This window comes from Ictalurus furcatus, chromosome 13, assembly GCF_023375685.1.
Source record: "Ictalurus furcatus strain D&B chromosome 13, Billie_1.0, whole genome shotgun sequence".
Lineage (NCBI taxonomy): Eukaryota > Metazoa > Chordata > Actinopteri > Siluriformes > Ictaluridae > Ictalurus > Ictalurus furcatus.
Window position 1 is genome coordinate 23,146,339 of NC_071267.1, and position 53,886 is coordinate 23,200,224.

At 40.0% G+C, this 53,886-nt stretch overlaps 4 protein-coding genes across 4 annotated transcripts in view; 3 read left to right on the plus strand and 1 right to left on the minus strand.

Moving 5' to 3' along the window:
- Nucleotides 1-2,754, plus strand: part of LOC128617128 (rho GTPase-activating protein SYDE1-like) — a 27,470-nt gene extending 24,716 nt beyond the window's left edge. The window contains exon 8 of the mRNA XM_053640132.1: nucleotides 1-2,754. This exon is cut by the window's left edge and continues 1,892 nt beyond it. The gene's annotated coding sequence lies outside the window, so the exon portion shown is untranslated.
- A 20,126-nt stretch (nucleotides 2,755-22,880) lies between these two features.
- On the minus strand, nucleotides 22,881-23,717 carry LOC128616574 (olfactory receptor 14I1). The gene has a single exon (XM_053639180.1). The coding sequence runs from the start codon at nucleotides 23,715-23,717 to the stop codon at nucleotides 22,881-22,883; it is 837 nt and encodes a 278-aa protein (XP_053495155.1).
- Nucleotides 23,718-41,247: 17,530 nt separating this feature from the next.
- On the plus strand, nucleotides 41,248-42,234 carry LOC128617130 (cytochrome P450 4F2-like; the record flags this gene model as incomplete). Its single annotated transcript, XM_053640136.1, has 3 exons — nucleotides 41,248-41,328; nucleotides 41,893-41,975; nucleotides 42,054-42,234. Coding segments are annotated over 3 exons (342 nt in total), but the record flags the coding sequence as incomplete, so codon positions are not given.
- A 420-nt stretch (nucleotides 42,235-42,654) lies between these two features.
- LOC128616575 (rho GTPase-activating protein SYDE1-like) lies at nucleotides 42,655-48,936 on the plus strand. The gene is made up of 6 exons (XM_053639181.1): nucleotides 42,655-42,755; nucleotides 43,711-44,673; nucleotides 44,874-44,980; nucleotides 45,678-45,992; nucleotides 46,394-46,679; nucleotides 47,226-48,936. The coding sequence occupies exons 1-6, from the start codon at nucleotides 42,668-42,670 to the stop codon at nucleotides 47,654-47,656; spliced, it is 2,190 nt and encodes a 729-aa protein (XP_053495156.1). The 5' UTR covers nucleotides 42,655-42,667; the 3' UTR covers nucleotides 47,657-48,936.
- The last annotated feature ends 4,950 nt before the right edge of the window (nucleotides 48,937-53,886 follow it).

The following is a 53,886-nucleotide window of genomic DNA, read 5'->3' on the forward strand; positions in this document are numbered from 1 at the left end:
TCGTAAATTATCTTCCTAGGGTTAGGAACTTTTATAACTTCTGGTCTGATGTCGTTATAATTGCATTAATACTCAAAATCATAGTGTTACACCCCCGCTCCTTAAAATACCACAATCATCTCTGCTTTTATGGTCAGGATTCACTAACACTGCAGTACTGACGGCACTTAGTATACTATTTTATTCTACGCCATTTTATTCTACATTGCCTGGGGAGTTTCCTAGCTGTTTGAAGTTAAATTATAACATGTCGCTTAACACAGCGCTCGCTAGAGGGCGCAATCTCGTTTTAGATCATTAGTACAGATTATTAGCTCTGTTTAAGGAGGAAAAAAACATGCAACAGTTCCGTTTAGAAATAAATTATTTGTAACACATTACTACCTTCAGGTCTGAGAGCATCAAAACTGCGTTAATACTCAAAGACGATGTGGATGGTCGTACCCTGTTCCTTTCAGGAGGCAGCTGCTTACAGTAGACGGATTTCCATTTGGAAAGCAGAATAAGGAAAGCTAATTACTAAGGTTCATCTGTAGGCTTGATCACATTTATCCTATTACTACATTGATATAAACTGCAGTTATGAAAGGCAGTTTTTTAACACGAGCAGACTTATGAGATTTTATTCACTGAAATAATAGTACGTTCCAGCTCGAAGTGTTTTATTTCTCTTATACCAGAGGAATTTGCTAACACTAGCCATTTTTAGTTATTAAAGAACAAAAATGTATCCATTTGTGAAGTGTCCCAAGAGTCAAGTTAGTTCCTGTTATCGCTTATATATCGCATATATATTATATCGCAGCTATAATGTAAACAACAGTCATTCCTTCACCAGCCTCTTTCTTTTTCTGTCTCGGAGTAAATCCGACATGCGGCTTTTCGTGTTACAAAAACTGTGTCTGAGCTCCTGAGGAATAAAAAACTGGTGTCGAAGCTACTGAGAGGTGCAACAACAACAAAAAGTTCACCCTACTGAGATCGTGAGTTTGAATACCTGGAGTCTAGAGAGCAAAATTGGCTGAGCTGTCTGGGTGGGAGGGATGGCGTATTCTCTGTCCCCTGTCATTCACAGCAACACCAGCCAATCTCAGGTGTCTGTGAGCTCCTGGGTGTGTAAGACGGCAGATAGCGCTTTCTTCCAAGTGTGTTACACAGACTTATACCACAGCAAGGTTGAATTCTCGAATCTGATTGGGCAGAATGTGTGCATTATTTTTGAATAACAGCACGATTTGGACAGTAGTTCCAGCTGTGTCATGAACGATAAGTGAATTTCAATGCGTTCGTCCGAATTTTTGTTTTTATAGTAACAGCTTTCCTCTGAGGGTGTTACACAACCCTGTAGAACAACATGAGCGGCAGTTTGAAAAGATGCAGTTGGCTGGCTTCATATGTCTCTGGAAGAAGCGTGTGTTAACTTGACCCTGTCCGGGGAGAGTTAACTTGTTTTTTCGGGGGGGGGGTTGGGATGGGTGGGTTTATGGGGGGTGATCTGTTTACCTATGTAGCTGCCTCCTAATAGTTAAAAGTGATTTGTGAGATTTCTGCTCATCTCCACAAATAAAGATGTTTCAGTTAGGCTCTTTTTCAGCAGCAAAAATTTCTGAACAATCTCCTCTTCTCTACTTATGGTCCGAATTTACACTTCGTTACTGACTTATTTGTGTCATCTCCAAATTGTTACGGCTAAATCTGGATTTTCCATACATGACTAGTGATCTAAAACAGCAGGAAAGCCTGTGCAGTGCCTATTTATGCATGTCTTCTTTCCCCTGAAATAACTCTTCCCATCCAGTGTGACCCGCCAGCGGCACTTGGGCCAAACGTTATGTAAAGTTTTCCACTGGGACATTCCGTTACTAGTCAAGTCTTAATGCTTGGGATGCTTTACCCGTTCTGTTCCTGAGTTCGGAAAGATTGCCTTTTATTCTCATGCTGATGTGTCTATGAGCCAGCACAAAGTCCTAGGAATTTTTGGTCTCTAGTGATGCCCCCTAACCTCTGAGCTAGCAGTCAGGTGTTTGGATTCCTGTAATATTCAGTATTAGAGGCGAAACTGCATTTTTGCTTTCGTTTAGAAGGATTAGTTACTTAATTTGCACAGTTCACGTTGAGCTTGTCAGCATTTCAGCAAAGAAGAACGAATGAGCAAATGAAGAATCCACATTTGCAGGATTATTTAGCCTCAAAAACAAGCACAACATGGATCAGGACACACACACACACACACACACACACACACACACACACACTACTTTCTAAAAACTTCCAGACCAAAGACACGTTTGATGGTTGTTTTGCACTTCTGTATTGCGTATATGGTTATATGATGTTGCTGCTTACTTGGTCGAGTGCAGTACACGGTGTTGCCGTTGCTGGTGTAGCACTGTTTCTTTAACATTTGAGCACGGTACATATGTTTATCCGACTGTGATTTAGTTAATGAAAAAAAAAGGATATACGGAATACAAAGGCCATTATCGAGCAAAGGTTTGCTCATCATGCAAAATTGTTGTAATCATTTTTATTCTATTTGATGTTGTTCTATACAGTATTATTTTGTATTGCACATTTACAGCAAGCACTTATTTTTTTCTGTGTATTATGCCTGTTTACTAGTGTTAAAAAAAAAACTTAAATTGGTACCTTTTAAGTACCCTTCAGTGTTAACCAAATACAAATAAAAGCACAGTATTATAATTCCTAAACAAATTTCTCATGTCATAATGATTAAAGCAGTATTGTATTCAACATTTGGAAATGTGTACTTTTTTTGTACATCCTACTTTAAATACTTTGTGATTGTATTTTTGGCTCTCTTTAGCCAGTAGTGCTTTTTTTTTTCCTCAATCATCTCAATCATCAGTGGGAATTGTATTTCATTATTTGACGCTTCCAGGAACATGTCAGTGGGTTTTTGAGTGTTTGAGTGGCCTGCAGTCCTTAAATCTAAACCCTGTTGAACATTTTAAGGATTTATGCGTTTGGCTTCATGAACAACTGGAATACTGGACTTTTTTCCAAAGGTCAGTCTTCTCCGTCTCATACTGGATATCACCCACAATGTGCTGAGTGAGAACAATGTAGATCACATGTAGATATGTATATAATCATGTAGTCTCAACCAGATGAAAATTGTTTAAAGTACTTTTTCTTTATATAATGATTGCAGTCCCAATATATACAATCTAAATCATCTAATTAGGCTCTTCATAAGTAGCATAACCATGCAGACCCTGTACCTTTAAGAACATATATGCAGTAGTCTAATTCAGTATAGTACCTGGTAGTTTGGTACTGAAGGTAACTAGGAGGACAATGTATTTATTTCATGTAGTTCAATCACCCAGTCCAGTTTATCATTATTCTTTGATAGATTTGAACTAAACACTTGAGGTGGCGTTACACTGGTTCACTGACATTTAGCCCAGGGACTGAGGAGATCTGACGCTGCCTGCGTTCCTCCTTGTCACTCTCCTGCAGGGGATAAGAGGAAGGAAGTGTTAAATCTGCACTTGTCAAAAAACTGTATTTGTTTTAACATGCATCTCAATATTTGATCTAATATATATACTTTAAGTATTAACAAAGTATTAATTTACAAAAAGCTTCAAGACTGGAACCTGGACCCAAGACTGACCTAATTCATCTTAGTTTATGGTGGTGTAAAAGACAAAATTCCTGCTTCCTCCAATCACTGATCTCTATTCTTCGCAACGACCAATCACTGATCACTATTTACCCAATAATCCATCACTGATCACCATTATTCCCAACAACCAATCACTGATCTCTGTTCTTCCCAATGACCAATCACTGATCACTATTCTTCCCAGCGACCAATCACTGATCACCACTGTTCCCAACAACTAAACACTGAACACCATTGTTTGTCCAACCCACACACGTCTTTATTCTTTTGCTTTAAACTCTCGTCCTGGCTATATTTACAAGTAATAAATTTGAGCGATTCCATTTCCTTCAGAATATTTCCCGACTACACAGTACCACTGCTTCTTTTTTGTCTGCATTCTTGATAGCAATTACAGCATTTTGTAAATATGTAAATAGTTCGTTTGAGCCATGTCCAAAGATGTCTTCTTGTTCTAAGAAACAAGTTATAATCTTAGAATTATTTTCTATTCTTATAAAGCTCTATTCGATTTGTTGCTTCAGAAAATCTTCCTTCTTCATGTATCACATTTCTATATGCAAACGGTCATATAATATGCCACATTATCTTTTCAACAAAATACAGTTCATCATCTGGCTCTTGTACTGTACTGTAGCTGTTGATTGTTTCGCAAAGAATTCGATCATTCCTAAAACTCAAGATTAACTGGTTATTGAGCACACTCACGCTGGTTTGCGTTTCTGAGAAAAGATTGGTGCATTCTGGCTTTGAGTCGGCTGCAGAACCCTACAGGGAGAGGAAATGTGAATGTAGTGTTTACAAAGTAGTGTATTTGTAGCTCAATCTATTAGCCTTGCTTAAAAAAGACACAATAGTATAGGTTACTTAATTGTGCTGTGTGTGTGTGTGTATATATATATATATATATATATATATATATATATATATATGTGTGTGTGTGTGTGTGTGTGTGTGTGTGTGTGTGTATATGTATGTATGTATGTATGTGTGTATATATATATACATATATATATATATATATATATATATATATATATATATACACACATATACACACACACACATTGTGTGTGTATGTGTGTGTGTGTGTGTTCACCTCTGTCTCATGTGGTCCAAGGAATTCTGGGTAACAGAGGCCTGGCAGGGTGTGTTCTGTTCACTCATAGCTTTTTCCTGTGACATAAACATGCAAGTGCATCCTTGGCCTTGTATGTATCAGTTTTTTTTATTCATAGTATCTATGTGTGTTTAGTATATCATCTTTTTTCTCTGTCCTGTTGTATATGTGTGTGTGTGTGTGTACCTGTTTTTTCACCCTCGGCTCACTGTGCAGCTTTCGGTCCTGTTGCAGTAAAGCTATTCTGTCTCTCACAGGCCACACAAAAAAGATCTCATGCACACCACACATGGCTGCATGCAGCTATAGAAACACACACACACACACATAATAGCATGTAAAAACAAAAATAGTTTGTTTTTTTTAAAAGTCATACATTTCTATGGACCAGGAACTACTCAGGAGGAGCTTGGCATATTGCAGATCGTAGATCGTTCCAACACAAGCTTCAACTTTCTCTCATTATTTTCAGTTTATTATTTTCAATTTGCGCCTGTTTTTTCGCTCAGTGCTCTGACACAACTGGCAAGCTGTACATGTGTGTTACCTGTGCTCTGACTCTGTGCTGCAGTTTGAGTTCCTGTATAGTGAAGGAAGCTCTCCTCTGGTGTGTATCCTCCTGGAAAAAACCAATGACCTCTCTGGAGTCCTGCGGAACAAACAAACACACAAGCAAAGCTGATGCAACTGGTGTATTTCACCAGATGAAATATATGTGTGTGTGTGTGCGTCTACCTGAATGGTTTTGCTCAGGTGTTTCATTTTCTCGGTCTGGAGAAGTCGGCGTGTGAGGAAACCTCGGGCTACAGCGGTCAGACGACGTGCTGCCTTCTGCCGTTCCTGAAACTAAATGAAACTAAAATAAGTATCATGAATACTTTTTGATCTTATCACTTCAGAAATGTGATTCTGTGTCTATGTGAGCTAGTTAATAACCACAATTCTTTACAAATACATGTGACACCTACATAATTGGTCTGCAATAGAAATAAGCCTGTGGTAGAAGAAGGATGTTATGTAAAATTTATACTTCATGCTGTGTAATTTTTAAAAAATGACATTAATGTACTTCTTCAAGCTGTAGTGTTTACTGTATCCTCTCTCTCTCTCTCTCTCTCACTCTCTCTCTCTCTCTCTCTCTCTCTCTCTATCTAGTTCTTTACAAATGTAGAAAAGATATCAGATTAAAGGTACACATACACTACCGGTCAAAAGTTTGTGGACACTGGACTGAAATGTTTCTCATGATCTTAAAAACCTTTTGATCTGAAGGTGTGTGATTAAATGTGTGAAATCGGTGTTGTAGATAAAAATATAATTGTGTCAACATATTCGTTTCTTTCATTAGAAAACTAATATTTTATTTACAAAAAAATCTTTTTTAAAACGAACGACTCGGCGCGAAATATTTTGAAAAGCAGCCGATAAGAGTCCAGCGTAGGTGGGAACTCCTTTAATACTGTTTAAAAAGCATCTCAGGGAAATTCCTCAAGAAATCGGGTGAGAAAACGCCAAGAATACATTTCTGGAAATTCTAGGAAAAAAGGGCGTCTACTTTGAAGATGCTAAAATACTAAATTATTCGGATTTATTTTGGATTTTTTTTATCACGACATAATTCCCATAGTTCCATTTGTGTTACTCCAGAGTTTTGAAGACTTTATTATTATTCTAAAATGTGGAGAAAATAAATAAATAAAGAACGAGTGTGTGTAAACTTTTGACCAATAGTGTATGCTGTTTACCCAAATTACTGGGCTAAAATCTGGATGTTTTATCTAATTGACCATTTTCATGCCGTTATGCTGTTTACATGGTCACTTGATTAATCTGGTAATGATTCAGTCGTGATTGCGTTATTAGTATGCATGTAAACAAACTCAGCTTCAAATTGTTTCTTCTAATCAAGCCTTTTTGCAGACCAGGACATTTGTCTATATAATAATAATCAATTATTTGGGACATTTTTACAAAGAAGTGCTATTAGACAATAGAAAAGTGCACAGACGGCCTAGATTTTTACTCTCATCAAGAAGTACTCATTCTATTAATACCTAAATTCAGAGAAGCCCCCAATCTTATACAGCTCGCTCCTTTTTCCTGGTAAACCACTTTTACATGCCCTGCATGTGCATACAAGAATCTAACAGACCCTCCATATTCATTATTCAATTATTCAAATGCTTGCCCTGTGTTCACCACTGACTCTGATTTTTCCAATGAGAATTTTACAAAAGGATGTTTTATAAAGTGTGGGCTGTCTTTAACGCAAGGTTGTGTGATGGATGGGACCTGTTGGTGGCGCTGTGTCTCTTGGTCCTGTGCTTTAAGTATGTCTGTGAGTTGGAGAGTGTGTTGTTCTTTCAGATGCTCACATGGTATGTCTAATACCTGGACATTACCTACAACAGAACACAGGTTATGGAAATGTATCACATTCACTTAATGACATGTACTTAAAAGAAAACATTTGTAACTGAATTATAATCTTTAACCGTACAAATGACCCGACACTTATAGTAGCGTTCACAATTTAAATAACTAATTTATGTGCTGAGCTATATTTCTGTGTAGCAATGGCGCCCGTACTGGTCGATTGGGTTAGGTTTCTAGTTAAGGTGAGTAAGGTGACTTGATTGTACTGAGACAAATACACCGCTGTAGCCAGAGTGAACGTATGAGTGTAAAGTGCTTAATCGTTGTCAGGTTTCAGAACACTGCGAGGTGGGAATACACCCTGGTTACATCATAAGCATCATGCACACACATTCACACAATCATTCAGACCTAGGCCAATTTAGTGTAAGCCAATTCACCCACCAGCATGTTTTTGGGAAGTGTGAGAAAACTGGAGAACTCAGATGAAACCCCTGCATACAGATACAGAGGAGCATACAGAGGAACTCCACAGTAACCCAAGTTCAGACCAGGATCAACCCGGGGCTCTGGAACTGTGAGGGTAACACTACCCACTGCCACCATGTGAAAAAATTGATTTTGTACTATGCAGAAAACAAAAATTCTACAAATTCTGCCATGTACTGTGTGTTATAGAAAAAGACCTGGCAAATTTTATGAAAATCATTGCAAGTCTATGAGACACACTCATTTATAAGGACTGTGCTCCAGTATGCATATCTGTGAAATGAAACTACAACATGCACATAACTAGACTCTTCTTTGTGTTTGCTCTAATTCTCACTAACCTACTGTTTTATCCTGGAGGATATCAGCTGCAGCCAGGTGCTCCTGGTTCATTCTGTTCTGTGGACATCTTACCAGCTCCAGCTTGTGTCTGACGAAGGTTTCTGAGGCTTCAGAGGCTGACCTGATCTGTGGCCTGAGCAGCGTCAGGGACGGACTCTCCACATCGTAGGACTGATTGAGCGGAGCTGAAGGGAAGCGCTGACGGGTGGTACAGTGGTTATTCTGGGTTTTCTTTTTTTTAAGGGTCTCTGGTTGGGTTGGGTTTAGCACACCAGTTGGTCTGCTCAACGTTAAGCTCCTGGGAGTGGAAGAGGTGAGTAAATTACAGCTTGTCTTTTTTAAGTCAGAGCAGCTGCAGTTCCACTCCACACCAGAAGATGCTGATAAAGCTGACTGTTCTACTGAGATTGTCGCTCCTCGGTTGAAGTTTTGAAATGTTTTTTTAAAGCGATGAGGATGGACCTCTGACTCATTAATGGGAACGGTGATGAGCATTTTGCACGAATGGTGGTCCGGTGGACTCGGTAACTGGGCGTACGAGCCCATTATACTGGCACAAATAGAAAGACCAGTCAGTGATGAGTCAGGTGAGGTTGTATCAACATCAGAGCTACAATCCAAGCAGTTACTACACTTCATTACCGGTAGATGCTCCAGCGTTCGACAGCCTTCCTTCTCCCTATCAGTGTCAGACTCTTCCCTTTCCTTTTTCTTGCCACTTTGCATCTCTGCATATCTCAAATCCTCACTTCCTACTTGAATCTCTCCAATACAGCCTGGCTGAATCTCTTCCTCTCCTTTTTCCTCTCCTCTTTTCCTCATTCTCTCCATCTGGCTGTTCAGTAGCCGTAGGGTCTCCTTCCGCAGTGCAGTACTATTTAAGAAGAGGCCGGTGTGTGGCTGCTGCTCTATTTGTGTTCTTTTGGAACATGGGGATTCTACAGCTTGGGAAACGTCATCATCCTGCACCTTTCGCAACTGCAAAGGAAAGAAAATGTTAATTATAGGTCATGAAATACAATTTGGAGGTATAATGCGCATCTGTGCGGTAGGTGGCAGTATACACCTAACATGTGGGTCAGTGAAGAAACGTTGCAAGGAAATTCACTACCATGTTATCCCACAAATATCCCAGATATCCCACAAAATGGATCTGTCAGAATATAGGCAGGGAAAAAGTAACGCTTCGCTGTTTCTCAAGTTTTGCTGTGGCTGCTATGGTTTGTGAACAAACTACAAGCCAGTCATAATAAAGGTGCAGGGATTTGTTGAATGTAGGGGAAAATGTTGCATATTTGTTTAGTTCTCGGTCAGAGAGACAGTCCTTTATGTGTGGTAGCAGAGACAAGAGGTAAGATAGCTGGTGCGTAAAGTTGTGTGAGCCCTTGCAACCCTAAACGCTTTGTTTTTGTGCCGAACATTGTTTAATTCTTGAGTCAAGACGGGTAGACATACACCCCATAGGATTAGTCCAAGAAATGTAATTACTTACATAATTTATCATTTGGATATGTTGCTTTACCAAGTAATAAGTACGTTACCATTTACCATTTACTTAAACGTCATTTGTTTCAGCTCTTGTCACAAACTTATACAGGAAATGAACCTGCACTCGCTCACCTGTCGCTTTGTGGACTGATCGTGTGAACGCATTATTATTGTGACTGCCTGTTTTAGCTACAGTCGCTCTGTTGTTCTTCATATTAAGACAGAAAAACCAATCAAATTCTACCATACTATCCACAATTTATATAAACCAGACATAGGTCTCAGATCCCCTACTGCTGTGCTATTGATAGTGGTCCAGCAAAACGAAAGATGCCTAGTCTTCTTGTTAATTGCTGTAAGTTGTTTGTAGTCATTACTCTGATTGTGTGAGGTATATTCTGATTATACAATCCAAGGTTCATTTGTTTACCCTGGAAAAGCAAAGTTAGGCCAATGGGACACAACGGGGAACAAGTTGGAAAAATGTGGATCGGTGGAGGTAGTCTTTGTGTCAAGTCATTTTGAATCCTTACAATCCTTAAGAATGTGCTACTAAAGAATAGCCACTAAAGAATAGTGCTTTGTGTTATGTTTGTGAATTTATAGCTAAATAGGTTTTTTAAAAAAAAGAAAATCTTTACAGACCCATAATTATAGCTCTTATATATATATAAGAGTGTAACACTGAGCACATGTACTGTACTGAGCATGTGAAACTGTCCAATAAAAAGCATAGAAGCATGGAAAGCATAGTCCCCTGAATGTTTTACAAGCCATATAAATGTCTGAGGCCACAGACTTTAGGAAAAGTGTGTTTAGAAAGTTCAGTACACTGGGTTTAGTGTGCGTTCAGTAGTAAGTGTTGAGTGAGGTGTGGAGATGACCTGTACGTGTTTGATGACGTCCTGCACTCGATCGAGCAGAGATCTGAACGTCAGTGTGTGTCTCTCACACTCTCTCTGCACTGCCCTCTGTCTCTGTTCAGCCATCTCGGCACGCTGCTGTTCACTGAGCTACACACACACAAAACACACATAAAACACACAGACAGAGTGAATTACTCACCTGCATTATAGGTTTTTATCACAATAATTTGCAACAAAGTGTTGCTTTTTATAAATTGCTAAATCTTTGCATGTTTATGTGCATTATGCGCATCATTTACTGCTGGAAAGTACAATTAATCTTTTGCAATTTTGAAATAAGGCACCTTGTTTAAGAGACTGTTTCACTGTGTTGACCTTGTATATAAGGGTTGCCATATAACGCCATGATTAAATAACAGCAAAACATTGTAAGATCTATGTGATCACTGTATGTCCATGACAACACACACACACAGCTCCTCTAACTGAAGTCCCCCTGATGGATACGGCACATTGCTATATATAGATATGCTGTATGTACTGTATATCTCTGTATATCTATACATACCGTGCTGTGCAAAAGTATTTTCCCCCATCCTGATTTGTTCTGTTTTTGTGTGCATCTTATACGAAAATTTTTCAGAACCATATCTCCCTGCAGTTATTGCCTGGTAACTAAGCAGGGTTGAGCCTGGCCAGTACCTGGATGGGAGACCTCCTGGGGAAAACTAAGGGGACACTACACTGTAAAAACAGCACCGTCTTTTGGATGAGATGTTAAACCGAGGTCCTGACTCTCTGTGGTCATTAAAAATCCCAGGACACTTATCATAATAAAGTAGGGGTATACACTGGTGTCCTGGTGAAATTCCCCCACTGGCCCTTCTCTATCACGGCCCCCTAATAATCCCCATCTCTGAATTGGCTACCTCACTCTCTCCTCTCCACTAATATATATTATATATATATAATTTAATCAAGGCTTAAAAGAGAGAACTTATCAAGGCCAGAAGAATGCCTGATCACACCAGGAAGTAGTGTGGTATGTTGAGGACAATAAACATGGTTGTTGGCGACTCTCACCAGATGGCTCACTAAATGGACTGACTATCCATATAGCATTGCTATATATAGATATGCTGTATGTACTGTATATCTCTGTATATCTATACATACCGTGCTGTGCAAAAGTATTTTCCCCCATCCTGACAGTACCTGGATGGGAGACCTCCTGGGGAAAACTAAGTGGACACTATACTGTAAAAACAGCACCGTCTTTCGGATGAGATGTTAAACCGAGGTCCTGACTCTCTGTGGTCATTAAAAATCCCAGTGAAATTCCCCCATTGGCCCTTCTCTATCACGGCCCCCTAATAATCCCCATCTCTGAATTGGCTACCTCACTCTCTCCTCTCCACTAATAGATGGTGTGTGGTGGGTGTTCTGCTGCACTATGGCTGCCGTCGCATCATCCAGGTGGATGCTACACATTACTAGTGGTCGTTGAGGACATTTCCTCCTCCATACAAGATAAAACAAAGGCAACCGGGGTAAACACGAAACACAGTTTTTAAATGATAATGCTATTTATTGAGGCAAAAAAGTTATCCAATACCAAATAGGTCTGTGTGAAAATGTATTTTCCCCCGTAGTTACTAAAGGTGGCACAACCAGATTTTATTATTTATTTATTATTAAAGTTAGCATGTGTCTCATATAAGCTGTTACATTTAGATCACTACAGTGATTTATTGCACACAAGACCACTCAACCCTGCATCCCATAATAATAAGTGCTAGCAAATAGTGGGATCATGTAGTGCATTTCATTTTATGGAGCATTCGTTTCTCGAAGTGGTTTAGTGTTTTAAATAATGTGACAGTTCTAGCAGTAATTTTTTGGGGAAAAAAATAGGTTTATGTGCATTCAACTACTCTATAAATAATATAGATAATACAATATGAATAATGGTTGGTGAAAAACCTCCTCTGACCCCATCAGCGTCTCAGGCGACCCCACGTGTTTTGATCTTAAAGGTACATTATGTAAAATTGGGCGTGGGGGGTTGTTGAGTTGTTGAGAGGGGATCCATAGTGTCTGTAAAATGACTTGACAGTAGGCGCAAGCTTTCCGGACCAGAATTCAGAGCAGGAAACAGGTTTTCTCACTGACTTTATACACTTTTGATAAGGACACGACTTCGTGTTGTTGTTGTTGTTGTTCTCATGCTCTACATATCTTCCATGTTATTTGTACATGTAATGAATAAAAAAAATAGATTATTACAACTTTAAGGACATGTGAATGCAGATTGTGTTCTACAGTAACACAAAGAGCAGTGTTATTAGATTGTTAATGTGATATTTTGTCATTCAGGATCATATAATTCATGCATTTTGGTAATGCATTACAAAATATCTAAATAAAAAATAAATACAAATAAATAAATAAATACACTAGGCTTGTAGTAATCTTAATTATCACTTCTATGCAGATGATACTCAGATTTATATTCACTCGAAGCCTGGTCAAAATGTGGATGTTTCTTTTCTCTCACATTGTATTTCTGAGATAAAAACATGGATGTCCCAAAACGTTTTGTGTCTTAATAGTGATAAGACTTAGGGTTACTGAAGTCCTTGCACTGGCTCCCGGTCAGGTTTCGCCTTGGTTTTAAAATCCTTATGCTCACGTGTAAGGCACTGCATGGACTGGCCCCTCAGTATCTGTCTGTGCCTTTAACTTTATATACTCCCAAGCGTCATTTGCGCTCCTCTGGAGCTGGTTTACTGGCTGTCCCATAGACACGGTTCGATCGGTAGGGGACAGGGCTTTCTCGTCCTGTGCTCCTAGACTCTGGAATGCACTCCCTGCTCATACTACAGATGCACAGAATTTGAGCATTTTTAAATTTAACCTAAAAACTACTTTATTTGTTTTTAATCATTTTGTATTCACGTCTGTTTTTATCTGTGTATTTTTTTTTTTCTTGTTATTTTCTTATTGTGTAAAATGCCTTGAGAAGCTGCTTTAAAGGCGGTATATAAAAATAAAAAGTTTATTATTGTTGTTGTTGATGTTGTTATTGTTGTACCCTGGGCAGAAGCGCGTGCCTCCCGTTGAAGCGGATGGCGGACTGCGCCCCCGTGTGTCCGTGTCGCGCACTGCACCCTCTCTGCGCGTGCACGCGGGCCAGGCTCTTCAAACGGTACTCCTCATAGCTCTCCATCACCCTTTTCTTTAAAGAAAAAAATACATTCTTCATAACAATCTCTCTGAGCTGATTAAATAAACTGATTTATTGTTATTAGGATTGTGCGAATCGGTCATCTGTTAGATTAAAAGGCGCTGGTATAAAGTATATAAGGTATAAAGTTGGCTTGATGTTGGACGGTCGATATTCGCAGATATGCGGAAATTAAGGGACCGTCTCTAAAGTTACATACGACATTGTTAAACACGATTCTAAATTCAATCTGAAAAAAGATAATAATAATCTTATCAAACTGCTCAGTAAGCAATTAGTTTTTCACTCACTCTCTCACTCACTTACTCACTCTCTCTCTCTCTCTCTCTCTCACTCACTCACTTACTCACTCACTCTCACTCTCTCTCTCTCACTCTCTCTCTCACTCTCACACACTCTCTCTCTCATTCACTCACTCACTCTCTCTCTCACTCTCTCTCTCTCTCACTCACTCTCTCTCTCTCACTCACACTCTCTCTCACTCACTCACTCTCTCTCTCTCACACACACTCTGTCTCTCACTCACTCCCTCTCACTCACGCACTCTCTCTCTCACTCACTCTCTGTCTCTCACTCACTCTCTCTCACTCACGCACTCTCTCTCTCTCACTCTCTCTCACTCACTCACGCACTCTCTCTCTCTCTCTCTCTCTCTCTCTAAAAAATGTCGGTTGAGTCAGCAAGGCAGTTATCTGGTGGCCAGCTCACAGACATAAAATTCAGAAAACAAATAAACATCTTTGAAATATTAAAACATTCATGTATTATCAGTACTTTTAATGATTTCATTAATAGGACTTTTTTGTGTGTGAAGAAAATTATTAATTTCAATACGGGTCATTTTGACCCAGCTTTATGCATTCGTGTAGGTTTTTTGGTTCATGCATTGTAGGGTTAAATATTTTTTAATATCTGAAAGGTGTGCATTATACCTGACATCTACATGAACACTTTACAGTTGGTTTTGTGACTGTAAGCCATTCTCTTCTAATGCTATTGAATTTAGAAACGTGTATAAACGTGTAACTTGAGAAACGGTCCCTTAATTTAACATCAAGCCAACTTTATCCCAGTTTCAAACACAGAACTTTCCAGCTTAGTTTTTAAAATTCAGATAAGAAAAAACAGGGTTTTTTTTTTTTTACCTGTAAGCTTTTATCCATTTATCAGTTTGTCTTGTTTCACTTTCTGAGGTATTTTTTTTTCTGTCTTTCTTTTCTTTTTTTCTCGCTCAGGAGATTGATAAAAACCTAAAGGTCCATCATTCTCATTAAATCTATTCTTAAATGTATTCTTCTTTTTAAAGTAATACTTGTTTATACTACAGTCTGATATAATGATGATGAAATATATAAATATAATGTATAATCAGATAAATGGTTGAATTTGTTGTAGTTTATCCGCGTATATGAAGCCTCTACTCGGTTTACACTTCCGGAAACTAACGGCTGTAACTATTACCTAGAAACCGACAAGCCCCGCCCACTGGTCTTTGTCATTCTGGACTAGAAAATAAATAAATAAATAAATAAATAAGATAAACAAATAACAATGATAATGATTTGAATTATTTTCCTTTCAACTTTCAGGCTGCATTTAAAGTTGAGTCTAGGTTTGTTACACAAGCCATTTTGCAATATTTTAACAGTGTGTGTGTGTGTGTGTGTGTGTGTGTGTGTGTTTAGCTCGTCCCCACTTGCTTTCTAAAAAAATAAATTTTATGAAAAAAGTAGAAAATGCAAACAGCTCATGATAATCTCTCTCTCTCTCTCTCTCTCTCTCTCTCTCACTCTCTCTCTCTCTCACACACACACACACACACACACACACACACACACACTGCGTATTCCATTAATCTAACATTCTCCCCTAAATCCTGATGCTACCTGGTGTATTTAATGGGGTCTGAGAGGTTAATGTTTCTGAGAAATAAGACAGGGCAAACAAATAAGATAATGATTATGGAAAATAATAAAAGATTAACGTTGCATTATGGAGTTAGCAAATTGTCTTAATTGATTTGGAATAGGAAATTTAAGTCTATAACACTGCACTCAGAGTCCACGATGCAATTGGTCGATATTTCACAGCTTGCGGCCAATATATCACACATTCGAGTGGTCGAGAGAGAATGGCATTTTATCATAAAAATACAATGCATGTCGTACAATGAATTGATATTAAAATTGATTTATGGGGTTTTGTTCAGATAGCTACAATATTTCATTTCCACTTGACAAACTTCCCTTCTATGTACAGTACAGTGTTGGTATATCTTGACAACCCACCTTTACCACAAGAAAACCTTTTTGACAGACATCATCATTTGAATTAAAAACAAAACTCTCAGATGGTGAATTTGATCAAGTTGTTGGTTACGTGGCAGTGTGAATGAACATAAGCTTAATAGAGTACCAGCTGTCAAATGATCTTCAACGTACATACTTCATCGCTGATCCTGTAGAGATAAGGAGGATGAGATGGACTGATGAAAAAGATCAATTTGAATTCTAATAAAAAATGACATTTAATCACACCCAGGGATGTGTTTCAGCTGTGTTTTCCTCAGTCAATTTGTAAATTGACTAAGTAGGAATCAGTCTTCAAACAGGAAAAAGAAACTATTTGAATCACTGGCAAAAATCCATTCCAGAATTTTTAAGCCTTGGATTAAAAATCATTAACAAAAACTGTACTAGATAAAACATTTAGGAAAAACCTAGTATTAAAGCAAAGCTCAAAATATATGCCTCTTTTCCAGACTTTTGTAATGTTGGTGCACTTTGCCACGCATATGGTAATGTAAAAAAAAAAAAACAACAACAAAGCTTTAATGCATAGCCATTACATGGTGAAGGGGTTACCTAAGAACAAAGGTATATAGTAAGTAAAACAACAGTAGAGGTCTTATTAAAAGTTTTTATAGAATAAGATGTGATTAATGTGTATTTCGTCCGCGTATCGGCACTACGGTGAACTGGCCTGTGTAATTGGGTGAAACATATTCACATAAACGTCACCAGGAGCTTCATGCTCTAATTTGGGCCACTCTCACTCAATATGTTATGGGCGTGTTTAAAGTGTTTAAAGTGTACATTTGTTAAAGTGACGGTTTAAAGTACATCAATCTTTTAAAATATGTTTGAATCTTTTCTGCAGTTATCAGTAATTTATGTAAATCAAAATGAATCACAAACAAGCAATTTAATAGTCATTTTATAGCCTTTAAAAACAAAAAAACACAAGTGAATCAGCAGGAGAGATGTTTTCAAACACTCAGATCAACACTTTATTATTAAATATTTTCTTAAATTTTAGTGAAAATAAATGCCTTTCCGATCTGATATGTGATGGGAAAAGGGAGATGAGCGAGTTCAGCAAATGACGGATTTGAACTCGGGTCAAACGTGTTAAAGGCTACTTTCAGGCGCCTCAGTCCATACGGCCTACAGTACTGTACACGTTAAGTGGAGAGCGTCTTTTTTAATCTTGTGTGGCCCAACCAGACATAGCCGCCCATTTTCGGCAATGTAAAAAAAAAAAAGGAAAAATAAAATAAAAAATGTATTCCCCTCGCTTGGGCCCCAAGTGCGCACGGGCCCTTTTTTTTGGGTCTGGGCATACTCCCTCCACATTGTTTTAAAGCCACCAAAACATCTTTCTAGTAATGCATATTTTAGACTAACAATGGGTGTAGAATCTATAGGAATAAGGTTATTTTTGGTCAAGGTATACCGGTCTCATAATTTGTGTTAGAGACTGATCTAATATGACTTACTTAAATCGACTTACGTAATTGAATGGTTGAGACGGTTTGGTGCGATCCCTTGTGTTGCGCGTCACCTCTTGTAATGATCTGGGAGTATTTCCCCTGGAGACCAGGAGAGGGGTATGACCGTGTCCTGCACTGTGTGTGAGTCTGCAGCAAGTGTGTGAGTGAGCATCCGAACTGTAACCATGATAATGGTCAATATCATTAATAAAAACCAACGTAAAAGGTTTAAACAGTAAACTGGGTCGTGTGTGGATCACTCCCCCTGGTCCGAGTGCCCACCCAGGAACATGTTTAAGATGTGATGGAATCGAACCATTGATGAAAAAAAGAAATCAAAAAGAAAATATATTGGCTGATATATCGATTTGCTTGGGGGGGGGGGGGCTAATGAATCTAATGGTACTCTTGTGTCCTCCCTCAGTCCAAAGACATGCGTTGTCGGCTGATTGGCATTTCCTAATTGTCCGTAGTGTGTAAGTGTGCCCTACGATGGGTCGCACCACATCCAGGGTGTCCCCTGTCTTCTGCCCCTAGTCTCCAGGCTCCACACGTCCCTGTGTAGGATAAGCGGTATAGTAAATGGACGGATGGACGGATGGATAAAGTAGCTTTAAAAGGAAAGTGAGGTCACTGTATTTAGCACTAACATGTTGGTGCACTAATGATTTATTTTATTCAGTACACAGGAAAGGAAGTAATGTTTGGTTGAATGTAAAGTTTTATTTGTTATTTGAATTTCATACCCACTCTTAATCAACTTATACCTTCTTGTCTGCTAAGACATTTCAATAATCGGCGCTTTGGCGACAATTCCAGACGACGACGTTCTAGTTTGCCTGATGTAGCCCAAGTTATCACTTTATGTGTTTAACTAGTTTATGGCTGAACCTATGTTACCAGTTGTTGGGGGTTTTTTGTCAAATCTATCTTCCCAAATATGCATGAAAGACATGTTTTGGAAAGAGGTTAGGTTATGCTAACCTGGGAAGAAATAGTTATATACAGATAATGATCTGCAGTGTAAGAGATAATGACCAAAGAAGCATCCTGATATCAGAAAATAACAGCCATGGAAGTGAGAAAGAACAATAAGTGTGCCATTTCCTTGGCAGTGTGTACTTCCTCCTGACTGAATGATTTATTTCGCTAACCATGCTTATATCTGTTCTTGTTGATTTTAATGACTTTTTCGATTTCTCCAATTCTCCATTTGTTCCAAGGCAGTAATGTTTCATCATGTGTGCAGATCGTCACACCCGATAACCAGTTCCTGCTGAATGCCTCAGGGGACGGCTCGCTTCTCATCTGGAGGATCACTGACCAGGAGCAGCATGTTGATCATGGTGAAAGAAGCAGACTATACTGAGTAGTACCAAGGCTTATCTGGAGAAAAAGGACATGCAACGAACTATACATTCATTGAAACTGATGGAATGATCTATATAGTAGTAACTTTCGCAGTGGTGCCTTGTCACCTCAGAGCTCCAGGATCCCTGGTTCAGTAATGAGGTCAGGTGACCATCTGTGTGCAGTCTTGCATGTTCTCTCCGTGGGTTTCCTTGGGATTTCCTCTACGTAGGCCATCTCAACATTTTATAGTAACACAGTTGAATGATAAGTTTCATCCTAAACCTTTGCTTGGATGTCAAATTTTTCTGTGTTTACCCATCCAGGATCAGAGTACACTAGAGGTAGCGAACCAGGAGGACAAGCTAAAGGAGAATCACCTGGTGTGCAAGACAAAGATTAACAAAGTCAGGCAGAATTTCCTCCATGAGATTGAGGCTTTGAAAAACCAAATCCAGGTTTGATCATGAGATCTCAGTTCTGATCATTTATCTGTGAGGCCTCATTAGTTAAACTAAGACAGTAGATAATGGTTATTTTATGATATATTAGTTGATATAAAAGATTAGCTGTGTCACAGGCAGTGTGAAAATATTCAGATAAGCTCTGTCATGTACTGTGCTTAGTTTTGGTATGAGGAGTGTGTTGACATTGAGAAACTCAGTGAGATGTACTGTAGAATTTTGACTTGATGTGTGTTGGTGTACATAATACATAATGAGTAGTGTAAGAGTATAGCATGTATTGTGTGATTTTAGACAGCCATATAATTCAGTTTCATGTGAGGATTTGAACGTATTCTTGAGTAACAGGTATCAAATGAGGACAAAGAATTATTACATGTTGATTAATAATTCAATACAAATGGTATATATCTCACTGTAGGTTCTGAAAACTGAGAAGGAGGAACAGGATGTCTTTCGCCACCAGACGCTGACTTTGATAACGGAGAAATATGACAGAGAGCTGAAGGATGAAAGTAAGTACACTCACTATATGCAAACTTTCTCTCTTTATGCTTCACTGTACAGAATGGCTTTTTATACTTTAACACAGAGTTTGGGTTTCAAGGTTCAGTGAATCATTGGTCCTGAGCTCAAATGAAATGTATTTATTTATTTATTTGTTTGTTTATTTCTTCATTTATTGAATGTATTTCCTCAGCCTAAAATACTTTTGCCTCTGTCTATCTAATGAGCCTCAGACGTGGGTTTTTGTCGAATTTTCTTGATTGCTCTTTGTACTAAAATTGTTAATTCACTGCAATAGTAGGCATTTTTAAAAGCATGGCTAATTTTGATACAGGACCAGGTCCACGAGATCGATAATGTAAAGAAGGAAGTGCAGGGCCTGTAGGACCAACATAAGAAACCAAAGAAGTGAGCTAGTACTATTATTATTATTATTATTATTATTATTATTATTATTAATGACTGTCTGATCAGAGGATGTTTTTATTTTAGCTCCAGGCTGAGGTAGGAGGTGGTCAACATCAAGAACAACGAAACTGTTCATGACATGAATCAGAAGCTGAAAGTAAAGGAAAAAGAGCTGTGCACAGAGAGGGAGAGGGTTTGTTTCACCAAAATATGCTTTGTTTATAATTAATAAAAATTTCATGCATAATTTCTGAGGTCAGAGCTCAACTCGCCACACGCTAACTATAAGTGGATATGTGGAAAACAAGGCTGACAAATGAGGAATTGTCTCTAATAATGTCATGTCACAGCAATCCAGCGACTACATTTCCCATCCTGCACTGCGGCCTACGAACATGGAGTACACTTCCCAGAACACTCACATTCATTCTAATCACACACACCTGCATCAAATTCATAGCACTCACAACCACAGTATAAAGAGACTGTTTGAACACACTGACTTTGCGAAGTATTGAGTGTTATCACCGTACCAGTGTTTGTACCCTGTTCGTCATTTTGCTTCATGGTCATTGATCTTGGTTCTGGCTCTCAATTCTTGCCTTGCCTCATTTTTTCCTGTTTGTTGACTCCGTTAAGTCACTCTGGATATAAGGGACGCATTTCCAAAACTTGGGATTACACCAGATCTAAAAGACATGTCAAGTCCTTTGTTGGATCTCAACGGACTGCAGAATTTAAAGCTGAATGAAGTAGAATAGAAAGTGATGTATAAATGTTTTGTGAAGGTTTTTAATAAAGGAACACTGAATGGGAGGGTTGATACAGTGTGGGGGAATAAACCCTCAAACTTTCAGGGTTGAAAGAGGAAATGAAGCCAGTGTGGAGTGTACTGTATAAACCACCATTTACAAAACAATCTGGTAATTTACAATGGAGAACATTATATGGGGCTGTGGATGGTAATGCATTTGTTTCAGTCATTAATCCAAACACTGATGATAAATGTGTGTTTTGTGGATCTAGAGAAACTATTTTTCATTGTTTTTTGGAGTGTGTAAGACACTTTTTAATTTGTTAGATTTGTTGTGTGGTAAAATCAGGGGAAAGTTTACACCAGATGTTTTTATTGTTACGGTAGGGTACAATCAGAAGCAAAAGATTAAATGGCAGCTGCTCAATTTTCTGTTTGGACAGGTGTAACGGGTATGGAAAATAGAATAGAATTATACAAAAAGGAGATGTGTACCTGGTGTGACTGTTTGTGTGAGTGCTTTTCCTTTTAATTGTCGTGATGTCATTGGTTTGTGTAATTTCTTGTTTTGGCTCCACTTCCCTTTCGTGTTATGGTTGAATGGGAGAGGTAGGATTTTATTTAGCTCTGATTAATCTAATTTCATCTTTATTTAAATCATCACTTATATACTTGTGTACTCATGTTAATTTGTGTGTATATTGCTATTTTATTTATCTGTGATTATTTTTGTTGTTTTACCCTTCTTTTGAGTGATTTTTTTTGTGTGTTTTGTTTCAACGTGCCCCCCCCTCCTCCCCCCCTTCGTGTTATGGTTGAATGGGAGAGGAGAGAGAGAGGAGAGAGAGATTAAATGAAGTCGACCCACTTGCCGTCCGCCTGTGTCTTTGACTAAAATAAAACACACAATGCAGACTAGAACCAGTTACACAGGCAAAGCTCGTAATTTATAAAAACAAGGAAGAACAGAACATAGAAAATAGGTGTGGTCAAGAGATTACATCTTTATTTAAATCATGTGTCAAGTCAAGAATTGCTGTGGAGTTTAAGTATTATACAGCAAAGAAAGATATAGAAACTTTTAAACTACAGTGGTGTTACAAATCTATTTTGTGTATAGTGGTAGAGTATTTTATATTAATGTAGCTTACTTGTCTAAACTTACTGGTCTGAGCACAACAGTAACAATCACCATAATCTAGAAGCCAGGCATGACCAGACAGAATTCATAAATCAATAAATATTCAGACAAAAAGTCACACACACACAAAAGACAATTGCAGTAATTTACATTTGTTTACATTAAAGTAGTAATTGAGCCAAAAAATGAAATTTGCACCATTTCCTGCTTAGTGCAAAAGTAGTCAGTCAGTAAGGAGATATTTTGCTTAGCTAGTTTCACACTGAAGCTACGAGGCTAATTTAGCTAGCAAGTAAAGAAGCCTCATTGTCACCATTTTAAAAGCATGTAAACTGCATGCCGAAATCACCCAGTACGCACTCACCTTAAATCGTGCTCTGTATGACAAACAAGCATGTTTTTCATAGGCTTTCTATACATGTAATGTTAGCAGCATTTTCTGACTAGCTTGGTTGGTGATCATCTACAAGGACTTCATTGTATACAGCGTGGCAGTGAGCAAACATTGAAGTAAATATGTGAAATTAGTAAAACTCTTTCCAGTTCTTATAATTAAAAAAAAGTTTAACATTGAGAGCCTTCCTTGAAGGTCCAACAGTGGCTCAGAATGGATTTATGCTACAGTTTATATACAGTATATGCTTTACATATGTTTGTAGAGACTTACAGTAGCATTTTTTAAAAAACATATTTAAATAAACATGGTAAAAAAAAAAAAAGCTAGGATCATTAATGAAAGAGGCCAGGAAAGGCTGACACAAGAAAGGCTGACACAGCACACAAGACTCGGTTGCAGTTATATAACTGAGAAAGAGTCACTGAATACACAGGTGACTGCAAAACATATGCTACAGACAGAAAGGGTATCGATAAACTGTTGCTATGTGTATACATAGACAGCTTACTGACAAAATAGCTCTTTAAGCTTCCTCCACCCACAAAGACGCCCCAGTGCCTGGCTCACCTCCTTATTTCTCATGGCATATGCCAGTGGGTTGATACATGGTGGAACCAACACTAGTATTATCATATAGATCTGATTGTCCACATCCCTGCCACACATAGTGATCAATTTAATTGTGCTTGGAAACAACTGAAGCAAAAAGATGACAAAGTAGAAAAAGATGGTACATCTGGCACGGGCATTGTCCTGCTGGAATGGTTGCTGCATCTTCCGGGCTTCCTGATACATACGGCCGTGGGAGAACAAGAACACGAGGAGGCAGAGGAAAAGCACAGCTCCGACAAATATTTTATTGAACGTCTCAAAATATTTTGACTGCTCGAGCTGGGCTTGCACAACTTCTGGCTCACACACAAACCCTGCAATGATGCGACCAAAGTTTGCACCGCCCATCAGCACCAGGACAGTAGACATTCCAGCACCTGTTAAAGCCAGCAACCAGAGGAGAATCATAAAAGAGTACATTCGAATGTTAGTCATGATGCCCAGGTAGTGAATGCCATGGCACGTGTACACAAAGCGCTCCAAAGCCATGGAAGTGACAGTCAGAAGTGAATTAATGAGAGATACTGAAACTGTGAAGTACTGAGCTATGCATCTGAAGCTGAAGCTCAGAGTTACACGGTACAGCAAGCAGTAAAGTGCTGGAGGACCGATGGTCAGAGTTAGCAGCAAATGACTCACAATCAGATTCTTCAGCAGCATGCAACGTGGATTCCAGGAAAGAGCTTCTGCGTGTTCCAGTCCCAGGAGCAGATAAATGTTAACAACCATGGAAAAAGAGAAGAGCATCAGAATTGTAAGTATTGAGATGTTCAGCAACACCTCATTGTAAACAATGCTCCAAAAGAGACAGGATGTCACTTCAGAGCCCCACTGAACTGAAATGTGTGTCTCATTGAAAGATTGTGATGAAAAATTAGTGCAGTCCACTTGTTCCTTCTGTGAAGAATTCATGTTTTTGCTCTAGCTCAAGTTGGGAGAGAAATTAAATGAACCCGGGCTGCTGGAGACTGAAATACCATCTATTAACAGCAAAGTACTGCATGGCATGCAAGACCCAGGTCTTTTGATTCTTCAGTTGCTGTGACCCAAATGTGACGTGATCATCTCCTAGCAACTAGTCTCCACTGTGTGGAGAGGGGAGGGATTAGGACCTGTTCATTTTCTTACTTATTATTGAAATGGCTTTAGTGTTTACAAGTATATCGTTAAGGGTATTGTTTGTATATATTGTTAATAGTGTTATTAACATAACACTATTCATGTTAAATCTTGAGCATGTATAGTGTCCTTTAATTATTTAATATTAGAACACATCATTAAGTCCTGTTTTTTGTTGGTGATAGGCAGTCATGGCATGTGCTAATGAGTGTATTGGTATTTCCTGGTGAAAGATACTTACTAAAGCTATAACAGATGTGTACAACCCCAGCGACCAGGAATGGTACAGACCCTGTTTTCTGAGAGGGTGATATTGCAGGCCTTTATAATGATATGAATGTGGGTTGCTGTTCTTAAGATCTTGCTACAGAATGCATTATACACAGTATCTCACAAAAGTGAGTACACCCCTCACATTTTTGTACATATTTGATTATATCTTTTCATGTGACAACACTGAAGAGATGACACTTTGCTACAATGTAAAGTAGTGAGTGTACAGCTTGTGTAACAGTGTAAATTTACTGTCCCCTCAAAATGACTCAAACCTAATGACTAAACCGCTGGCAACAAAAGTGAGTACACCCCTAAGTGAAAATGTCCAAATTGGGCCCAATTAGCCATTTTCCCTCCCTGGTGTCATGTGACTTGTTAGTATTACAAGGTCTCAGGTATGAATGGGGAGCAGGTGTGTTAAATTTGGTGTCATCGCTCTCACTCTCCCTCATACTGGTCACTGGAAGTTCAACATGGCACCTCATGGCAAAGAACTCTCTGAAGACCTGAAAAAAGAATTGTTGCTCTACATAAAGATGGCCTAGGCTATAAGAAGATTGCCAAGACCCTGACTCTGAGCTGCAGCACGGTGGCCAAGACCATACAGCGGTTTAACAGGACAGGTTCCACTCAGAACAGGCCTCGCCATGGTCGACCAAAGAAGTTGAATGCACGTGCTCAGCGTCATATCCAGAGGTTGTCTTTGGGAAATAGACGTATGAGTGCTGCCAGCATTGCTGCAGAGGTTGAAGGGGTGGGGGGTCAGCCTGTCAGTGCTCAGACCATACACTGCACACTGCATCAAATTGGTCTGCATGGCTGTCGTCCCAGAAGGAAGCCTCTTTCAAAGATGATGCACAAGAATGATGAGACCAAGATAAACTTATTTGGTTCACATGGTGTCAAGCGTGTGTGCGGCAACCAGGTGAGGAGTACAAAGACAAGTGTGTCTTTCCTATAGTCAAGCATGGTGCTGGGAGTGTCATGGTCTGGGGCTGCATGAGTGCTGCCGGCACTGGGCAGCTACAGTTCATTGAGGGAAGCATGAATGCCAACATGTACTGTGACATACTGAAGCAGAGCATGATCCCCTCCCTTCGGAGACTGGGCCGCAGGGCAGTATTCCAGCATGATAACGACCCCAAACACACCTCCAAGACGACCACTGCCTTGCTAAAGAAGCTGAGGGTGAAGGTGATGGACTAAACCTTATTGAGCACCTGTGGGGCATCCTCAAACGGAAGGTGGAGGAGCACAAGGTCTCTAACATCCACCAGCTCCGTGATGTCGTCATGGAGGAGTGGAAGAGGACTCCACTGGCAACCTGTGAAGCTCTGGTGAACTCCATGCCCAAAAGGGTTCAGACTCCATACTCCTGAGAGGCACAGGGCAGTGGTCTGGTATAAATATCAGACCATGTAAAAATAAAATATATTTATATAAATATATTTACTGTACTCATTAATTGCCAGTTTTTATGCTTAACTTGTCTTCTGTGTATATAGATTGAATGAGCAACAAAATATGAACCATGCAATTAGATGTCTTGATGCTGGCTATTTATTGAAGATCTGGAACTATTTTATTGATGTGCTTTCCCAGGACAGAGCACATTAGACACATTAGTCATTGACAGTTTTTTTGAGTAAATGACCAGTCATGTATAAGAACTCAGTAACGAACGTAGCGGACTTTTGCCTATATAATTAGTGTGGCAAAAGATGCCCTGGGTTCTCTTACCCTATTCAACTTCAATGTCTATGGTTGTAATTCCCCTTGTATGTGTTTCAATGTCATAAACTGTCACTAACTAGATGAATGTTTTTTAAGTGGTATACTTGTGTAAGCTTGTTAACTGAGGTAATACTAAGTGTAGTCAAACACCTTTTCTAATGCGTACACTCTATTCTATATTAAATGAATATAAATCTTAATCTGACACATCAACCCTCCACACCCGTATAGCAATAAAGAATTCCCAACAACCAGGTAAAGTTTAGGTATATGTATTAAAACAATTCTTTGCATGTATATCAACTTAGAAATAAAACGTATTCAAAACTTTAACTTAATGTTATACCTTTTTCTGAGGTTTTTAAATCAATACCATTACCAAAACGACAGGTTACATATAACCCCATGTACATGCATAAAACAAGCAGTTTTCAGTTATACCCTTTAACCTATGGGCCCAAAACAATAGCCTACCTAAGCCGGCACACCAGAATTTCTATAAACCCCACACACACACCACTGTTCCTGATGCAGGCCTGAATCGTAGCTTGGGGGCGTTGAGGCCTTAAAACTGTATTGGCCACAAAACCAAACAAATCCACTCATGAGGTTGATGGAGATGTCCATGCCCAGAGAGGGTCCATGCACCGTCACTGCAGCCCTGCTCACGCGCTCTCGGTGTGTGCAGTTGCTCATGCGCCGCTGTAGTTCGCGTATCAGTTCAAACAGCAAGCTGTCTTCCTCCAGTTAGTCTCGCAGTCTTGTTCCTCAGAGGCAACTCATTGGCTGTCGAAGCCAGTTAGCATAACACAGTCCCAGCTACCGAGTTGCTAACTTTTCAGGCAATACTATTAGCTGAGCTATTCCGACAAATTCGTTTTGAAAACGTCTCTGTGATACCGACTTCTTCCGCATGCAAAGTAGTGAATAGGTTATCGGTCTGACAACCATTAAGTGATACTTAAGCACGAAAAGTAGCATTAATCACTTACAGTTCTCCAGCGTGATCTTCTCCGTGCCTCGCCTGCAGCCGAAAGAGAGCGTGACTTTTCCTTACGCAGGACTTGCCTAATTCCATGACCTCTCACCTTTCGCATTGATTGGCTAACATTTTAACCTAGAAACAAATAATTTTATATCTTTCATATTTTCTATCATTTTCGTAGAACAAAGTAGCAATCTTTTCTACATGCATTTGTACATACAATTATTTAACATGGAAATACAGAATTCCAAAAATACAGTGTCTGTGTATTTAAATTCGTACAAAACAAAAGGAAACTTAACCGTGTATTTTCTACAGGGTTACATGAATACATACTGTATAAAAATGATAAAGACATATTTGTTAATGGTGGGTTGTGATTCCTACCACTGTAACAAAATTAAATTTGCAAACCTCATTGCTATTCTTCACAAACCCCACTATGAGAACCACTTTCTTACGAGTACATATGGGTGTTTTTCTTTTTGGTATATTTAGAAAAATGGCAGTACACGTGCAGTGTAATTTAACAAACTGCTTCCATGGAAACCTGCTTTCAACATTTGTTTGAATCCCTGCATTACAGGAACACTCCGCTGTGCTGCTTTATGTAGTCAAGTGTACTATGCGAGGTGGTCAGCTATCAGGATGAATGGAAAAGGAAAAAAAGAGAACGCCATGAGGCATTTCTGCAGCTATTGGTGAATTGAGCTAAATAATCTGACTCACTGAAAAGAAGCAGTTAAGCGGTATAAACATAACCTGTCTATCTCTACTTGATGTACTGTATGTACAATTTGTTCTTTATTTAACCAAATTTAGATACTACATTATTCATAGCAAGAAATATTTTATAATAAAACCAAGCCATGTTAAATCTGAAAATGTTATTCACGCTAAGATTTGTCTAAGTATACTTCATTTCATGATAGAATAAGTTGAAGAGATAATATGTACATTTGCTTTTCATCTCAGAATGAAAACAAGAATGATTTTTTTTTTACAGCTGTTATAACATACATGTAGTATAAAACAGATAATTAGACATTATATAAACATGTTTTATTCTCCTTCAACACTTTTAAATGATTTCAACAGGACAAATAGAGCATGAAGAGAAATCCAGGTGAAATGACATGGATTATTCGTCAGGGTTTTAGCAAAACTTCTTATATCCCGGATCGTCCTCTCGGGTTTCACGGTCACTTGTCAGCGGAGACCCAGTTGAAGGTTCATCCGTCACGTGATGTGACAAGGTGATATCAGCCCCCACGCGCGCGCCATGTGTCCAAAAAGGGTGCGCCGAGGGTTTGAACGTGTAGCATAGGACCAGCCGGGAATCAGCACTAACTTGCTCTTAGGCCCGGGTTTGTGTGAGAAGAGGCGATTCGATGATGATGACGACGATGGTGACGATGAAACAAACGGAGACGCAGTACAACAACGGTTACGTGCAGGAAGAGTACATGCTGCCGGAGGATGAGTGGGACCGGGACCTGCTGCTCGACCCCGCCTGGGAGAAACAACAGCGCAAAGTGTGTGAGATCCCACAATCCTGCCCTGTGTGTGTGTCTGTGTGTGTGTGTGAGAGAGAGAGACAGAGTATGTGTGAGAGTGTGTGAGTGTGTCTGTGTGTGAGATCCCACAATCCTGCCCTGTGTGTGAGTGTGTGAGAGAGTGAGTGAGTGAGTGTGTGAGTGTGTGTGTGTTTGTGTGTGAGAGAGTGAGTGTGTGAGTGTGTGTGTTTGTGTGTGTGAGAGAGAGAGAGTGAGTGTGTGAGTGTGTGAGTGTGTGTGTGAGATTGTGCCCTGTGATGGGTTTGCACTCCGTCCAGGGCATCCCCTGTCTTGTGCCCCGAGTTTCCTGGGATAGACTCCAGGCTCTCTGCGACCCTGTGCAGGATAAGTGTTACGGAAAATAGAATTCAATGGAACAACTGATCTGTTTCAGTGATTTACTGTAGGGCCTTGCTTAGGGCTTTATGCAGTGACTCAATGCTGGGATTTATGAACTTATGTCCTTCCAATCAGTAGCACAACAAATTAACCACTGAGCCATCACTGCTTAGAAATAATGTCCACTTTGTTTTTTTGCATGCACAAAGTTTGACAAGAAGTAAGTTCTCCTACAAAACATAGCCTAATCATTAGCAAATGGAGCCAACTGGCTCAAGTAAACAAAAAGATTGTTTTCAGTCTCAGTCTTCACTTGCTTTTATTCAGAATCAGTCTCAGCTAAATATACATAATCACATCAGGCAGCAGTATAATTGAAATGTGGTATGCTGCCTACATCGTGCAAATTGTGTGTGTGTGTGTGTCTGTGTCTATCTAACAATCTAACTAGCTTAATAGCAAGCAGCTTTCCCACTGTGCCATCCTGGCAATGTGCACACTGCAAAGACTGTCAGCAGTTATATGATGTCCTGGAGATCAGAATGAACACAACGGCAACTAAATTTAACCTTAGGGTATAGGATCTGGGGAACAGCCATCTCCACAGGGTGTCACCTTCCCTTAGGCATGATAGTCATAATGTGTGTGTGTGTGTGTGCACGTGCATTAAGTGGATAGACTGTAATAAAATGTAACACCTGTTTGCTCTTTGTACCTGCCAAGTTAAGTGACTCTGAAAGACAAAAAAACAAAGAACACCCCATAAATTAGGCTTGTCTATGCTTTAACATGACCATATTTATTTTAGTGAAATGTCATTACATTACGGCATTTGGCAAAAGCCCTTATCCAGAGCAACTTACACTAATCTCATTTGTACAATTGAGGGTTAAGGGCCTTGCTCAAGGGCTCAACAGTGGCAGCTTGGCAGTGCTGGGATTTCAACTCACAACCTTCCGATCGAAAGTCCAACGCCTTAACCACTGAGCTACCACTTCCCTTTGTGTCATGGGGATAGAGATGTTAGCAGTGACCTATCAGTCCATGTGGACTTAATCCAAATATTAGAGCAGTTTAGGTCACATAGATCGGTTTCCGAGAAGCCGTACATTGTTCTTCATGTTCATATAACATGATTTATAAAAATACATTGTAAATGATCTTCTCTGTCTCTCTCTCTCTGTCGCTCTGTCTCTCTCCCTGTATCCCTGTATCTCTCTCTCTCTCTCTCTCTGTCTCTCTGGATTGTGGGTAGTGGGAGGAGTCGAGAGTTTTACGAGCACGCTTTTGAGAGTTTGTTTACTTTAAATCAATTTCTTCATTCTTTTTTAAGATTCACGGAAAAAATATTAATCTTAGACATAAAACTTCTTTGAGCGCCGACTTCGGTCGGAAAACTTTGACAAATGGGGTCAAGCGGAGATTTCTCATGCTTCGGTCGGTGGGTCAAATATCAAGTCAGCTTCTAGGATGAATAAAGCTGTTATTGTTTTTCTCGCCGAAGTTCAGATGGTAGATGACCTGGTTAAATCCGGACTCACAATTAACGACACGTTTGTGTTAATACTGCCGTTATCGAGTCCATCAAAGAAAATAGTGCTATCAAACGTTCCTCCATTCATCAAGAATGAAACCATTCAAGGTGTTCTTGAAAGATATGGTAAATTAACAGCGCCTATAAAAATGATTCCACTCGGTCTGAAAAATCCGGATATCAAGCACGTTATGTCGTTTCGGCGATATACGTACATGATACTGAATCAACAACAAGATCCGCTCAATTTGGCTGTAAAGCTAACTAATGAAGGCAAATATTATACAATCTTTATTAGTTCGGATCATATGCGGTGTTTTTTGTGCGGAGAACTAGGCCACGTCAGACAAACATGCCCAAAAAACAAACAGACAAACCGTCTAATCTGCAAACAACTGAGCGACATGTCGGACAAAATAACCATCTCGTTCCAGATGTTAAAACAGCACCTAAAGGAAATACCGATGCAGGAGATGTAGAAAATCATGATAATGAGGAGGGTGTAAGTCAGGCAAGTAGTGGAGAAACATCGACTCTGACAGTAAACGAACATGATAAACCATCAGGAAAAGAACAGACACAAATTGAAAGTAATAAAGCAGATGGTGAAAGTGAAGCAGCTGAAGATAGCTGTACTCAGATGTGCACCATGAGTTCAGAGTATGCTCATTCTGAAAATGACTCTGAGATGTTGATCTAGAGAGCATAGAGAGTTTTTCTGATGTGGATGATGCTGAAAGAACAGAGTCTCTCAGCACTAGACTGTACACAATAAAGCAAATTAATGACTTTCTAGATGAAACTAAAGGAGCTCGGAAACCACAAACTGAGACCTTTTTCCCTGATTTAAAGCGCTTTTTGGTGTCGTGTAAAACTGCAATGAACAAAGCAACTGACGAAGAACTTAGCATACAGAAGCGTTATCGCCTCAGGAAAATAATAACAAAGGCAAAAGTCATGATTAACCGTAAGGTGAAGAATGTTTGAATATTGTGTTGTAATGAAGAGAAAAGATAATGGGACCTGTGTTGCGATGTCATTCGTCATTTATTCAGTAGTCAGCATCATGGCATCCTTAAACTTTGGACCTTTGAACGTTAATGGATGTCGTGGTGCTGAAAAATGATTTGCTTTGTTAGATTTTTTTTAGTTGGAAAAAATCAAGTGTAGTTTTTCTGCAAGAAACACACACAGATATGGACAATCAAGTGCAATGGCTAAGTGAGTGGAAGGGTAAAGCCTTTCTTAGCCATGGTTCAAACGTGAGTGCCGGAGTAGCAGTTATTATTTCAGCGGATTTACAAATTCAAGACAGTAGAGCTGAAGAAATTATACCTGGCAGAATGCAAATTATAGAATTTACACTTTATGAGTTACTGCTCTCTCTTATTAATATTTATGCTCCAAATGATGGGGTAGAAAGAGCTTCTTTTTTAAAAAAATTAAAAGACGTTATTTCAAAAGTTTCGCAGAATAGAATAATAATTTTAGCTGGTGATTTTAATTGTACCCTCGATTACACTATGGATCGGAATCATGTTGAACCTCATCCAAATTCGTCTGAGACTCTCAAAACCGTTGTTCAGTATCATGGTCTTGTAGATGTATGGAGAGAAGCTTTCCCTAGCAGTAAACAATATACGTGGGTGAAAATTAATTCTAATACAGTTTCTGGTGCACGAGTCGATAGATTTTATGTTCAGATGAACAACAGAGGAAGATTTTCCAATAGTAATATTTCGCCAATACCATTTTCGGATCATCGCTATATTGCAGTAACTATGACTATAACACAGAGTAACTCTTATTATAAGATTTGGCATTTTAATAATAGATTATTGCAAGATAAATTTTTCGTACAATTAGTCACTCAATTTTGGGGAGAGTGGAGAGAGGGAAAATCACAGTATAATACTTTAAGCCAGTGGTGGGATATTGGAAAAGTACAGATCAGGCTCTTGTGCCAACAATACACAATGAGTCACCTGACTGAACTAAAAGAAAAGGTCAAGTTTTTAGAACAGCAGATTCTGAAGCTAAGCAGCTCCATCAGTGACGGTGAAGAGACGGAAACTGCAAAAATGCTTGAAGAGTACATCATGATTTTGAAAAATTTGTATGAAGAAAGAAGTCGTAGTACATCCATACCCGGAAGATATCTTCAGTTAAACAGCATGGATTCCTCAACAACTTTCTTTTTTTCATTGGAAAAGAACATAAGAGAAAAAAGAAAATGAATTATCTTTGTAATAATATTATTATTGTTAAATGGGAAAGAAATAACGGAAAAGAAAGAAATTTTTTCACAAACTCTATCTTTTTATGAAGAATTATATACTGTAGAACCTGTGACCTTGGAGCAATTAATCAGCTTCCAGATGGACTGCCGCATCTTGGAAAAGAAGATAAAGCTGAGCTGGAGAATCCTCTGTCCTTTCAAGAGTTAACGGAAGCTGTCCAGCAGCAATCCTCAGGAAAATCACCAGGATTGGATGGTTTGACTTCTGAATTTTATAAAGCCTTCTGGTCCCCTATTGGACAGGATTTGTATGCGGTGTTTCTTGAAAGCTTTGAATCAAAAATCCCACCCCTCAGTTGTAGAAGAGCTGTAGTGACTCTTTTACCCAAGAAAGGAGATCTTGGTTTATTGAAGAACTGGCGACCGGTCTCTCTTTTAGGAACTGACTATAAAATATTATCTAAAACTCTGACAAATCGTCTTAAAAAATCTATAGCATCCATCATCCATGAAGATCAGTCCTACTGTGTACCCAAGCGATCTATATTTGACAATCTTTTTTTTGTGCGGGACTTGGTGTACTTAACGAAACTGCATAAATTAGATCTTGGTCTTGTGTGTTTGGACCAAGAAAAAGCCTTTGATAAAGTTGACCATGAATACCTGTTCAAACTACTTGAAAGCTTTGGCTTTGGGAAACAGTTTACTTCATGGATAAGGCTTCTTTATAAAGATGTCTATAGTATGCTGAAAATAAATGGAATTTTGACCAGACCTTTTTCTGTAGATAGAGGAGTAAGACAAGGTTGTAGTTTATCTGGTCTCTTGTACACGATTTCCATTGAGCCAATGTTGAGGATGCTGAGAGAGAAGCTGCAAGGATTTACAGTTCCAACATCTCACCTTTCAAACACACCAACGGTGAAACTAACAGCGTATGCAGATGACATCACGGGGATCATTAGATCTGAAGGTGATGTTAAACATCTAACCTCATGCCTCAACGTCTTTCAGAGTGCTTCTTCCGCACGGATCAATTGGGAAAAAACTGACACTTTGTTATTAGGCCATTGGTCAAACCAAAATCCACTTCAGCTTCCACATTAGCGCCCTTGGAATAAAGAGGGGGTTAAGATACTGGGACTGTTTTTTGGGACTGAACAGCACATGAAAAAGAATTGGGAAGGACTTGTAGAAAAAGTGACAGGCAAGCTCCAGAGATGGAAGTGGATTGAAGCCCAGCTTTCCTACCGAGGCAGGGTGTTAGTAGTGAACAATCTAGCCGCCTCAATGCTGTGGCATCGTCTAACAGTGTTGGACCCTCCGAAAGAGCTTTTGTCACAACTTCAAAAAGCTTTTGTAGACTTCTTTTGGGGTGGTCATTATTGGCTTCCCCCGGGGATACTGTGTCTCCCTGCAATCGAGGGCGGTCAAGGATTAATTCATTTAGCCTCTAAGGTGAAATCCATGAGGTTACAAACCGCCCAAAAACTGCTTTACTCGTCGGACTCTGTACCATGGATTAGCTTTGGCCTTGCCATTCTACGGTTGAATAAACAAGATGGATTTTGATAAACAAATGTTTCTGATTTCAGGAAATGTGGTAAAAGACATGTTTAAGATAAGGTTTTATGGATCAGTTCTTGAAGCTTGGGATTACTTTAAGTCAAAGTGGAAACAACATTTTGGTTTTGATGAACTTTGTACTTTGATGTACAATCCTTGGTTTTCTTAAAAATGCACTATGTCCAACACCGAAATTTCTAACTTTGTTTTAGCTGGGATAACTAAAGTTGGAAACCTGTTTGACTTGACAAATAGAGAGTGTTTTTCAGTACAGAATCTAACTAGAAAGACTGCAGGTAGATCAGAGAGAATAGTCGGGAACATATTAAAGAATTTGAAAACATCTTTTCCAGAAGTGTACATAACTGTACACAGGTAGTTCAAAATAACAATGGAGACAATGTAAACATGTTATCTTTTAAAGGCTTGCAAAGTCTTCCGTTTTCTATGGTGAACAAACAAAATGCATATATTTCCTGTGTAAAGTCCTACTTTGTCGGACATCTAAGAGGGAGGAGGGATACAAAATGGAGGACTCTTGACGAGGATTTCTTGACGTCGGGAAATAAAGTACCTTCATGGCGGTTATTGTATAAAAACCCTCTACCAAAAAGGTCTGGTGATTTACAGTGGCGGATTTTACATTGTGCATTATAAACAAAAGTGTTTTTGGTTAAATGTAAATATGCATCCTCCCCACTGTGCACTTTGTGTAATGAACTCGACACCGTATTTCATGTCTTTAGTGATTGTTGTAAATTATCTCCGCTCTCTAATCTATTGAATAAAATGTTTTGTAGTTTAGGGATAATTTTCTCGAAAACAGTGTTTATCTATGGGTGTAGATATTCTTGCGACAGGCAGGAAATCTGTACCTATTCAGATTTTTTGGTTGGTCAAGCAAAATTAGCCATTTGGAAGGCTTACAAAATGGGATCAGAAGGAAAAGAAGTCAACATGGTTAAATTATTTAAGGCCTTGGTTGAGTCTAGGATTAGATTAGAGTATGAATTTTACCAAATGAATGGTAATCTTCCGATGTTTGAGAAGAAATGGTGTGTAAACAAAGGGGTGACTTTTATAGTAGGCGAGAATCTCTTTTTCAAATGGTAATGGGTCGTTAAAACAATGTCTTCTGTATATTAAGGGTTTTTAATTGTAGAATAAATTATATTTTAAAAGTCAAAGACAAACTTCAGCACGAGGTTAATTTATTACAGTGGTGGCACACAACACAGCTGACACAGACAGGACAAATGTCCTTCTGTCCATCTTAACCTACATCCTTTGTTTGTTTGAGTTGTACAATAGTCATAAGTATTCTGCATGTTTTGATGATTACTGAAGGCTAAGAATGATTCTCTCCATCCATCCATCCATCCTCTATACCGCTTATCCTTTTCAGGGTCACGGGATGATTCTCTTAGTAAGAATAATATTCCACAGGTGTCTTTTTTTTTTTTTTGCGTACAGCAAACTAATACTGTGTTTAACATAGTGTAAAATCTTTTCTAAACTTTTCTAAATGTTAAGCTTAATGGATTCCACTGAATTCAGCTCATTCACCTGTTTCTCCTATTCTTCTGTTATCGGCATATTGCATGTAGGAGCAGAGAGCTGTAACGAGAGACGTGGATCCAGTAATGAGTGAGAGGCACAAGAAATAAAACATTTCACTTCGTCATGGTACCGTATACAGTTTTGGGTGTTTTATTTGTAATCTTACAAAAGCTTCAAGTGCAGTTAATTGTTTGTCATGCTATACGTGCTAAAAGACGACGGCGGATACATATTCTCTTGTTTGCCGTCAAACGGTTGAGCGCTGCCGTGTGTGTACGTGTCCTGTCGCAAAATGCGGTGAGTATTGTCTTAATCAGATTGATATCGGATCATTGTTGTCCATGTAAACGTACTGACTAAGTCTGTACAGGAGTTTTTTTGTTGTAGCCAAAAAATGATTGCTTTTGCTGTGGCTTTTTTCAAAATTTGTGATGGAATTTATCATTTATTTTTTGTGGAAAACTGCTTTAATTGGTGAAATTGCAATCGCACGAGATTGTTTTGCATGGTCTGACCCGGTGATGTTTGTTGGTAAATGAGATAGCTGTAGTCATGTTCAACGCATGTGAAGCGAACAGGGCTTTGGCTGAATGCGTGTTGTGATGACGTTAATGGGAACTTTAATTAACCGGTGAACCAGTGATGGGCCGGGTTAAATATCGGCCTGCGTGTATTACTTGACCTTTTTAATTTCTTTATTTTTTTTTAACCAGTAATACACTTTATCAGCTCACCCACTCAAGCAATAAGCACTCTAATATAGCAGTGCAGTGGTTATTCGACCGAAAACAAAAATAAACGAAAAAGCAAGAGAAATGCTTTATATGCTGAAAGATTAACTGACCTCAGAAGAGATTGAGCTTTGAAAAAAAATTTTGAAATAGCGGTGCCTGAACAATTGCTCTGTATATTGTTTAAGAGTAGTGACAAAGCCTAGTGCCCTATTGCCCTATTCATGCCATGAATTCCATTCGTGGCCAGGAGTCCAAAAGAACAAAATTGGCCGTGCTGTCTGGGTGGAAGGGATGATGTTACTGTCTTCCTGTCAATCAGAGCGACACGAACCAATCGTGTGCATCCGTGAGCTCGTGTATCTATAGAAAGAAGTGTGTTCAGCTGTTTTGTGAGATGGCATGAGGAGCCATTTGAAATGATGTGATCGTTGGCTTTAGTTGTTTTAGAGGAAGCACGTGTTAACGTTCCTCTCTCCAGCTGCTAGCTGTCGTGTGCTGGGATCATCCATCATCCAGCTAATATCTGGTGAGCAGTGGTCCTTTTCTGTTGATGATTGAGAGGTGGGATGACAAACTGTAGTGCAACAGATGGGCTACATCAGTAATTGTACACCTGCGTAGTTATATTATATATATATATATATATATATATATATATCTTATGGGGGAACCTGCTCAAATGGCAACCTGTTGTGTTTCAGTGGAAGCAGTTTAATGTGTTAGGTGTAGATCCATTTTTTATCACTTTTGTCAACTCGGATAAACAGTGTCATTACACACACTCAGCTGAGAGACATGTTCACTCAGAACTTTTATCGTAGATCAGGGAGCTGAATACGATATTCTCTGTATCGTGGTGATCTGTTAAGCTGAAAGAAAGATAGCTTCCAGATGTGCAGGATGTGAGAGAGAAGAGGATGGGGGGGGAGGGGGGGGGGAGAGAGAGAGAGAGAGAGAGAGAGAGAGAGAGAGAGAGAAGGGGAATTAAGCAGAAGGAGAGTAAAAGTAACTTCTGCCATCTTCATGAGCATGTTTGATCTTCTTCCCCTCTTTCCCATTCCCTGTCCCTTTTGTGCTTTGGTTTTTCATGCTTTCCAGTGAAATTATGTAAAGGTTAACGTGGTCTCAGGCACCACGTGGATTAGCCATTAAACGAAATCCCTCTCGGTTTGGTGGCTCCGGCTTTGCGCCGATCTATTCTTTATGCGGTTATTCACTCCGCTCAAACTAAATACCCTGAGTGCCAAATAACGTCTAATAGATGGTCTAATAGACTGTCTGCTTCCTCTCTCTCAGATGGACAGAGGAAGACAGCGCTTGTCCACAGCTCTTCATCATCCTCGGTGACCGAGATCGAAGAGGATTTCACCAGACACACGCAAAGCACCGTGTCCAAAAAACAGAACTGGGCCAAACTCAATTCCATCTCTCGAGATGTGGAGCAGCTCTCAAACCTGAGCTCGGTGTCTCAAGAACGTGAAAGCTGCTCAGACAAGGCCCAGGCTTCCAAACAGTCCTCTCCCAGGGAGAATGGGTCTGACTGGAAATGGAAAGATCTGCATAAAGACAGAACATACGCCAGAGCTAGCCGGGAGGCTCACATGGCCGACGGTGCTGACCTGGCCGAGACAGGTCTTTCAGAGTTAGTAACGCCTCCAGTCACGGAATACTGCACCTCCTTAGGCATGGGTAAGCTCTCCGGTCAGGGAGTGTACCTTCAACACCTGGAGAGGAGTATGTAACCCTTATTACGAGGTAGTAAGAATGTACATAGGTGTAGTAGTCTAAAGTAGTCTTAGAGGTTATCAGTAATATGAATTTGGACCAGAATCAGAAGATGCTAAATTGTTAAGAGCCTGAGAATTGAAGGTCAATAAAAAGAATACCACACCAGAATGACAGTTTGCATAAAGTGTATTAAATACACAGGGCTGGTACATACTGTCGCGACGGGCAGAGAGCCGGCGCACACAAGAAGGAAATCGCTCCTTCTCCAACTGCCGCACCGGCACGACGTGGGCAGCTTCGTGCCGAACATTCCGCCAGCCGGAAGGACCGCCGCGACACCGGCCAGCGATTGGCGGACCCAACGGAGAAATTCCACCACTCAGGCGACGGCGGAGGAGGATAAAAGGGCGCGCTTCTGGCCGTACGAGAGAGGAGAATACCGTAGCGACAAGACGGACTCCGTGCAAGCGCGGACGAGACCGCCGGGTGGTGAGAGTCCCACCTACGGAGGACGCCGGCCCGGGAAAACCCTCGCCCCCGTCTCGGGAATCCCGCCTCCGCCACGAGTAGGCTACACCGGCAGTCACGCCTCCACAAGCCCCGCACTCATCCCCTCACAACCCACTCACTTCACCCTTGCACCAATAAACCACCGTTTGTGAACGTTCTTCTGCCTCCTGTGGGTCTGTACGCCGCCCTTCCCCGGGCTAATTCCTCACAATACATATACATATACAAAAACAGTTATGAAAAAATAACAAACTAAAATAATAAAGTGCGCACGTAAATAAATCCCCTTTTAAATTCCCTTGAGCTCAGTTCGTCCTCAGTTTCACTTGCCTTTGTTGACAAGAGTTCAGTTACCAACGTTGGGCCCTTTTTAGTTCGTGTTAGTGTTTGTCCTACCACCATGAAGATGAAGATGATGATCCTGGCAATCCGTCTAAAGTCAGAGTCACAAACACGTTTGGCTCGCCACCCAGCCACCCGGACTGGGAATCTATGAATCTCTGGAAGAACGCCTGGAACGTGGGGATCTGTATCATTCCGTGGAAAGGATCTCCGCATGATGTTTCCAACTCTTTACCAAAACCTGACCTATAAATAAGGCCAGATCATTTCTCTCAATTACCATTCAGTGAATAAATGACTGCTACAGGCTACTATAAAATAAAATGTGATGAGATAATACTTCAGTACACCTATAATGCAATGTCAAAATCTCTCTCTCGTTGTACAACAGCTCTTATGTTTCTTTTCAGGTATCAAAACTATATGAATTTCTCTCCAGTATCCAAAGTACATTTACATCACAAATTACATCCTTCATAAAAACACACATTTCTAACTCAACTTGTATGAAACCTTAGTAACGTTAGCAGTATGAAGAATAAAACTGCATGAATTGCATGTAAACATCGATTAACTTGTATTACTTTAATTTAGAGGCATTAAGGTGTCCGCGTGCTTATTTATCCCCCTCTGCACCGGTAACAGTGGAAAGAATGCACTAAAAATTGTACCTTTTAACCTCCAGTAAACACAATTAAATCCACAACTTTTAAACATCATTATTTAATAAACTGACCATTTAGCAACAGTAGGGAAAAATAACATTTCTTTTTATAACCCACAACAAAATCATTAGTTGTTTTCAAAGGCATTAAACAGCAGTCCGCTAGCCTGTTGTGGCTAATTACCATATTAGCATTTGAATTGATTTACAGCAGGCTCACATTAGCTTTCCACCATTAGCACCTTTGCCTTGCTTACCAATTAGCGCCAATTAGCATAAATGCTAGCGAACTCATAGTAAACTCAGCAGGCTAAATTAAATACCAATGGGCATCAAAAACCTGAGGCCTGTTAACATGGATGCTAGCAAACTCAGAAGCCAGGTAAACAACTCAGCATTTTAGCAGAATTCACTGCCTTTAGCTCCGTGACAACAGTGGATTCAGGCACAGCTCTCTTTTACTCTCTATATTACAACAAGGTATAGTCAGTATAAGCAATAATGAGTACAGAACTTGTTTAATTCACCACATGTCGTTTTTCGTCTTACCAAGTGGATAACGCCGCCTCCCATGCTCAGGTGCAAGCGCCAAAAGAACGTGCAGAGACACTAACCTACAGGTGTAACTGTAACAGAGCCTAGCTGGCAGCTGATTGGTCAGCTCGCTGCCTCATAGAGTTCACCCATTTGCTCACTTACAAATACATCAAAGATAACAAGAAAATCAAAGTTAACCCTTTTGTGACTTGGTTAGACAGCTAAATAGTGTTTCTCATTATTAAGCCTGGGCTACAGTATGATTAAATGTGTGAAATCGGTGTAATTAATCACTTATTAATCTAATTAATCACTTATTAATTAACTTTGTAATCTTCATAACAAGAGTAGATCTCGGGAACACATCCGGTTGACCTCATCTTCACTCTGTCCATTATTCCTAGCTGTTATGTGTGTAAAATCTTAGAATAAATCAACATTTCATGCCTCATATTCATCCAAAATAACTTCCTGATTAAAGCTTGTTAGGACATTTACATTTATTCATTTAGCAGACGCTTTTATCCAAAGCGACTTATAAATGAGGAAATAAAAGCAAATCTAGCTGCTACACCAGCATATGCTTAACTTTGACCTGTGATTTTATTGCATTTTATTACTTGAGAAACACTGTCATACGCAGCTCCATTCACTCCCTCATGTTTACATCATATTCACCACAAGGGGGAGCTATCAACACTCAAATGGCCGTTGTGTGTCTATAAGGGTGGTGCTGTATTTTAGCGATTCAGTGGTTCTTGTCTTTACTTCAAGCTTTTATGTGAACTCAGTATTTATTAAGGGAGCACTCTGATTTGCAATGCAGCTAAGCACATGTTTTATTGTTCACAGGAGCTATCTGTCTGATCAGTGTTTATGGCACCCATCATAATCCAGATGTGTGGCCTAATCCAGAGGTGAGCCATTCATTTTCGTATTAAGACAACAGAGAGAACTTCTGTTTGATATGTAGAGTTCTCTTATAATGCTATGTCGCTAATCTTTTGGGTTTTTCATTGTTTCATAAAGTGCATTCAGATGTATTATTTATTAATCCCATGAAAAGGTCAAGGTTATAATCCTTTCAGGATTAGGTCACGTCTCACTGCGAGACTAGATGAGGTTCATCTCAATATATGATCAAAGTTCTGATGTATGATTTACATATTTATAGCTTCCACCAATTCAAGATATGATTGAACTGTTTCAAGACACGCATAGAAGACACACCTGCTTTACTGAAACTGACTGACACAGATGCCACGCCTCCTTCACTCACACTGACAGGCATAAAAGCCACGCATCTTTCATTGATACTAACAGGTAGAGAGGTGATATCTCTTACCTCAGGACTGACAGGCACAGAGGCCACACCTCCCGCAATGGAACTAACATTCAAAGAGGCCATGCCTCCTTTACCGGGTCTGGCCTCCTTTACCGGGTCTGTTTCAGTTAAAGGGCATTAACATTGTCTCTTGCAGGTGTATGACCCCATGCGATTTGACCTAGACAACCAGAAACGACGCTCCCCATATGCTTTTGTTCCATTTTCCGCTGGACCAAGGTGAGATTCCTTCTTCTTAATCGTACAGCTTCACACACACTCGTGCACAGCTGACCTGCAGTGTGTCCTGTGTTGCAGGAATTGTATCGGTCAGAACTTTGCCATGGCGGAGATCCGTGTGGTTCTGGCACTTACTCTCAGAAGATTCAGGGTTCTTCCAGGGTCCAGATCTCCAAGTCGTCTTTATATGCTCACAATGAGAGCAGAGGGGGGGCTGCCTCTAACACTGGAACCCCTGTCACCAGCACAAAGCTGAAACACACACACACACACGCACACACACACACACACATGGCTGTAGCCTTGTAACATTTTACCAATTCACGCAGCAACAAATATGTGGTCCTACATTTTGTCCTTATTTTCATTACTAAGTGAGACACGAATTTGCTTACCTTTTTTTATCAGGTATACCGAACAGAAACATATGAGTGGAGCTAGAGATGCAGGTTATTCATTGGTCACACACAGTACTGCACCTCCTTAGGCATGGGTAAGCTCTCCGGTCAGGGAGTGTACCTTCAACACCTGGTGAGGAGTAGCCGAGCTTGGGTGCTGTCATCAGGAAAGACCCAGGCTCCGGATGAGGCCTACACAGCCTGCTTCAAAGAGCGAAGGCGCGTGACTGAAAGCGAGAGCAACATTGGTACAACCCGATCCCAGAGGAAGAGGACACTCGGGCGAGCGGAGGGATGCTGAAGCTGAAGGAGAGGGAGAAGGATGTACTCGAAGATCCATGGAGAAGGAGAGAGACAGAGGGAGCACCAGAGGAGCGGAGAGGTGAGAAATCAGCCGGAGTCCAGTGAAGACCGAAAGTGTGAGCTGTAAACCGTGGAAAGAGCGCAGTGCAAGAACATCAGAGAGATTGTATTGAAATCGGTGGATTTCAGCTCCATTGGTTCAAGTCGTTCTTTAAAATATTTATGAACATATACCATGTATAGTTTCATCGTGATGTCACCCAGTTTATGTGTAGTTATGGGAAACCCTGTGGGCTTCTGTTAATTTTATAGATTTTTTTTTCTCAGGGTTTCACAATCAGTGTTAATAGTCACTGTGCGCAGCGTAACAGGAAATAATTTGCATTCCATGCCTTTTAATAGTCTGTGGGAGATGTTCCTCACTGTAGCCCTGTCTGAGTTCTGCTATGAAATTCAAATTCATTTCAATGAATCAACTGAAGGCTGAAGGTTTAGTTATGTGAGTCTAAAATGAAAAACATTTTTTATTCCTGTTTATTCCTAAAAAACAACATAAAGTTTCTAAGGTTTGGGTCACTTTCAGCCACTAGAACAGCTTTAATCCATCATGGCACTGATTCTAGACATCTCTGGAGCTGTACTGGAGTGATGAACCCTGTTCTTCTCAATTGGGTGGCGATCTGATGACTGAAGTGATTATTTCATGTAAAGACACAGAAAGACATTTCTCTGTTTCTATAAACAGCTTCTGTGAGAAACAATCTTGTAGCGTACTGAAATAATCCTGTAATTAATGTGGTTTAGCTTTTTCACATTAGATGAGTAAAGACAGTGGAATTGCTAGGAAGTACTGAGTTAATAACATTTCTTCAAACTATGTAAACTTACCAAGAAACTCCAAAGCGCACATTCTGGATATTTCAGCATTATTTTTACCTGCTTGTAGTTAGTTTAGAGTTAATAGTCCCTTTGGAGCATGTGTAATATTTTCTAAGCAAACATTTTTAATGTTCTCTCGGTTTATTTTTTCACAGATGTTCTTCAGCAATCTTGTCACCCTGATGCTCATTATCTGGGTGGCAGCAGCGGAGGTGCTAGTAGTATTGGTGAAGGTGCTATTGGGGCTGCTAGCGGTTCAGCAGGCTCCTCTGGAAGTCCTGTAGCACAAACGAAAAGCTCAGGAGTAATCACCACCACCAGCAGCAGCATGATGGAGAAGATTAAATCCCCCGGCACAGTACGACGTCTCTCTATGAAGATGCGCAAGCTCCCAGAACTGCGGCGTAAGCTCAGTCTGCGCTCGTCACGTAACCAGAGGAACGTTCAAGGACAAGGTGGTGGCAGGGATGCACCAGAGGGCGCCTACGAGGCCTCACCACCCAACGCACGTAAAGAATCCTCGAACAATGTCATCAGCAGGTACCATCTGGACACCAGTGCTCCCGCAAGACCGAGGCGCCGATCATCACGCATGCGTTCTGCTAGCAAAGGCGGTTATCTTAGCGACGGCGACTCCCCTGAGCTCCTGCCCAAACAGGATTCGAGTCAGGGTTTGACTGAGGGGTCTCACGGATCAGGTCAAGAGGCACAGGAGTCACCACAGGCTCCTCCACACCGCGGGTGGCAGGATGCAGTCGGGTCTTTCCGGCACTACTCGCTAGCAGAGCAGCCGAGGTCCGCCCAGAGAGTGTCAGGCCTCCTCACAGTGCATCTGCTCGGTGTCTCTGAACTCGTGCGATCTCGCACAGCGAAAGACGTCTTCTGTGCCATCCAGGTGGACGGAGTGACGCGAGCCCGCACCTCTTTGCTCACCTGCCAGGAGACGTCACTTCCGCTAAACCACACCTTCAACCTGGAGCTGGAGCGAGCGCGGATGCTAAAGCTAATCGTTCTCACACCAAGTCCTAACGCTGTGGACGGATCCACAGGCCCCAGTGGTCAAACACGCAACCGGGTATGCTGCCTCGGCGCAGTTGCAATTCCCCCTCTGTTTAAAGGTGAGGATTTGTGAGTGCATATTTTATTCTTAGCTACATATTCATTCATCCAATCATTTATTTGCTTATTTAATTAGTTATTATGATTTAATATAATATTTAATGTTTACTGAGCATGGGCAGTGTTAAGAGTAAAGGCCTCAGCATTCTTAATGTAGAGTTATAATAATGAGTCTTTATTAATCACATATACATTACAGCACAGCGAAATTCTTTTCTTCGCATACCCCAGCATGTCAGGAAGTTGGGGTCAGAGCACAGGGTCAGCCATGATGCAACGACCCTGGAGCAAAGAGGGTTAAGGGGCAGTGCTGGGGCTTGAACCCCCGACCTTCCGATCAGTAACCCACTGCCTTAACCGCCAAGCCACCACTTCCCGTTTTGTAAGAATACAGGCCATTTTGTATGAATGCTCCAGTCATGCAAGTGTTCGTCACGTAACGTGTTCTTCTGCAAAGTGAGAGAAGCTTCCTCACGTCGATCACTTGCGCTGCAGTTACGTCGTGTTGTTCGTGGAAGGCATCCGAACATCGTCTTCGCATGAGGTATGCTGAGGGCCTTAACGGTGCCTTTACGTCATGTTGGACTTTATGATAATTATCAGTTGGTGTCTTGTAAATACCATTCCTTTACACTAAAAATTACTAGTTGGAATTTTCTGATCTAATATGATTATCGAGGATGCCCCAAACGAGTGGAATAAAGGAGCATGATAAAACCGAATCCTGAATAAGACAATTACGGTTAATAATGTATTAAGATAATTACAGTTAATAAGATTAAGATCATTTCACAATTCATGCACATGTTTGTTCTGCCCACTGCTGTCATTTCTAAGCACTAAGTACTTCTTACATTTTTTTAAACATTTTTAATTGACATGTTCTTGTCTTCATTTGGCAGATGTCTTTATGCAAAACAACTCACCACTGATGCAGCGTCAAAATCCAAGAGCTGATCAAGCAAAATCCGATCCAAAAATAGAACTGTTAAAGGCCTGATATTTGTGCTGCAAGCTTAGGTTTCCCTCCAGTGAGATAGTTGTGAGTTCAAACACACACACACGTATACACACACACACACACACGAATACACACGAATACCCACAGCTGAAGTTCCTCAGTGTGAAGTGTCAGAGTGCTGTGTCTGCAGGCATTCTGAAGGATTATCTGCGTGAGCTTCCATCGGCGCTCATCACATGGACTCTGTATGAGGTGGTGCTGGAGGCCATGTGTGTGAGACCGGCGTGCAGGAATGTCGACACACACAGATCATACAACACTGTCGCCCTGCTGCAGTGTCTGCCTGAACCAGAGAGGGTACTGCCTGTCTGCCTGTCTGTCTGCCTGTCTGTCTGCCTGCCTGTCTGTCTGTCTGTCAATCTGTGTGTGTCTGAGTTAATTGTGTGTGTGAGTGTGTGTGTGTCTGTGTTAATTGTGTGAGAGCGTGTGTGTGTATGAGTGTGTGTGAGTGTGTGAGTCTGAGTTAAGTGTCTGTGTGTGTGTGTGTGTGTGTCCCCGCACTCCCTTGCGCACATGAGTGTGTGTGTTTTTAATGACAATACACCTGTACGTACTCGTCAATTTAGGGAACTGGCACAGCATTGACAGAATGTACGTTTGTTCTCACATGCTTGATGAAATAACTGTGTGTATGTGTGTGTGTGTGTGTGTGTGTGTGTGCACGTGCGTGTGTGTGTGTGTGTTCGCACTCCCTCCAGGCCACACTGTCCCTCCTGTTGGATCACCTGAGTCTGGTGGCTTCCTTCAGCGACTGTAATCTGATGACATGCCAGAACCTTGCTGTGTGTTTCAGCCCTGTTCTGCTCACTCCGATGCAGGACTCGTGGAAAGGGGCGGGGCCTGGCACTTTCCCATCAGCCCCAGCAGGACCTGGAAGCAGCCTGGGAGGAAGAAGCTTCCCACAGCAGAGTATGGAGATGGCCAGCGCTGTGGACTTCAAGCGGCACATCGAGGCTCTGCACTATCTGCTGCAGCTCTGGCCGAGTGAGTGAGAGCTTCACATCTTCTTTCACTTCACGTCTTTCACCGCATGTTCCTAAATTACACACTGACAGTTCGCCTACATTTTAATAACATACACACACACACACACACACAAAACTGCTTATTTATTGGTGGCCTGCTTTCAGACCCTCTCACCAACATGAGTGTTAATTGGTAAAGCATTCCTTAAACACTTCATGCCTGTCAGCAGTAATGGCTGCCATTTTTAATCCTGCCTCATGCATCATGTGTCGTACACACAGCTGGACTTTGAGCTTCTCTTTCCAGCTGTGGGGAATTTGTACAGCAGATCAAGCGCAAAATATGTTCAGTCTCTGTGTGTGTGTGTGTGTGTGTGTGTGTGTGTGTGTGTGTGTGCGCGTGCGAGTGCTAATGCGATTATACACATTTTATCTGTACCAGTCATAATAGTAAATACTTTCCAGCTGTTTGTTTGTATTCTTTCATTTCAGTCTTTCATTATCTTCTCATTGTTGTGATTATTGTAAATGCTTTCCTCCTTTTAACAAAAGAATTCTACTACAGTTCCAACAGGAAGCGTGACCGATCGATCACCCTACCGTTCAGAGGATGAAGAGGCTCCTTCTCGTCCCTCCCATAATTCCCTGCAGCGTTGTCCTCAGCGCTCGGCGTTACGCGTGGAGCTGCCTTTACCACAGGACGTGGCAGTGGTGTCGCGCAGGGGGCGTGGCCGTCTGGAAAGCCCACCCTGTAATCGCTACGCTGGTGACTGGAGCGTGTGTGGGCGGGACTTCCTGAGCAACGACGACGCAGATTACGACGAGGTGGCAGGCAGCGAGAGCGACGAGGAGAAGAAGAAGGACTGGGCGTACACGGACGATTTTGCGCTGGACTTTGACGCGCCGTTTACATGCAGACTTAGTCTGAAAGACTTTGATAACCTAATTTCAGATCTGGAGCGTGAACTCGCCAAACAGATCAACATCTGCCTCTGAGCACCGCCTCCACGTAAACCCCGTATCTGCACTGCGTTCAGGTCATTCAGCAGGAAATACAGAATTAAATATGTGCTACAGTTAGCTCAGACGGTGTTGATCAACCAAGACATGAAGTGCCTCTAAATATAGAATGTGCTTTATTTTTATTTTTTAATTATTTTTGCTCTCATCCTACGAGGATAATGTAGCTACATAATGGAAATTTCAGTTTAGTGGTGTGAAAAACCTCAAACTGTCCAAAAAAACAAAAACCTCTGCAATAATCTCAAAACAGACTTGCATATACAGTCAGGTCCATAAGTATTTGGACAGTGACCATTTTGTCATTTGCCTATGTACACCACCACAATGGATTTGAAATGAAGCAATCAAGATGTGATTGAAAGAATTTCAGCTTTAATTCACGAGGTTTAACAAAAATATTGCATTAACCGCTTAGGAATGACAGGTTTCTTTGTTTGTTTGTTTTTTGTTTTTTTTTTCAAGTCCCTCTATTTTCACAGGCTTAAACGTAATTGCACAGTTGACTGATAAGCAGTTTCATGGCTAAATGTGGCCTGTTTACTCATTAAGGGGATAAAAGTTCTGGAGTTGATTCCAAGTGTTAAATTTGCATTTGGTACAGTAGCTGTTCATGCGAACTCTCAGTATGCGGTCCAAAGATGCAATGCAAGGTCCAATGAAGAATCCACATTTGCAGGATTATTTAGCCTCAAAAACAAGCACAACATGGATCAGGACACACACACACACACACACACACACACACACACACTACTTTCTAAAAACTTCCAGACCAAAGACACGTTTGATGGTTGTTTTGCACTTCTGTATTGCGTATATGGTTATATGATGTTGCTGCTTACTTGGTCGAGTGCAGTACACGGTGTTGCCGTTGCTGGTGTAGCACTGTTTCTTTAACATTTGAGCACGGTACATATGTTTATCCGACTGTGATTTAGTTAATGAAAAAAAAAAAGGATATACGGAATACAAAGGCCATTATCGAGCAAAGGTTTGCTCATCATGCAAAATTGTTGTAATCATTTTTATTCTATTTGATGTTGTTCTATACAGTATTATTTTGTATTGCACATTTACAGCAAGCACTTATTTTTTTTCTGTGTATTATGCCTGTTTACTAGTGTTAAAAAAAAAACTTAAATTGGTACCTTTTAAGTACCCTTCAGTGTTAACCAAATACAAATAAAAGCACAGTATTATAATTCCTAAACAAATTTCTCATGTCATAATGATTAAAGCAGTATTGTATTCAACATTTGGAAATGTGTACTTTTTTGTACATCCTACTTTAAATACTTTGTGATTGTATTTTTGTCTCTCTTTAGCCAGTAGTGCTTTTTTTTTTCCTCAATCATCTCAATCATCAGTGGGAATTGTATTTCATTATTTGACGCTTCCAGGAACATGTCAGTGGGTTTTTGAGTGTTTGAGTGGCCTGCAGTCCTTAAATCTAAACCCTGTTGAACATTTTAAGGATTTGTGCGTTTGGCTTCATGAACAACTGGAATACTGGACTTTTTTCCAAAGGTCAGTCTTCTCCGTCTCATACTGGATATCACCCACAATGTGCTGAGTGAGAACAATGTAGATCACATGTAGATATGTATATAATCATGTAGTCTCAACCAGATGAAAATTGTTTAAAGTACTTTTTCTTTATATAATGATTGCAGTCCCAATATATACAATCTAAATCATCTACTTAGGCTCTTCATAAGTATCATAACCATGCAGACCCTGTACCTTTAAGAACATATATGCAGTAGTCTAATTCAGTATAGTACCTGGTAGTTTGGTACTGAAGGTAACTAGGAGGACAATGTATTTATTTCATGTAGTTCAATCACCCAGTCCAGTTTATCATTATTCTTTGATAGATTTGAACTAAACACTTGAGGTGGCGTTACACTGGTTCACTGACATTTAGCCCAGGGACTGAGGAGATCTGACGCTGCCTGCGTTCCTCCTTGTCACTCTCCTGCAGGGGATAAGAGGAAGGAAGTGTTAAATCTGCACTTGTCAAAAAACTGTATTTGTTTTAACATGCATCTCAATATTTGATCTAATATGTATACTTTAAGTATTAACAAAGTATTAATTTACAAAAAGCTTCAAGACTGGAACCTGGACCCAAGACTGACCTAATTCATCTTAGTTTATGGTGGTGTAAAAGACAAAATTCCTGCTTCCTCCAATCACTGATCTCTATTCTTCGCAACGACCAATCACTGATCACTATTTACCCAATAATCCATCACTGATCACCATTATTCCCAACAACCAATCACTGATCTCTGTTCTTCCCAACGACCAATCACTGATCACTATTTACCCAATGATCAATCACTGATCACCATTATTCCCAACGACCAATTACTGATCTCTGTTCTTCCCAACGACCAATCACTGATCACTATTTACCCAATGATCAATCACTGATCACCACTGTTCCCAACGACCAATCACTGATCTCTGTTCTTCCCAATGACCAATCACTGATCACTATTCTTCCCAGCGACCAATCACTGATCACCACTGTTCCCAACAACTAAACACTGAACACCATTGTTTGTCCAACCCACACACGTCTTTATTCTTTTGCTTTAAACTCTCGTCCTGGCTATATTTACAAGTAATAAATTTGAGCGATTCCATTTCCTTCAGAATATTTCCCGACTACACAGTACCACTGCTTCTTTTTTGTCTGCATTCTTGATAGCAATTATAGCATTTTGTAAATATGTAAATAGTTCGTTTGAGCCATGTCCAAAGATGTCTTCTTGTTCTAAGAAACAAGTTATAATCTTAGAATTATTTTCTATTCTTATAAAGCTCTATTCGATTTGTTGCTTCAGAAAATCTTCCTTCTTCATGTATCACATTTCTATATGCAAACGGTCATATAATATGCCACATTATCTTTTCAACAAAATACAGTTCATCATCTGGCTCTTGTACTGTACTGTAGCTGTTGATTGTTTCGCAAAGAATTCGATCATTCCTAAAACTCAAGATTAACTGGTTATTGAGCACACTCACGCTGGTTTGCGTTTCTGAGAAAAGATTGGTGCATTCTGGCTTTGAGTCGGCTGCAGAACCCTACAGGGAGAGGAAATGTGAATGTAGTGTTTACAAAGTAGTGTATTTGTAGCTCAATCTATTAGCCTTGCTTAAAAAAGACACAATAGTATAGGTTACTTAATTGTGCTGTGTGTGTGTGTATATATATATATATATATATATATATATGTGTGTGTGTGTGTGTGTGTGTATATGTATGTATGTATGTATGTGTGTATATATATATACATACATATATATATATATATATATATATATATATATATATATATATATATATATATATATATATACACACAAATACACACACACACATTGTGTGTGTATGTGTGTGTGTGTGTGTTCACCTCTGTCTCATGTGGTCCAAGGAATTCTGGGTAACAGAGGCCTGGCAGGGTGTGTTCTGTTCACTCATAGCTTTTTCCTGTGACATAAACATGCAAGTGCATCCTTGGCCTTGTATGTATCAGTTTTTTTTATTCATAGTATCTATGTGTGTTTAGTATATCATCTTTTTTCTCTGTCCTGTTGTATATGTGTGTGTGTGTGTACCTGTTTTTTCACCCTCGGCTCACTGTGCAGCTTTCGGTCCTGTTGCAGTAAAGCTATTCTGTCTCTCACAGGCCACACAAAAAAGATCTCATGCACACCACACATGGCTGCATGCAGCTATAGAAACACACACACACACACACACACATAATAGCATGTAAAAACAAAAATAGTTTGTTTTTTTTAAAAGTCATACATTTCTATGGACCAGGAACTACTCAGGAGGAGCTTGGCATATTGCAGATCGTAGATCGTTCCAACACAAGCTTCAACTTTCTCTCATTATTTTCAGTTTATTATTTTCAATTTGCGCCTGTTTTTTCGCTCAGTGCTCTGACACAACTGGCAAGCTGTACATGTGTGTTACCTGTGCTCTGACTCTGTGCTGCAGTTTGAGTTCCTGTATAGTGAAGGAAGCTCTCCTCTGGTGTGTATCCTCCTGGAAAAAACCAATGACCTCTCTGGAGTCCTGCGGAACAAACAAACACACAAGCAAAGCTGATGCAACTGGTGTATTTCACCAGATGAAATATATGTGTGTGTGTGTGCGTCTACCTGAATGGTTTTGCTCAGGTGTTTCATTTTCTCGGTCTGGAGAAGTCGGCGTGTGAGGAAACCTCGGGCTACAGCGGTCAGACGACGTGCTGCCTTCTGCCGTTCCTGAAACTAAATGAAACTAAAATAAGTATCATGAATACTTTTTGATCTTATCACTTCAGAAATGTGATTCTGTGTCTATGTGAGCTAGTTAATAACCACAATTCTTTACAAATACATGTGACACCTACATAATTGGTCTGCAATAGAAATAAGCCTGTGGTAGAAGAAGGATGTTATGTAAAATTTATACTTCATGCTGTGTAATTTTTAAAAAATGACATTAATGTACTTCTTCAAGCTGTAGTGTTTACTGTATCCTCTCTCTCTCTATCTAGTTCTTTACAAATGTAGAAAAGATATCAGATTAACGGTACACATACACTACCGGTCAAAAGTTTGTGGACACTGGACTGAAATGTTTCTCATGATATTAAAAACCTATTGATCTGAAGGTGTGTGATTAAATGTGTGAAATCGGTGTTGTAGATAAAAATATAATCGTGTCAACATATTCGTTTCTTTCATTAGAAAACTAACATTTTATTTACAAAAAAAAATCTTTTTTAAAATGAACGACTCGGCGCGAAATATTTTGAAAAGCAGCCGATAAGAGTCCAGCGTAGGTGGGAACTCCTTTAATACTGTTTAAAAAGCATCTCAGGGAAATTCCTCAAGAAATCGGGTGAGAAAACACCAAGAATACATTTCTGGAAATTCTAGGAAAAAAGGGCGTCTACTTTGAAGATGCTGAAATACTAAATTATTCTGATTTATTTTGGATTTTTTTTATCACGACGTAATTCCCATAGTTCCATTTGTGTTACTCCAGAGTTTTGATGACTTTATTATTATTCTAAAATGTGGAGAAAATAAAAATAAAGAATGGGCGTGTCTAAACTTCTGACCAATAGTGTATGCTGTTTACCCAAATTAGACCGGTGGCCTAATTGAGGCCGGTGTGTGGCTGCTGCTCTATTTGTGTTCTTTTGGAACATGGGCTTCTACAGCTTGGGAAACGTCATCATCCTGCACCTTTCGCAACTGCAAAGGAAAGAAAATGTTAATTATAGGTCATGAAATACAATTTGGAGGTATAATGCGCATCTGTGCGGTAGGTGGCAGTATACACCTAACATGTGGGTCAGTGAAGAAACGTTGCAAGGAAATTCACTACCATGTTATCCCACAAATATCCCAGATATCCCACAAAATGGATCTGTCAGAATATAGGCAGGGAAAAAGTAACGCTTCGCTGTTTCTCAAGTTTTGCTGTGGCTGCTATGGTTTGTGAACAAACTACAAGCCAGTCATAATAAAGGTGCAGGGATTTGTTGAATGTAGGGGAAAATATGGCATATTTGTTTAGTTCTCGGTCAGAGAGACAGTCTTTTATGTGTGGTAGCAGAGACAAGAGGTAAGATAGCTGGTGCGTAAAGTTGTGTGAGCCCTTGCAACCCTAAACGCTTCGTTTTTGTGCCGAACATTGTTTAATTCATGAGTCAAGATGGGTAGACATAAGGATAGGATTTGTCCAAGAAATGTAATTATTTACATAATTTATCATTTGGATATGTTGCTTTACCAAGTAATAAGTACGTTACCATTTACCATTTACTTAAACGTCATTTGTTTCAGCTCTTGTCACAAACTTATACAGGAAATGAACCTGCACTCGCTCGCCTGTCGCTTTGTGGACTGATCGTGTGAACGCATTATTATTGTGACTGCCTGTTCTAGCTACAGTCGCTCTGTTGTTCTTCATATTAAGACAGGAAAACCAATCAAATTCTACCATACTATCCACAATTTATATAAACCAGACATAGGTCTCAGATCCCCTACTGCTGTGCTATTGATAGTGGTCCAGCAAAACGAAAGATGCCTAGTCTTCTTGTTAATTGCTGTAAGTTGTTTGTAGTCATTACTCTGATTGTGTGAGGTATATTCTGATTATACGATCCAAGGTTCAT

Excerpts from the sequence above, each read along its gene's own strand:
- LOC128616574 (XM_053639180.1), bottom strand. The coding sequence starts at position 23,717 with ATGGTTGTTAACATTTATCTGCTCCTGGGACTGGAACACGCAGAAGCT.
- LOC128616575 (XM_053639181.1), top strand. The coding sequence starts at position 42,668 with ATGCTGAAGCTGAAGGAGAGGGAGAAGGATGTACTCGAAGATCCATGG. Across the intron at positions 42,756-43,710 it reads AGCACCAGAGGAGCGGAGAG|ATGTTCTTCAGCAATCTTGT; the intron begins GTGAGAAATCAG and ends ATTTTTTCACAG. Across the intron at positions 44,674-44,873 it reads AATTCCCCCTCTGTTTAAAG|CACAGCGAAATTCTTTTCTT; the intron begins GTGAGGATTTGT and ends TATACATTACAG.